Here is a 72,089-nt window from a genome sequence, read left to right on the forward strand (position 1 = left end):
GAGAAACTGAATAATTATTTCACGTCAGATTTCACGGCAGATGACATGAAACATATCCCAAATATTCAAGAGAGTGAGGAGGCAGAGCTGATTAGGAGAAATTGCTCGAATAACTAAATGGATAAATAAACTGGATGGAGACATTAATAGTGATCTTTCAGGAATCTCTAGAATCAGGGAGGGTCTCAGAAGACGAGAAAATTGCGAACGTGACACCCTGTCTTTTTAGTAGATATTTTTATTGAAAACAGAAGATTTTTGAAATATTTTACAAAATTACAAAAATAGTACAAACTCGTTTTTTCTGCTTTACAATATAATAACAACCCCAATATAGAATGTGTAAAAAACTACTAATCTATTCTACAAACTATCAAAACATGAAGTAGGATATCCTGCATTACTAACAATAGACAAAAGGAGTAAAGAAAATAAATAAGTAAATAAATAACTAGATACATATTCAAAGTAAATCTATATTAAGTCATAACAGAACCTATATTCGTACAGGATTCCTCCTCTCAGGGGCCCCCGAACCAGCCAGAACCGTCCCCACGGCTAAACAAAGGCTCTGAACAATGTGGCTGATATATCTGTGCAAATGTAGTTCAAAAATGCTCCCATATTCTATAAAATAATTAAATTTTTGGTGCACCATATTCATAAGTAAGTCAGGGGGATATATTCCATGACTATCCTGTGCCAATTTGAAACTCCTGCGGGACCTTCGGATACCAAATTCGATAAAATATTTTTCCTCAATCAAAAGGGAAGGATAGTGAATTATTTCCTCCCGTGTACTTCCAAAAAGGGGAAATTTGGGGAGCCCCAAAGTAGAGACATTGGGTCCAACCCAATCTCTGTATCCAAACTCTTTGCCAGGGCATTCGCTACTCTGCCCCACTACCTGCAGATCTTATGGCAGGTCCACAGACTATGCGTGAGATTACCAACGACTATTTTGCATATGGGACACATTGGAGATGCTCCTGCCTTGAACTTTGCAATCACTCAGGTGCCATCTGAGCCCGACGAAGTATCTTTAATTGGATAGCCTGAGTTCTGTTACAGATAGAGATCTTCCTGGCGTTTTCCCAGATACCGTCCCACACGTCGAAGGAGATTTCTATCCCCAATTCTTGTCTTTAGGTTTTATATAACCGTTCCATGTCCTTCGATACCTTATTAAATAGTTAGTGGTAGAGAGTACTGGGCACGGGCGGACGCATCAGCCGAAGCACTATACTTTCCCTCTCCGATTTATAAGGATTAATTATCAATTTGCAAAAAGTCGCCTATTTGAAAATATCGAAAAAGATCTTTGCTATGCAGCCCAAAATTCTGATGCAGTTGTTCGAAGGACGTCATGACCTCCCCATCGAACAGATCTCCCAAACAGAAGATACTTTTGCACTCCCAGGTTCTGAATACCGCATCACTCAGCCCTGGCTGGAATCACAACGTTCCCACTATAGGAGTATAAGGGAGGTTTTTTGTAGTTTACCCGCATCCTGTTGCATTATCTTCCAGGCTTTGATTGTATTTAATACAATAGATTTTTTACAATGATCAGTAATAACTCTCATCTTGTCCAAAAATTGTAGATTGATGAGGCGATACTTTCCGAGGGAGGCTTCAATATGTAACCAGATTGACTGTGGTTCACAAGAGACCCAATCAGTTATGAAGGATAATAGAGAGCTCAATTGGTACCTCCTGAAAACCAGAAAATCCAGCCAACCCCTTACTTGTGGAAGCTGCAGCTTTTCTAATTTAATAAGCGGCTGTCTATGAATCCAAATAAAGGAGTCGAGCCAACCATAAAGCTAACGCAGCGCCTGTCTCGGCAGCAGCAAGGGGAGCATTCTCATAGCGTATAAAAAGCGAGGTAGGATGGTCATGTTGACCAAAGCTATTCCAACTAGCCAGGATATCAGGAGATCTTCCCAGCGTTGAATGTCCTATCTTATTTTCTCCATCAAATGTGTATAATTGGTTTTATATAGCTGAACAAATGCCGGAGTATTCAAAATACCAAAATTAAGAAAACCTCCCAGTGACCACAGAAAGGGGAAACGGGATTCATCCGGAAAATTGGATATACTGGCAAGACGTCCCAGCACCCTCTCCAGTCTTAATGCCAACATTTTTGTGAGAACTTTAAAATCCACATTAAACAAGGTATAGGTCTATACGAAGTACAGTCATCTGGGGCCTTTACCTTTTTTAATAATGAGAGAAATATTTGCTTCTCTCAGAGAAGACGAGAGGCAGCCCTGACTATGTGAATAATTATACATATTTATAAGTGGCCTGGCCAACTCCCCAATAAATTCTTGATAGAACTCAACCTGGAATCCATCTGGTCTGGGCGCTTTGCCACCCTGGAGCTGCCTTATCGCCTCCTGTATTTCCTGGGTTGCCGGGGGGCATTCAGGAACAAACCTGTTCCAAGGTTAGGCCTGGGAGGGCCATATTATTTTTTTAAAAAGATTATATTCGTCGTTCTATCCTCACAGCTCTTTGAACTGTACAATTTGAAACAGAACTTTCTAAAGGCTGCATTGCTCATTTCACGATCACAAGTCAGGGTACCAGCACTCTTTCCAATAGACGTAATGGCTTGGGGAGCCTTTTTCTTTCATGCAAGGTATGCTCGATACCTGCCAGGCTTGTCACCGTATTCAAATAATCTCTGCTTCGCAAATAATATATCCCTCTTTGCTGTCTGAGTCAGTGTGGCATTCAAAGTTGCCCTAAGGGCTGTGATCAGCTGTAGTCTAGTAATGGAGGGTCTACCCACATATGCTGTCTCACCTGCCTTCAGCCGAGTCTCGATCAGATGCTTTTGTTCTCCCTTGTGTCTTTTCCGGGTCACAGAATATGACATGACCAAGCCTCGCACATTTGCCTTACCAGTCTCTCACATCACCGAAGGGTTACCGGCCGTGTTTGAGCTGATATTCCAGAAGGTTTTGAATTCCTGAGAGAAATATGTTATGAACTTACTATCCTTCAATAGGAAAGGGTCTATACACCAATGTCGGGAAGCTATCTCGTCATCACTAGTCTTAGCCTCCATATGTAATGCGGCATGTTCTAAAATAGTTATATTACCTAGTTTACAAAACAATATTGAGTTCAAAAGGGTCGAGGGGGCAGGCGAATATCAATTCTGGTATGGCACTTGCGTGGGTTAGAATAAAAAGTAAAGTCTCTACCCTGAAGGCGAAGACACGTCCACATGCTTACCAGCCTTACCTCCCTAATCAGATCCACCAACTGCCTAGATCTCAAAGATATGCCCACAGAGCTCTTAGGTATTCTGTCCACCTCGGGACGATGGTACAATTAAAACCTCCCCCTATAATTGTGTGGCGCACCCCAAGAGCAACCAACTTGTAGATCACTTCCATTACAAATTTAAATGGTGCACCAGCGGGCAATAGAGATTCATTTTCCCATATTCCTCTCCATATATTAGGGCTTTAATTAATATATACCATCCAGACTCATGTTTTATCTGGCTTCGCATTTGGAAGGGAAGATGCTTCCCAGTAAGACTGGCAACTCCCCTACTTTTTGAGCTGAAAGAGGAAAAGAACGCCTGGCCAAATCCACCCTGTTGCAGCCTCGAATGCTCCTTATCAAGTAGATATGTCTCCTGTAGAAGGGCGACATCCACCTTTTCTTTTTTTAAGACTTGATAATATTTTTTTCCTTTTGATTAATGAGTGGCTCCCCTTGACTTTGCAGGTGTACCACCTAAACGAATGACTAGCCACGATAGTCTAAGCAAGCCCGAGACCCCACAGGAGGGAGAACCCCACCCAAAAGACATTGGTTAGAAACCAAAAATGAATCACACATAAAATACTCTTTAAAAAAGCTAAATCAAAACAACTAAGAACTATTCATAAAAACAAATAACACAAAACATATTTAAAAGGAGACTTTGCCCCTTGTTTACAAGGGGCATTACTACCTTCCAATAATCCCACCATAACATCTCCCAGCCAGAGGCATTCCCTCGGCACAGGCATTACAAAGTAGAGTAAATAAATTCCAACATCTTATAAGACAGATGTTAGAAGTGTGCGAGCTAAACCACCATCACCTCGATACACTTTGCAAAACAACACAAGATGAAAATGAATAAAATTACAAAATTACAATCCCAGCAAGTAATAAGCAACCAAATAAAAAAAAACACTCAGAAAAGTCCCCCTATCATCAAATAAATCGCACGATAGATAAGAGTCCATAGAAAGGAGAAGGAACTAGCACTCCCCCTCCCCCACCACCACGGAAAGATGGAGAAGAGAAAAAAATAAGAAAGGAGGAGAAAAATAAAAAGAAAAGGGGGGCAAAATTAGGTCATAACCATACAGTTCAAATCCTGCAGTTTATTTGAGAGCATTCAGGAATTCTTTTCCTTTTTTCGGTGATCTGATACAGATCCTCCATGACTGTAGCATAGCATTGCCGGATATCGCATAGAATATTGAATATTTAAATCCCTCAGACGCTTCTTCGCCTCATCAACTGCCTTCCTCTTGCGGACCACAGCCAGAGAATAACATTATCCTGGAGGCCTTGTATATCATGGCATGGCGATCCTTCCCCAACATTTGGTGGACTCAAGCAGCATCTGTTTTTCCCTCTAATGCTGAAGTAGAACTAGGACCGGGCAGAGGCGCTGGTCCAAGCCGGGCCGGCGCACAGCAACCCGGTGGGCCCGCTCAACCGGCAACCAGCCCAGCTCCAACTCCAGTTTCAGCAGCTGTGGGAGTCATGGCTCCAGGAAATCAACAAGCTGACGTTCCTCCTCCCATTCGGGAAGGCCTAGCAACCGAATATTTTTCCGATGACCTCGATTTTCGAGGTCATCAATATGATCATCTAAGGTCGGATCTCGATGTTCCAGAGCCCAGACCTGACCCATGGATGACTCATCAGTGGTCTCGGAGGCCGAGGCCCATTGCCCCGCCCCACCCCTCGCCCGACACGCTGCCCGAGTTTCTCGACCTCTCCGTCATGTTTCTGCATCATGACCGAGATCGACTCCCACCTGAACAGTGTCTCTTCAATGGACTCATCAATCTTCTCTCAGAGTTTAAGAAATTCCGAGATTAGGCTTGCCCTTGCAGGTCACGCCCCGGGGTGGACGCAGGCGTCTCTGTTGCTAAGGGGTAGTGGGGGAAAAGTCCCTGCCTGGGCTCTGCCCGTTGTGAACTGTGAGAGACTTTACCTCTGGTCATTTTAAAAAGCATCAGACTGCTAAAGTTTGATGTAGAATGGCTAGGGCTGCTGGGCAAAAGCTATTTTAGCAATTTAGCAGGTGAGATGAGGGTGGGTACTTCAATTTGCCTGAGTTTTGGGCAGAGCTCTGCAGACTGAGACCTACTGGGCCGCCGCCATCTTGGATCTCACTGGCTTCCTGTTTAAAAGGGGCATGAGGCAATAGACAGAAAATTAAAAACTGATTAGCCTAACCCCGGTCATGGGTACGTTCCTGGAATCCATTGTGATTGATGAGATTTCTGAATAATTGCCAGTGCCTGGTAAAGTACGGCAAAGTCAGTATGGTTTCATCAACGGGAGGTCATGCTAATGAATTTGTTAGAATGCTTTGAGGATGTAACAAGCAGGTTCGACTAAGGAGAGCTAATAGATACTGTGTGTCTGGACTTCAAGAAGGACGTTGACAAGGTGCTTCACAGGAGATGGCTGAGTAAGACAAGGGCCCATGGTGTCAGAGACTAGGTACTAGTGTGTACAGAAGCTTGACTGTCTGGCAGAAGGTCGAGAGTGGGAATAAAAGGATCCTTCAAGGATAGCAGCCAATGACAACTGGTATTTTGCAAGGGAACCATAACTTTTTACTTTGTACATGAAGAATCTAGATGAAGAAACTGAGGGAAATACTGTGTTTGAAATCTTATATTCAGCAAAAGAACTGAGACATCTCTTATAAACAATGATATTTGTTTATTGAACACAATTAATATTAGAACAATAAAACGTACAATACCGTAATGAAAAACACTACAATCTATCTTATTGTTTAACTGAACTTTGGATGATCACATATCACCCCACTAGAAGTTGACCAGATTCCACGTGGTGAAGTCTTCTTGTTCTTCTGATGGTCTTGTAGGTGTCTTGTCTTTCAGTGGTTTTTCTCGAGCTACCACTCGCTAAGCAGTTTTACGTTGATTCTTATCCTCCCAAGTCTTCACGCCTTTTGGGAGGGTGTGAAGAATCTGCCAATGAAATTCACAGGTTCATTTACCCTGATTAATCAGATCCAACCTGGGGTTGTCACATTGATGGCCCAAAGGTGACATTCCATGGTCCCATTCAGGTCCAATTTCAGGTGTGTATTACAGGGTCTGGAGCTGTCAGGTTTGTTTGCAACCATTTGTGGGTAGCTGCAGCCTGTCTGCATTCTGTAGCATGTGGAAGAGCACAGAGACTTTGGTCAAGGCTAGGTTCTTCTTCCCAGCATGTTTTAATCATTGTTCATTTTTGTAACTCCATGGTAAATATATTATTGTCCATCGTAAGATTATTATTTAAGGTGGCCTTAAATACAGTGATGGCATTTCTTTTGCAATGACTTGAATGGATGGACTTCTGTGGCTCTACAAGACTCTGGTCAGACAAAATTTGGTTTGTTGTGTACCGTTTTGGGCCCCATAACTCAGGAAGGATGTACCACCCCGGAGCATGTTCAGAGTAGCTTCATAAGAATGGTCCTAGTAATTACAAGCTCAACATATGAGGTCTCTGGGTCTATAGGTGCTGCAGTTTATAAGGGTGAAAGGGGATCTAATAGAAGCATACAGAATACTGGTTGCCTGGTCAGAGTAGACATTGGGAAGATGCTTTCACATTGAGGAGAGAAAAGATCAAGGACATAGCCTGAGAGTCAAGAGATAATCTTTAGAATGGAGATAAGGAGGAACGTCTTCAGTCTGAGAGTGGAGAATCTATGGTAGAACGGCAGTTTCCTTCCCTAAAGGACATCAGTGAACCAGGTATGTTTTTCTTGGCAATCGATTCATAACCACCATCAGTCTCTAAATTCCGGATTTGAATTCAAGCTCTGCCACTTGCTGTGGCAGGATTTGGACCCAGGTCACCAGAACATTATCTGGGTTTATCACATAAGAATTCAATGGTAATACCACGGGGCCACTGACTTGCCCAATCCTCCACAGTGTGACTAACATGTGCAGTATGACATGCACTGGGATGTGCCTTCATGTTATCCTTGACTTCCTTATCAAGGTATGGATGATTTTTCTCCGTTATGCAATTCCTCTTCAATCTTTAGTATCTCCCTAATTGTTTGCCAAATTTCTTCAGCTGTCCTGCCTTTGACTGTTCTTTGCTCCCCCCAGACCATACAGCCTTCCTTCCTTAGGTCAGTATAATTATCGTTGCCTAACACTAAAACTCTCATGTATGACTCAGTCTTCACTCTTTCAATCTGAACGTGAAACTTCAGCATGTTGTGGTAACTTCTTCCAAGATAAAGCTCATCCACCAATCCTTCCTTGCCAAATAATATCAAGTCTAAATTAGATTAGATGCCCTACAGTATGGAAACAGGCCCTTCGGCCCAACAAGTCCATACCGACCCTCCAAAGAGGAACCCACTCAGTCCCATTTCCCTCTGAGTAATATACCTAACTCTATGGGCAATTTAGCATGGCCAATTCACCTGACCTGCACATCTTTGGACGGTGAGAGGAAACCCACGCAGACAGCGGGAAAATGTGCAAACTACACGCAGACATTCCCCCGAGGCTGGAATCGAACCTAGGACCCTGGTGCTGTACTAACCACTGAGCCATCGTGCTGCCCCATTCTCTGGTTGTTTCCATATCGTCCTGCTCTCAGAAATACTCTCTCATACACTCTATATTCAAGGATATCACTGTCCAGTTGATTAATTGAGCCAATTTGCATGTTCAAGCCACCCATAGTTACTGTTGTGCCCTTTTTACAAACCCTCACTCTTTTCCACCTCAGAAGTACTTTGGGGGGACAGTGGCCGAAAATTACTCTTCCCAAGAGGTTTCTTCTCTTGCTTTTTATTTGCACTGAGACGGATTTCAAATATTGTTTTTGCACAAAATACTTTGAAAAGGTCTGAGTTCCCACTCACACGAACAAATGTTTATTTTCTTTTCACTAGCCACATTTCACAGTAAATAGCGAGGAATTAAGAGGGCTAAAAGTGGTCATGAGATATCGTTAGCAAACAGGGTTGAGGAAAATCCCAAAGAGTTCTTTTCATAGATATGGAGCAAGAGGGTAACTAGAGAAATGTTTGGCACACACAAGGACAAAGGAAGAAAGGATTAAGAGAAATTGGGCGAGATTCTTAGTGAGTACTTTGCATCTGTATTCACCAAGGAGAGGGACATGACGGATGTTGAGGTGAGGGATAGATCCCCGAATACTCTGGATGAAGTCGACATAAAGAGGGAGGAAGTTTTGGATACTCTAAAAGGTATTAAAGTAGACAAGCCTCCAAGTCTGGATGGGTTCAACCACAGGTTACTGAGGGATGTGAGTGTGGAAATAACTGGGGCTTTAACATATATCTTTGCAGGATGATAGACCATGGGTGAGGTCCCGTAGGACTGGAGAATTGCTAATATTGTCCCCTTATTTATAAAGGATAGCGGGATAATCCAGGTAATTGTAGACCAGCGAGCCTGACATCAGTGGTAGGGAAGTTGCTGGAGAAGGTACTGGGGGACTTGAGTAAAGCATTTTATTAGGTTCCCCATGGTCGGCTGATGGAGACGGTGAAGTCGCATGGGGTCCAGGGAGTTCTATCTAGATGGATAGAGAACTGGCTGGTCAACAGGAGACAGAGAGTAATAGTGAAAGGGGATTTCTCAAAATGGTGACCTATGACCAGTGTTGTGCAACAGCGATGCGTGCTGGGACCACTGTTGTTTGTGATATATATCAATGATTTGGAAGAAGGTATCGGCTGCCTGATTAGCAAGTTTGCAGATGACACCAAGATTGTTGGAGTAACAGACAGTGAAGGGGACTGTCAGAGAATACAGCAGAATATAGATTGATTGGAGAGATGGGCACTGAAATGGCAGATGGAGTTCAATCTGTGCAAATGTGAGATGATGCATTTTGAAAGATCCAGTTCAAGAGTGAACAATACAGTAAACGGAAAAGTCCTGGGGAAAATTGACTTAGAGCGAGATCTGGGTATTCAGGTCCATTGTTTCCTGAAGATGCCAACATAAGTAAGTAAAGTGGTCAAGGCGGCATATGGCATGCTTTCCTTCATTGGATCAGGTGTTAAGTACAAGCGCTGGCAGGACATGTTACAGTTGCATAGGACTGTGGTTTGGCCGCATTTGGAATACTGCATATAGTTCTGGTCACCACATTAACAAAAGAATATGGATGTTTTGAATAGGGTACAGAGTAGGTTCACCAGGATGCTGCCTGGGATGGACGGTGCTGGTTATGAAGCAAGATTGAGTAGATTAGGACTATTTTCATGACAAAGTCGAAGGTTGAGGTCAACAAAATCAAGACAGATATACACAGGGTGGATAGCAAGAAGTTTTTCCCCCACATTATGGAACTCAAATACTCGGGGTCATGAGTCCAAAGTGAGAGGAGAAAGGTTTGGGGCAGATATATGTGGGAGGTTTTTTACACAAAGGGCGGTGGCAGCCTTGAATGTGTAGCCAGCGGAGGTGGGTTGGGGCATGAACGAAAGCGTTATCTAAGATGTATTTATACAGAAATATAAATGGGTAGGGAGCAGAGGGATACAGGACCTTAGAAAATAGGTGGCAGGTTTAGACAATAGGAGGATCTGGATCAGCACAGGTTTGGAGGGCCGAAGGATCTGTTCCTGTGTTGGAATGTTCTTTATTCTTTATCATTCATTCTAAAAATAGCAACTTTTCAACTTATTGTATGCTACAATTTAATAATATAAACGATTTATTTATTTGATAATGCATGTCAAATTATTATCATTTCTAAATTACAGTCACAGGGTCAAAGAGATAGACAGCATGGAAACAGACTGTCTGGTCATACTTGTCCATGCCAACCAGATATCCCAACCCAATCTATTCCCACCTGCTTGCACTCAGCCCATATCCCTCGAAACACTTTCTATTCATATACCCATCCAGACACCATCTCAATATTATAATTGTACTAACCAGCACCACTTCCTCTGGCAGTTCATTCCAAGCACGTACAACCCTCTGAGTGAGAAAAAAATGCCCCTTACATCTCTTTTACATTTTTCCCTACCCAACCGAAACCTATGCCCTCTAGTTCTGGACTTCCCTATCCCAGAAGAAAAAGACCTTGTCTATTTACCCTATCCATACCCCTCATAATTTTATAAACCTCTATAAGGTCACCTCTCAGTCTCCAACATTCCAGGGAAAACAGTCCCAGCCTGTTCAACCTCCAGCATAGCTCACACCCTCCAACCTTGGCAACATGAATGTAAATCTTTTCTGAACCCTTTCAAGTTTCACCTGATTAATCAGGTTCTGGGGATTTTTCCATCTTCATGCATTTCAAGACATCCAGCACTTCTTCCTCTGTAATATGGACATTTTTCAAGATATCACCATCTATTTCTCCATATATCTACATCTCCCATGTCCTTCTTCTGAGTAAACACTGATATCAAATAGTCGTTTAGTATCTCTCCCATCACCTGTGACTCCACGTAAAGGCACCTTGCTGATCTTTGAGGGCTCTATTCTCTCCCTGTTTATCCTTTTTATCTCATGTATTTGTAAAATCCTTTTGGATTCTCTTTACCTCTATTTGCCAAAGCTATCTCATGTTCCCCTTTTTGCCTTCCTGATTTCCCTCTTTAGTATACTCCTCCTGCCTTTATACTCTTCTAAGGATTCACTCAAACTATTCTGCCTGTATCTGTCATATCCTTCCTTCTTATTCTTAACCAAACCCTCAATTTCTTTAGTCATTCAGCACTCTCTATACCTACCAGCCTTTCCTTTTACCCTAACAAGAATATACTGTCTCTGGACTCCGGCTATCTAACATCTGAAGACTTCCCATTTTCTAGCCGACTGCTTACTTGGGAATATTTGCCGCCCTCAGCTTTTGAAAGATGTTGCCTAATACCGTCAAAATTGGCCTTTCTCCAATTTAGAACTTCAACTTTTAGATCTAGTCTATCCTTTTCCATCATTATTTTAAAACTAATAGAATTGTTGGCAAATAACTGAAGCTCACACATTTCAGAGGAGAAATTAAATCGATTGATTATATTTAAATGTGTCAGAGTTATAATTCTATTTGATTGTTCAATCATTTGCTCACTCTGAATATTAAATCATGTAGAGGTCAACCATTTTGCAAATGATAGGGTGACAATGTATGCATTTGAATACTGAGATTCAATGTGTAATTGTGATCACCAGCACAGTCAGACAACATGTCCTTTTTCGATACAAATAAAAATGTGATTCCTTACTTTTGTATCATAAAAGATTGTTTGGTGTTTATATTTTAATTCTATCAATATAAAATCAACTTCATTGTTTTCAGAGATGATGCAGTTATTGTTCATTGAATAATTGAAGCTCATACTTTATTATTGCCCAATTCATAAATATGGCAAACTCCTGATCATTGTTCAGGTCAGCAAACCCATCACTTTGCATCATGACCGACATTAAAAGTGGATTCTAAAAGGCCTGAATTCAGGTACAGTGCTACTGGACCTCACAGCTGCATGTAGCGATGACAGAGACCCTGTCCTGGTCCTGAATCTGTGAAGAGAGTTTCCAACCTGTGTCAGGGCAGTCATAGAAACATTCCCTCACAGAGAATCATTTGGAATCCCCATTGAGCAGGAGGAAACTAGCCAACAGTCTATCACTGCTCTCAGTGTAGGCACAAATACTGTCTAAATTAGATACCAATGACTGACCAGGAACCAGGTCTGACAAGTTCATCATCAGTCAGAGCCTGGCCCATGGAGCAGATGTATGGACATGGAGTGTCAGAATCACAACGCACACATTACTTATGGTGATGACATCTGGCATATCACCCAGACTCCCTACATCTGCACCCTGGGCCAGACACTGGGTGAAAACGTTCACATTTGACAGTCTATTGAAGCATTTTGTGTCTTACAGTGAACCCTCTGAAACTACATCCAATAAATGTACCTTCACATTCAACAGTATCAAAACAAAATGAAACATGTCTGTGGATATTCAGATACTAATTCATGGGTCACCCAGCAGAATGTATCTGTAGAAACCAGGAGCAAACAGCAAGCCAAAATCGTTTTAATAACTGAACTTGTGGATTTTGTCTGGTCTTGATAACCACACATATTGTGCTGACACTTAGGTGAATGTAACAATTACATCAAAAATGGAAGTCTTGGTCTAACGTCCCTACCCACCTTCCTGACCTCACACACCTCACTCCCTCACACACTCCATTCCCTCACTCCCTCACCTCCCTCACACATTCACCAACTGACGAAAATCCACAAGCTGAGTGAAATTTGCAACATAGAACAGTACAGCACAGTGCAGGCACTTCATCCCTCAATGTTTTGCCAGCCTTTTATCCCACTCTAAGATCAGACTAACCTATATAACCTTCAATGCACTAACTTTCGTGTGCCTATCCAAGAGTCTTCTTAAATATCCCTAATGGATCTGACTCTACTACTACTGCTGGAGGAAAGCCCTAGCAGCTCAAACTTTCGTTGTAAGATATGCCCTCCAGTCCAGGAAGCACCCTGGTAAGTCTCCTCTGCACACTCTCTGAGGCTTCCACGTGTGGTTGAACCACAGCTTTATAGAGCAAAGAAATAACTTCGCTGCTCATAATCTCTATCTCCCTGATAATGAAAGACAACACACCGTATTCCTTTTGAACAACCCTATCAACTTGGTGGCAACTTTGAGAGATCGATGGACAATGACCCCAAGATCCTTCTGTCACTCCGCACAGCCAAGAATTCTGCCTTCAACCCTGTATGTTTTATGCAAATACAACCTTTTAAAAAAATTGCTTCACATTTTTTAAAGTTGAGCTCTATCTGCCACTTGTCAGCCCAGCTCTGCATCATGTCAATGTCCTGTTGCAAACTACAATAGCCCTCCACACTATCCACAACCCGACCAACCTTCGTGATATTGGCAAACTTACTAACCTACTTGTCCACTTCCTCATCAAAATCATTGATAAAAATCACAAAGAGCACAGGTCCCAGAGCCGATCCCTGTAGAACACCACTGGTCACTAAGCTCCAGGCTGAATACTTTCCAACTGCTTCCATCTTCTGTCTTCTGTGGGCCAGCCACGCCCGTATCCAGACAGCCAAATGTCTCTGCACCCCATGCTTCTGTACCTTCTGAATGAGCCGACAATGGCGAACGCCTTGTTCACCACATCTACTGGTCTCGCTTCATCAATGTGCTTTTTCCATCTTCAAAGATTTCAATAAGGTTTCTGAGGGATGACCTGCTCCTCACAAAGCCATGCTGACTATGTCTAATCAAACCATTGTTTTCTAAGTAATTGTAAATCCGGCCTCTCAGAAACGTCTGCAATACTTTGCCCACACTGATGTAAGACTGACTGTTCAGTCAATCCCACAGTTATCCCTAATCCATTTGCTGAACAAGGGAGTATCATTTGTAACCTTCCAATCATCTGGCTGGCACTGCTCCAGTGGACTGTGAGGACGCAAAGATCATCACCAAAGGCACGCCAATCTCTCACATCACTTCCTGGAGTAATCTAGGGTAACCCCATCTGGCCCAGGGGATTTACCTATCCTTATGTTTGTAATTCATTCAATCAGTGTATACTTCCCCTCAACTTTTCTGCACCCTGTCCAACCAACTGATTGACTGCTTTCCATTTCAGTGCAATACACAGTGCTGCCTCCCTGAGTAAGTACAGTTCACAACATTCTGTGAATCATGGAATGAAAAAATAAAGGAATGCACCAATGCCTTCCTGATGAAGAATTTATGACCGAAAGATCGACTCTCCTACCCCTCGGATGCTGCCTGACGTGCTGTACTTTTCTAGCACCACACATTTTGACTCTGATCTCCATCAACTGCAGTCCTCACTTTCTCCACTACTGAGGGCTGTCCCCTCTGTACACTGAGTGGGGAATTAACCATCAGAAACTCATTGTATGTGGAGCTGACTGCTCAGTTCTGGAAAGTTGCATTTGATGAATATGTTTTTTTTTAAAAAAAAGAAATTACAATTCCGCATATATTCATTTAGTGCCAGAGTTAGAGTTGTGGTTCATGGTTTGAGCAGCTTGATAAGAAACAGGAAATGACTGAAGAACTCCGAGGTACAGGGTATTCCAGGTATTATATTCCAGCTTAGATTAATGCTGGGAGTATTATCAGACAGGCTGACAGATGCGATAAGGGAATGAGTTGACATGTGGAGGTGTGACAGTTTTACCATCACAGAGGCTCTTTTGAGGGAGGTTAGAGCAAACAACTCAATACTCTGTTGTACTGGAACTATAGACAGGACAAGGCAGGGTGTTAAAGAGGAGGTGATGTTGCTTTATTAATTAACAAGTCAGTTACTGCTGAAAGGATGGACAATAGCTTAGAAGGGTCTTCAAATGAGACTTTGTGGGTTGAGGTTTGAATCAAAATGATAACACACACACTGCTTTTTTCAGCACATTTTAGCTTACATGTGGAACCAGTTCCTTAGGTCCAACAGGTCCACACAGACCCTCTGAAGAGCAATATTAAGACTGACAAGTTGCCAGGCCCGAATCAAATTTGTCCTCCGCTGCTTTGGAAACGAGAAATACAATTGCTTTGGAAACAAGAAATGCAATTGCTTCGCCACTTGCGAAGTTCTTTGCATCCTCGATCTCCACTGGAGTCGTACCTGAGGACTGGAGGGAGGCAAATGTAATTCCTCTCTTCAAGAAAGGAAATAGGGAAATCCCCGACAATTACAGACCAGTAAGCCTCACGACTGTTGTCTGCATGGTGTTAGAAAGGATTCTGAGGGATAGGATTTCTGACCATCGGGAAAAGCATGGCTTGATTAAATGCAGTCAACACGGCTTTGTGAGGGGCAGGTGATGATGAGGATCGAGCAGTGGATGTGGTGTGTATGGACTTCAGCAACGCATTTGATAAGGTTCCACATGGTCGGCTCATTCAGAAGGTCAGGAGGAATGGGACACCGGGGAACTTAGCTGTCTGGGTACAGAATTGGCTGGCCTACAGAAGACAACGAGTGGTTGTAGAAAGAAAATATTCTGCTTGAACGTCCGTGACGAGTGGTGTTCCACAGGGCTCTGTCCTTGGGCCTCTACTGTTTGCAATTTTTCCTAATGACTTGGGTGAGGGGATTGAAGGATGGGTCAGCAAGTTTGCAGATGACACAAAGGTTGGAGGTGTCGTTGACAGTACAGAGGGCTGTTGTAGGCTGCAGCATGACATTGACAGGATGCAGAGATGGGCTGAGAGGTGGAAGATGGAGTTCAACCTGGATAACTGCAAAGTGATGCACTTTGGAAGTTCGAATTTGAAAGTTGAGTACAGGATTAAGGATAGGATTCTTGGCAGTGTGGAGGAACAGAAAGATCTTGGTGTGCAGGTACATAGATCCCTTAAAATGGCCACCCAAGTGGACAGGGTTGTTCAGAAAGCACATGGTATTTTGGCTTTCATTAACAGGGGGATTGAGTTTCAGAGTTGTGAGATCTTGTTGCAGCTCTATAAAACATTGGTGAGATCGCACTTGGAATACTGCATCCATTTCTGGTCGTGCTATTATAGGAAAAATGTGGATTCTTTGGAGACGGTTCAGAGGAGGTTTACCAGGATGCTGCCTGGACTGGAGGGCTTATCTTATGAAGAGAGGTTGACTGAGATCGGACTTTTTTCATTGGAGAAAGGGAGGAGAGGGGACCTAATTGAGGTATACAAGATAATGAGAGGCAGAGATAGAGTCGAAAGCCAGAGACTATTTCCCAGGACAGAAATGGCTAACACGAGGGGTCATAGTTTTAAGCCGGTTGGAGGAAAGTACAGAGGGGATGTCAGAGGCGGGATATTTACACAGAGATTTGTGAGAGCATGGAATACGTTGCCAGCAGCAGTTGTGGAAGCAAGGTCATTGGGGACATTTTAGAGACTGCTGGACATGCATATGGTCACAGAAATTTGAGGGTGCAGACACAAGGATCAGTGGTCGGCACCACATCATGGGCTGAAGGGCCTGTTCTTTGCTGTACTGTTCTATGTTCTATGCTCTATTTCAAAGTCCTTGCACTTAATAATAAATTGCTCTTGGGTGTGGAACTGAGACCCATCATTTCAATGCTCCATACTGTGAGTTGTGCACTGTTTTCATCATATTGTTATAAAAATGAACTGAATAAAGTGGGGATTTTGTGTTTATTGGACAATTTAAAAGTTCGTATTACGAAAGGATGTCGGACCTTCAGTAATAAGACTTTACTGTTAATGGTTAGAACAATGTTGCAAACATTTACACAGAGATTTCCAGATCAAGTCACACACAAGTACGTTGGGCTGTAAAGCTGCCGGCCATCAATGGCGCTGCACAAATCTGTTTGGATACTGACATTGTAGAGATAACATACACTGGATATGGTTTATGAGGGATTCAATGTAAGATGCCATGTGCTGCAGGAGTCCATCACCTTTATAACACTTTCATTCAGGATTGCGTCCAAGGTACAGAACTACAGAGTTTAGGTCCCACACTGGAAGGGATATACTTCCAAGACATGGCTGTTTACAGGTCATTGTTATAGATGTTGAACTGCATTTTGACCAGTGCCATGTGCTAGTCCATTGACCAGTCTGCCCCACACACATCTCCCTGTTGTTCAGGTATGTCTCTAACCAGTCTATTGTGAGGGATTGTGTCAGTAACTGTCCAGCTCCAGTTAGGAAGCTCTCTGAACAGATCTTGGAGATGGCCAGTGTTTTGGACGTCATGGAGAGGCCCAGTAACACTGTGTCTGAGTTCAGGCTTTTTCTCAATGTCATTTCCAACAGCTTTGCTGCCTGTAAGATGGTGTGTTCACTGAACTGAACGTGAATTGGCTGTTTACTACATTCACTGAACTGTAATAGTTAGGTTTGCGCTCTGGTAAATCAATTATTGTTCATTTCAATTGCTTTCAACTGAAAAACAATGATGTTTGTTTAAAAATGTAAGAAATAAATTGAAATTAACTCTTCAATTATACAGAATGTAAAATTGACTTGTTGTATATTTCCCACAGACTAATCAAGCAACAATCAGATATTGTCTGTAAAGCAGGATTCTGTGAACAGGACTATGTCCCAGGCATCACTATTCTCTCTGGTAGGTTCTGTACCACTGAAAGGTACAGGCAGGCAGAAGAGGGCAGCTCCATGGCACATAGTCAATATAGAGTGGCATGGTGGCTCAGTGGTTAGCACTGCTGCCTCACAGCACCAGGGACCCAGGTTTGATTCCAGCCTTGGGCAACTACCTGTGTGGAGTTTGTACATTCTCCCAGTGTCTGCGTGGGTTTCCTCCCACAGTCCCAAGAAATGCAGCTCAGGTGAATTGGCCATGGTAGTGGGTTACTCTTCGGAGGGTGGGCGTGGACTGGTTGGGCAGAAGGGTCTGTTCCCACACTGTACGGAATCTAATATAATCATAGTGCTCAGCATTGATGCTGGACACTGTGGTGGCTTGACTGCTCTGCGGCAGGTTATGGGGAACCAATAAAAGGGAAACCTATAATTGACCACATCATCACTGATCTGCCTGCTGCAGATCACCCCTACATTTCATATATCGGTAACAATGTTCACTGCACAGTCCTTATGGGGAGCAAGGGCTAACCTCACATTTTGCAGACCCTTCACACCATGTTATGTACTGAATTGTACAGACTTTAAACAGGTTAGGGAAACAATCACGATCATCCATGAGGTACAATGGCCCATCAGCAGCAGCAGAATCATATTGTGTACAACTCATACAGTCGGCAGCTTCCTGGACCGACATACCTCCCACTGTACAGTAACCGTCACAGCCCGACATACCTCCCACTGTACAGTAACCATCACACCCCGACATACCTCCCACTGTACAATAACCATCACAGCCCGACATACCTCCCACTGTACAGTAACCATCACAGCCCGACATACCTCCCACTGTACAGTAACCATCACACCCCGACATACCTCCCACTGTACAGTAACCATCACACCCCGACATACCTCCCACTGTACAGAAACCATCACACCCCGACATACCTCCCACTGTACAGTAACCATCACACCCCGACATACCTCCCACTGTACAGTAGCCATCACGGTCCGACATACCACCCACTGTAGAGTAACCATCACACCCCGACATACCTCCCACTGTACAGTAACCATCACACCCCGACATACCTCCCACTGTACAGTAACCACCACAGCCCGACATACCTCCCACTGTACAGTAACCACCATGGCCGGACATAGCTTCCACTGTACAGTAACCATCACACCCCGACATACCTTCCACTGTACAGTAACCATCACACCCCGACATACCTCCCACAGTACAGTAACCACCACGGCCCGACATGCCTCCCACTGTACAGTAACCACCACACCCCGACATACCTCCCACTGTACAGTAACCACCATGGCCGCACATAGCTTCCACTTTATAGTAACCATCACACCCCGACATACCTCCCACTGTACAGTAACCATCACGGCCTGACATACCTCCCACTGTACAGTAACCACCATGGCCGGACATAGCTTCCACTGTATAGTAACCATCACACCCCGACATACCTCCCACTGTCCAGTAACTGTCACAGCCCCCACTATATGTTAACCATCAAGAACGGCACGATGGCTCAGTGCTTAGCACTGCTGCCTCACAGCACCAAGGTCCTAGGTTCAATTCCGGCCTTGGGTGACTGTGTAGAGTTTGCATATTCCCCCCGTGTCTGCGTGGTTTCCTCCCACAGTCCAAAGATGTGCAGGTCAGGTGAATTGGCAATTCTAAGCTGCCCATAGTGATAGGTGCTTTAGTCAGAGGGAAATCGGTCTGGGTGGGTTACTCTTCGGAGGGTTGGTATGGACTAGTTGGGCCAAAGGCCCTGTTTCCATACTGTAAGGAATGTAAGGCCCTGTTTCCACACTGTAAGGAATCGAATCTACTCTCCAAGGTTCAAGTCAGGGACATGATGGAATAATCACTTGTCTGAATGAGTACAGCTCCAACAGTACTCTAATCTGGATTTACTAGCAACCGGCAACACAGTTGTGTGGGGAGGATCATGTCTCACAAACATGACTGAATATTTTGAGGAAGTGACAAAATTGATTGATGAGGGAATGGGGCTGGATGTTGGCCGTTTGGATGTTAGCAAGGCCTTTAATATGCTTCTTTATGGCAGGCTCATACAGAAGGTGAAGTGAAAGGGGATCAGTTGGTAAGATGGATAGAGAACTGCTTGGTCTGAGAAGACAGAGTACTGGTGGGTCAGTGCTTTTGTGATCTGTAAATAGATTGGCGGAGGTGCATATTGTGAGGATGATTGCCAGAGAATACAGCGGGATATAGGTCAGCTGCAGACTTGAACAGAGAAAACATAGATGTAACTTTATCTGGACAGTTGTGACGTGATGCGTTTTAGAAGGTCGAATGCAGGAGAGAAGTATAAATTGTATGGAAAAACTACTGATTGCATCAACATCCGAAGGAATCTAGGTGTACAGCTCCACAGTTCCTTGAAAGGGGTAACACGGGTGGATAGGGTGATCAAGAAAACTGATGGCAAACTTGCAGACATGCATCAGAGCATGCAGTATGAAAACTAACAGGTCATATTGCAGCTGTAGAGAAACTTATTTCGAGGTACATTTAGAATATTGTGTACAGTACTCTTTGCCACACAATGTTGAAGTGTTGGAGAGGGTATGGAAAAATTTTACCAGCATGTTGTCTGGTTTGGAGGGTATTAGTCAGAAGGAGAAATTGAACATATAGGGTTTGTGTGCACCTGGGCATCATTGGATATGGGGCTACCTGACAGATATTTACAGAATTATCAGAGGCATAGATAGAAGGACAGTTAGAGGCTTTTTCCCCCCAGAGTAGAAGTATCAATTACTCAGGACTGTAGGTTTTAGGTAAAAGAGAGAAAGTTCAGGAGATGTGATAGGTAAGTTTCGTTTGCTGTTACAGACAGAATGTAAAGTGCCTGGAATGAAATGATATAGGGGAAGAAGCCAATATAGCAAGGTTTAAGAGGGATCTTGGCACAAGTATAAGCAAGTAGGGAATAGAATGACATAGAGGTTGTTGGAGCAAAAACTTTTGTTTTAACTTTAGAACGGCATCATGCGTCAGTGCGGGCTTGCTGGGCTGAAAGGCCTGTTCCTGTACTGGACTGTTGTTAATGTCAAGATTTGAGCACGGGAGAGGCGAGATCCTCACTGAAGGATTACTGATGATCAACAACCACATTATTATAGATCCACCCCCTCATCAACTTGCAGCTTCATATCCTCCCCCACTGTGGGGAAACTCAATATGGAGAATTTGACACGAAAGTCAGACCTGTTACCTGGTGACTCCATCTCGGCGCTTGCTCCTGCAGACTTCTATCCTGAACAGCATCATCTCGGGGGACACTGCACAGAGAGGAGCTGCATGTACACACCCACCAATGATGGCATCTGACACATGCCAGCCTCACCATGCATTCCCAGCACATCCCGGACCCACTGACAGTACGCTTCAGCACTTCAATGCTGCAGCTCAGGGTATACTGACAACTCTCATTGCAATGCTGCTACAAGGACACTGTGCTCAGGAAACACACTCACAGCTCATGGCTTGTCCCTCTGGGCTGCTCACTCTGTGTTTGTACACACTCACTTTGAACTGACTTGAATGCTCACAGAATTATTGCCTTGCCTTACCCTGCCTTTAGCAGCGTTTCCCCTCAGCTAGAGCTACCTGTTTCACCCGTCTGCTGTATTGTCTTGGTGTTTAGCAGGAACACAAACTCAGGAAGCTTGATATCATTGTCCACAGTCAGTCACGGTGCCCAGCACAGTGAGTCAGGGGGAGTCTCAGATCCCAGTCCGGGAGCTCGGACACGGTCAGTCACGGTGCCCAGCACAGTGAGTCAGGGGGAGTCTCAGATCCCAGCCCGGGAGCTTGGACACGGTCAGTCACGGTGCCCAGCACAGTGAGTCAGGGGGAGTCTCAGATCCCAGTCAGCGAGCTTGGACACAGTCAGTCACGGTGCCCAGCACAGGGAGTCAGGGGGAGTCTCAGAATCCAGTCTGGGAGCTTGGACACGGTCAGTCACGGTGCCCAGCACAGTGAGTCAGGGGGAGTCTCAGATCCCAGTCCGGGAGCTTGGACACGGTCAGTCACGGTGCCCAGCAGAGTGAGTCAGGGGGAGTCTCAGAATCCAGTCTGGGAGCTTGGACACGGTCAGTCAGCCTCTCGTGGTTGTTAGGGTCAGGATCCTTCCCCTGTTAGGGGGTGAGGAGATGAATATTAGGCTGCCCCATATCCCTCTTCGTTCTTTGTGCCCTAGTGTGGGATGGTTCCTTCTGGAATGTGAGAATTACCAAGGAGGATTAGGGAAATGGAAGTGGTTGGTACAGCTGTTAGTGCTGGGACAGTTGGGGGGAAGGTGTCGAGGTGTTCTGAGTGAGTGAGTGGGCAGCACAGACACCAGGCAGAGTTGGGCAGAGAAGAGATTACAGAGAGACTGAGAGAAGGTGCTGCATTCACTGACAGTGGGAGAAAATGAGCCTTGGTGGGATGTGGGTGCAGTAACAGAGAGAGTGAGAGTGAAGTCACAAAGTGCAGATGGTGGCACTTACCCTGGTGCAGGGGAGAAGGTCACTGACCTCCTTCCTATACTGATAGATATTCACCCAGAAGGCTGGCACCTCACTGACCCAGGGATCAGCTTCTGACCAAGTTGGCAGGGTCTAGTGTCATAGCTTCCCCTGCAATCCCTGGAGGAAGATAATGTCCCTCTCATGAACCATGTCATACACCAGGACCAGGGCCTTGCCCACAAAGTGGAGCCCCAGTTTAATCCCTTCTGCCATGTCCAGGCTAATTTCGACTTCACAATCCAAGAGTAAAATGACTTTTTAAAGATGGCTCCTGGAAACAGGGAGGCTGGTAAATTCTTGGGTATCCAGGCAGAGGGCAATTCTTATGAAGAAGGGGAAAAATCATCACGTTAGTGTCAGATGAGAGAAAGACCACGCAGGCAGGTAGGGTATAAGGCAGATTGGGTATGGTATCATGAGAAAATGCAATTCACCTTGTGGAGAGAAACACTCCATGAAACCCGATTAAAATGAGACTTGACCAAATCATAAGATGGGTTTGGCCTCTGTCTGTCTGAATCAAAATAGGGATGAAATATTGGGAGAAACAAACTTGGAAAGGAGAATTATACAGGAGATTCAATTCCTTAAAAAGGGGTAATACAATGTTCCAGACTGTTAAAAGGTGCCGGGGAAAATTCCCTGCCTTATACTTACCTACATTATCAAATCCTCCCTGGATGCAGGGATGGTGCCGGAGGCCTGGAGAACAGCTAATACCGCAACTTTGTTTAATGTGGAGCAAGTGACTGACTGAATAGGTCGAGGTTAGAATTCTGCGACAGTGGATAAACTGTCACTGAGGAAATCCCAGGGACTCCAGGAGAGTCGGTCTTGATTTTTTCAAGGAAGATCGTGTGTAATTAATCTGACTGTGTCGGTTTGAGGCAGTAACTTGGAACTGCATGTGACTTACTTGGATTTGACAAGAGATCCCATGGCAGACTGCTTAAAAACAGAAACTGTGGGGTCCAGGTGAATGGAGCAAACAACCCAGAGAAGTGCAAGGCAAGGCATTTGGGGACATCAACAATAGAGAGGAATACACAATAAATGAGAGTATGGTCAGTGTGGGCAGATAAATGAAGGTAGCTGGACAGATAAATAATCTTTTTAATGCAGCAATTGGCATGATTTTCTCTGTCAGCCAAAATACAGAATTTCAGAGCAGGAAGCTTAGGCAGGAACTGTATAAATAATGAGTTCAGTCACAGCTTGGGGACTGTATACAGTTCTGGTCACCCGATCACATGGAAGGATGGAATTGGACTGGAGAGGGTACAGAGGAGATCCGTTACCCTGTGACAGTGGAAGTGCAGTTATGGGGAAAGATAGGGGAATGGAGGATACTGAGAGGAGATTTGATTGGGGTGCACATATTGTCAGGAGCCTGTGTAGAAAGGGAGAGAACATTTTGCTCTTGTAGAATTGCATTACAAACGGTGAATATTAAACGTAATTAATTGAAATATTAGCGAAGTACTGAGGAAGGTTGTTATTTCACCCAGAGTATGGTTGAGATCTGGGAGTCACGCATGGAAGTGGAGTCGAGGTAGAAACTGTCAAACCATTTTAAAAAGGTGCCGGGAGCTGAACTGGAAGGCCTATCGTCTCTGGGGAGAGAGAACTAGGGCTTCAAAAATAACATGACATCTTGTCCAATGTAGACAGTGTGCAGAGTGATTTCCTCTATACTGTACTATTTTATGAAGTTTTCAAGATTTACCAATATCTGACAGGATCAATACGCAGGAATGAGGGGAGAAAACAGGGAGGAGCAGTGTGTGAATTGATTATCATCACAATAATACTGATCCCAATCTTTATACACAGTGTACTTCACTGAGTTAGCCTTTTTATCCTTCCTGTGTAAATGGTAAACCCCTTTGATATATCCAGTTCTCGGTCATTGTCACACTGGAGCCACATCTCCATTATGACAGCTCCATCTGACCTGGTTCATGTTATTTAAATCTACCATTTCATTGGCCTTGTTCAAACGTTAGGAAGGAATTCAGGGATGGTAGCAAGTGCAAAGTCCAGAATTGCTGTAGGGTCCATAGGTGGTTAGAGAGATAGGAAGTTGTGTGAAAGTTATGGGATATTGCAGGGATATGGGTTGTTCTAGAGGCTGAAGAAGATTACAAAGACAAGAATAGTTTTAGGTTTTGTTTGAAGTGAAAATGAAGCTGGAGCAGCCAGATCAATATTCTGGCTACGAGAGCCTTGTAGAGAGAAACCCTCCCCGACACCTGATGAAAATGTTACCGGGACAATTTATCACATGATTTATTTATCTTTACCTCTCGGCTCCAGATATAAAAAAATCTGTCCACTGTGCCTACATACTGCCAGTCTCTGAAACATCCTACATGTTCCATGACCCTTCCCACTTCTGTAAACCCACTAGTTTCTACAAACATTCCTATTTGTGTAAAGGTCTCCATGCCTTATGAAGCTCCCTGTTTCGAATACCCCTTCCTCCTTATGAAGAACGTCACACACAAACGGCAGACCGAGTCTTTGGAACCAGTTAGTGATTAGGAAGAGACATTTTGGGTGGAGAACATTGAGACGGAGAGTTTGTAGAAAACAGGAAAAAAAGCTTGTATTGGTCCTGCAGGAGATTGATAACAGGAGGATCGACTGAAAGGTACAGGACTGTCCTTGGGGAACTTTACAGAGACAGCATTGGCGAAACTGGAGGAGGTTTCAGAGACTAGGGGATTTGTAGGTGTTAATTAACCTTAGAGATACGTAGAGTGTTTTTACAGTGATTGGAACGAGGTCAGTCAGTTAAATCTCATTAATACGTGTTACCTGATTGGGACTGTTAACTGGCTCTAATCAGGGAATCCTGGCTCATAAATAAACAGAAGCTTCAGGGGCTCTGTTAACTATAAGAGCCGGCTCTGAGCTAGCTTGGGTCAGTGCCATGGATCATGCATGAAGACATAAAAGGTGATTTGGTAACAGGATACCAGCCTCTGTGGAGTTATTTCAGTTTTAACATCTGGTAGATATTACAGAGAGGGGGAGGGCTGGGAGAATTTCCACAGATAAGGACAGGTTTAGAATCTGGAGGTTGCAGAGACAGTGAGCTGTGTCGGGGCAGAAGGTGGTTACAGAATCAGGAGCATGGTTGGGACTAGAGGATATTACACAGCTGGTTAGGCATTGGATTAGGGTACACAACAGGGAAAATTGTAGGAACTGGAGCAAAGAAAATAGATTGGCAGTGTTGTCAGTGATGGAGAACGTTGGAGATATAATGAACACTGTAGTGGCTGGAGTCTATGGAGATATTGCAATCTGTCAGGGCAGGAGGAGGTTAGTAAGGCTGATTGTTGTGTGGATTGGAGGAGATTGCAAAGATTAGGTTTCTATGGATCAGATAGTTGCAGAGAAGGGGAGAGCTGTAAAGACTTGAGAAATATTTTATAGAGAGGAAAGGTTATTGGGGCTGGAGGAGATTCCAGAGAAAGGAGGTTTGTATGGCCTGTATGAGTTACAGAGATAAGGACGGCGACATTGGCTGATGGAGATTTAGAATGTATCATACAGGATCGACGAGGTTATAAAGACGGGATATTTATGGATTTGGAGGACTCTCAAGACATCACACGGAATGACACAGACGCCTTTTGGCACAGAAGGGTATCATTTGGTCGATCATGACTACACCAGCTCTTCAACTGAACTCTTTGCTGAGTAATGATCTCCTCCTTCATTCACATCCTCACATTTGTTTTGTATCAAATATCATCTAATCGCCTCCTGAATGTTTCAGTCAAACATGCATCTACAACGCATCTAAGTGCATCTTAACTACTTGCGAAGATCTTTTTCCAGGTATAAATCCTCTTTCTAATTTTGACGCAGCCTTACTCCATCTTTTGATACGTTCGTTATGACGGGCCCGCAGGAGGATTCCGGGACAGCTCTATGGTGGCTCTCAGTTTTCCCATAATTCCCCTCTGCTCTACCATCTCCCCTCTGAACCTCCAGCATTCCTCGTGGCTCTTAATTCGATTCTCCATCTGACACAAATTCTATTGTTTATCACACGAAGCAGCATTGGGGTTGTTTATCCTGCTGTTCCTATTTGAGGGACCATTCCTCAACTGGACCCAAGCCATCTTGTCTTTGCAGGGAGCCCATGGTTCAGTTTGTCATTTTCTGACCAAATTGGTGTTCCAGTCAAACCTTCCCAGCTTCATTCTTGCCCCATTGAAGGCTGCTCTCAGTCCACTAATGTTTCTCACTCTCAGTTACTTATATCATTCTCTACCATCATCCTGAACTTTACAATAAAATGATCGCTGTTCCCCAAAATCTTCCCCTACTGACACTGGATCTACTTGCCCCATCTTTTTCCAAGGACCAGGTCCAACAGTACATGTTGTCTTGGGCTGGACACATACTCCGGCAGTAAGCTCTCCTCCATGTAATCTAGGAATACTCGAACCTCGTGACCCTGCAACACCAATAACACAGTTAATATCAGTTAATATTTATTCCCTCCGTCATTTTCTTTTGGTTTCTGCCGACAGACTGTACCTCACAGTGTAATTGTATATTTTTTTGTTCTGTAGCTCCAGCCAAATTAATTGTTTCCTTGGATGGATCATCTTTGTCTTGGACTCCTAAACTAATGCTAATTTAAACCAGTACTTTTCCCTTCATCCTTTCCCTTCACTTCTATCATTTTGGAATTCTTTATCCCCAGCAATATTTGACACCCAGTCCTGCCATTCCTTGAGCCAGATTTAGACACACCAATCTGCACCTGTAACTCTACACACTCCGAGTATTAATGTCTATGCAGAGAACCTCAGATTAAGGCTTTCTTTCTTGCTCCATCTTCCACTGATAAACTTGTTGTTGTAAGTTAGTACCAAATGTATCTCCCAGTATTTTGAGAATCCTGGTAGTCTCCTCTAATATTCCTTTTTGGATCCTAAGCACAGGCCAAGTTATTTTCAATCCCTCCCAAAAAACCCCGTAAGAAATTCAGTCCCGGTTCTGTCACGTTAGCCCATCCACCTTGCACAATTGCTGCCTTCCTCAGAACCAGTCCCAGTGTCGCAGGAATCTGAAGCCCTTCCTGCTGCACCATCGTTCCAGTCACACTCTCATCTACCTAAAACTCAGAGTTCTGTTCTCACTTTGACACGGCACTGGCAGTAACCAAGGGATTGCTACATTTGAGGTCCTGCTTGCTAACTATCCACCTAGCTCCCTAAATTCTGATTCCCAGACCACTTCACCCTTCCTACCCAGATCATTCCTATCAGCATGGACGTGACCTTGGACTGCTCACTGTACCCCAGACGAATGTCCTGCAGACACAGTGACATTCTTAACCCCACTATCCTGAAATTACAGAAACACTGACATCTTCTTCAATTTCCGGAATCTCCTGTTCCTATTGTTCCTTCTTCCTTCTACCTCCGATCCTGTACAGTCAGGCTGCTTGTGGGGCCACAGACATGGCTCTGACTGCCCTCCCTTGAGCAGCCTACACCTTAATCAGCTTCCAAACTGGGAAACTGAATTGGGAGGGAGATATCACGGTATTCCTGGATTCCCTGACTGTTTCTCTTCGATTGCCTAGTCCCCCATTCCCTTCCTTATTCCAGGCTGTCATGTCTGCAGGGTGATCTGCTCTCTGTGTGCGCTATCCCCATAACTCTCAGCATCACAGAGTCTCGAGCACTGTCTGATCTCCGAGACCCCGTGTTCATCTAGGACACGAGCAGGGGCTATGAATTCCCAATGTAACAGAACATAATTTCCATCTGACAAATATGTCTTGCCATGTCGTAAAATGCAACAGTCTAGAATAACTTAAATAATTACTTAGAATGAAGTTAACATCCGGGAAATAACAATATGGTTAAGTCCCTTATTCCACTGTGGCTTACTGAGGGTAATTGACTATATTGGCACAGAAATTCACAGTGTCTCTTAATTCTGAGTTCGAACCTTACTTCAGAATTGGAAAATTAACTTTGCAGACTTACAGCAATTAACTGATAGTCGTTAATAACGGTGTATTTATCAGCCAATGAACTTACAGCCTTTTCTGTGATGGCTCTTGCACTTCTTCCAAACTCAGTGCAGGCAGGTCCCAGTAGCAGAAAGTTGTCTCTGTGACTCCCAGATACGTGTAATCCTCCAGCTTCCACTCCACTCTGCTCCCTCACAGGGTCACCGTCTCTGTGACTCCCAGGGATGTGTAATCCTCCAGCTCCCACTCCACTCTGCCCCCTCACAGGGTCACTGTCTCTGTGACTCCCAGGGACGTGTAATCCTCCAGCTCCCACTGCGCTCTGCTCCCTCACTGGGTCACCGTCTCTGTGACTCCCAGGGATGTGTAATCCTCCAGCTCCCACTCCATCCTGCTCCCTCACAGGGTCACCGTCTCTGTGACTCCCAGGGATGTGTAAACCTCGAGCTCCCACTCCACCCTGCTCCCTCACAGGGTCACTGTCTCTGTGACTCCCAGGGATGTGTATTCCTCCAGCTCCCACTCCACCCTGCTCCCTCACAGGGTCACTGTCTCTGTGACTCCCAGGGATGTGTATTCCTCCAGCTCCCACTCCACTCTGCTCCCTCACAGGGTCACCGTCTCTGTGACTCCCAGGTCCGTGTAATCCTCCAGCTCCCACTCCACTCTGCTCCCTCACAGGGTCACTGTCTCTGTGACTTCCAGGGACGTGTAATCCTCCAGCTCCCACTCCACCCTGCTCCCTCACAGGGTCACCGTCTCTGTGACTCCCAGGGACGTGTAATCCTCCAGCTCCCACTCCACTCTGCTCCCTCACAGGGTCACCGTCTCTGTGACTCCCAGGTCCGTGTAATCCTCCAGCACCCACTCCACTCTGCTCCCTCACAGGGTCACCATCTCTGTGACTGCCAGGGATGTGTAATTCTCCAGTTCCGACACCAATCTGCTCCCTCACAGGGGCACTGTCTATGCAACCCCTACTTACGTGTAATCCTCAAGCTCCCACTCCACTCTGCCCCCTCACAGGGTCACCGTCTCTGTGACTCCCAGGTCCGTGTAATCCTCCAGCTCCCACTCCACCCTGCTCCCTCACAGGGTCACTGTCTCTGTGACTCCCAGGTACGTGTATTCCTCCAGCTCCCACTCCACCCTGCTCCCTCACAGTGTCACCGTCTCTGTGACTGCCAGGGATGTGTAATTCTCCAGTTCCGACACCAAACTGCTCCCTCACAGGGGCACTGTCTATGCAACCCCTACTTACGTGTAATCCTCAAGCTCCCACTCCACTCTGCCCCCTCACAGGGTCACCGTCTCTGTGACTCCCAGGTCCGTGTAATCCTCCAGCACCCACTCCACTCTGCTCCCTCATAGGGTCACTGTCGCTGTGACTACCAGGTGTGACTCAGCCTTAATCCTCAGTGCTGATTTATATCCTCCTGCTTTGCTGCCTCTGTAACTCCCAGGTATGTTAGACTCAAGCTCCTGCTCCAAGTTGCTCCCTCATATGGTCACTCCCTCTGTGCCTCAGTGCTGGTTTCAAGCCTCCTGCTCTGCTTTTTCTCCTACTCCAAGTCCCAGTCGGTCCCGACCCTCGCTACTGATTAATATTCTCCCGCACTCTCTCAGGTTCTCTGTCCTTGTGACTCCCAGGTAATGGCAGGCCTCAAGCCTCAGCTGAGATTTATAACGTCCCATTCCGCACTGCTGCCTTACAGAATTACTGTTGTGCCTGGAAAACAGTGGAAAAGAGGAGAATTAGACAGAGCAGAGGGTGTCACAGTGATTGAGCGAGCCATATGGAATGGAACAGGTTATCTAGGGAGCTAGGCTGATCTGCAGCATCTGAAGAAGTTTGCTAGAAGATACACGAGAGTTGCATATACTGATGAAGGCAAAGGACACAGAGAGATAGTGGCTTATTCATGACGGAGCTTTGTACAGTCTAAAGGGCTTTTTCTGAGTTGATTACAGAGATGTGTATTCTTCAACAAATGCAAATTGATAGCCAGAAAGTGTCGTATGGTACTGGAGACTGTTGGATATTACAGAGTTAGAAGACTTGCAGTAACTTGGGGGTAATATAAACTTTTGGAGCACTGGTGGTGTTCAAGGACCCTCAGGACATGAGGAGGTGCAGAGAATGGGAGCATTCCAAATATTGGGATTATAGGGGCTGGAAGTCCTGAGATGTATAAGGAGGAAGAAAATTGCCAATTTAGCACATGCAACCATTGTAATTACAGAGATTTAGGAAGGGAACCTGTGCTATCATTGATTACATTTATATGGAGAGTTACAGCAGCTGAAAGGGTTACACATTTTAAAAGGGAGAGATTTTGGGTGATCAGAAGTTTAAACAAGAATAAATGAATTTCAGTGATCTCTAGCACAGATGGGAATGGAGAAGGTGAGATATTGCGAGGAACTGTCAGATTTATATGGCGGGGAGTATATAGGATATGAAAGGGAGAGCTGCATTGTCTGTATGCAGTTGCAGACATGAGGACAAGCACCTGCTGAATGGGACACAGATAACAACAGTTCCAACGGCTGGTGCAGTGGCTCAAGAAGGCAGCTCACCACCACCTTCTCAGGGACAACTCCATATCACCAATAAATGCTGGCTCAGCCAACAAAGCTCATGTTCATTAATGAATGACGTATTAAAAGATCTACAAGCAGCACTGAGGTCACTCAGGCAGGCCCTTTCAACAGTACTTCACAAACCCGGAACCACTATTCCCTGGAAGGGCAGGAGCTCCAGGTGCAGAGGAACACCAGCATTTCCAAGGTGCCCTCCAAGACATGCTTCATCCTCCCAGCACTGTGTCTGTCCCCCACACCCAAAGGACTGCAATGGGTCAGGAAGGCAGCTCCCCACCACCTTCTCCAGGGAATTACAGATGGGAAGGTAATGGGGAAACTCTGCTGTTTACAGCCAGACAGAAAAATAAATCCAGCCGTGGGTGTGAAATGAAATTTCCGTTTCAGAACAACATGCAGAACATGGATAGAGGATTTGTCTGATTGGCACAAGGCAGAGAGTGTGAAGAAAGGGCAAGTTTTCACGATGGGAACTGGTGATGAGGGGAGTACCGCAGGGGTCAGTTTTGGGATGACACTCTGCTCATTATACATTAAGAGTCTGGACAAAGAATGTGAAGGGGTATGAGAAATGGGTTTCCAAGAAAGATCCCAGCGATGAATTTTGTGTCATATGAGGAGCAGGTGAAGTCTCTGGGTCTGCACTTGATGAAGTTTAGGCGGCGGCGGGGTAGAACCCTGTTCAAACATAGAGAATACTGAGGGGCCTGGATGGAGTGGACGGGGGCAAGATGTTTCCACCAGCAAGAGGGACTAGGGGACAAGGGCACAGCTTCAGAGTGAAGGGACGGCCCTTCAGAATAGAGATGTGGAGGAATTTATTCAGCCAGTAGGTGATGGATCAGTGGAACTCACTGCATCATGGGGCTGTGGATGCTAAGTGATTCAGTGTATCTAACTCAGAGATAGCTAGGTTCTTGATGAATAAAGAGATCAAGTGTTACCCGGAGTAAGTGAGCGATTGGGGTTGAGAAACAATTCAGCCATAAGCAAATAGTGGAATAGACCCGATGGACCGAATGGCCTAATTCTGCTCCTATACATGATGGTCTGATGGACTGCCCTTTTTCCGTAGGTTTCCAAGTGTGTAGTTATCATTTCTGGCATATTGTTTACCATACATTCCAGCACTTTCCTGATTATTGCTGTCACCACTTGGTTTCAGATCAACTCCAGAAAGCTACATCACAGAGTAACTTGAGAATCATTGTGTATAAATCTCAGAAAGGTGGCATACAGGGCCAGCAGGACACAGAGAAGGCAAAAGGAATGCTGGCATTGATTTCAAAGGGAATGGAGAATAAAAATACGGAAGGCTTGTAATAAATATAGAGGACTCCAGCCTGCCCACACTGAGAATACTGTGAACAAGTTTGGTCCCCTACCTGGAGGGAAAATGTCCTTGCATTGGAGGCAGCCCAGAGAAGGTTCACTAGGTTGTTCTTCAAAATGGAGGGATATTTATGAGAAGAGGTGGAGAAGGTTGAACTTGCAGTCGTGAAAATTTAGAAAATGAGGCAAATTTATTGATACACCGAAGATTCTTGTGTTCTTACAGATTCGGTACAGAGACATTGTTTCCCTGAGCAAGGATCTGTAACTGGAGATAAAGGGGAATACAGATACCAGAGAAGCTAACAGAGAAAAGCTGGGTTGTAGAGACTGGAGGATGTTAGCGTTCAGGTGGTTTGAGATCACTGTTGGTGGTTAGAAATCAGATAGGTTTTTGGGCTGAAAGATGTCAAGGAGATTTACAGGGTTATCAGTCCTGAAGGAGTTAGAGCGATAGTGAGGAATATAGGGACTAGAGATTACACAGATATGGGTGGTCGTTGGAGCTTCAGGAAATACAGAGATTGGGAGGGTTGTCGGGACTGGAGATTAAATAGAGATTGGTGGTAGTTGGAGCTACAGAAGTTTTAGGAGAAAGGGAGGATTGTAGGCACTGGATATTAGACAGTTGGAGTGGTAGTTGGAGCTGCAGTTTATCGAGCCTGGGAGGATTGTTGGTGCTGGGAGCTACACTGACATGGACAAAAGTTGGAGTTGCAGGAGAGAGGGAGATAGAGAGGGTTGAAGGGTCTGGATCAGTTCACACAGCCAGGGAGAAGTGTAGGGATTGGAGGAGCCAGAGATACTGAGGGTTGTAGGTCTGAAGGAGCTCAGAGAACTTGTGAGGACTGTGAAGGCAGGTTTGCAGCATTCCTATCAGTTACACAGAGATGTGGAGTGCTGTTCTGGAGGAGGTTACAGAAATCAACAGGATTGCAGATTATGGAAGATATTACAAAGACAGTGAGCTGTAGTATTTGAGGAGGTTACAGGGACAGGATGCGTTGAGGAGTTGGAGGCTGCTACTGGTGTTAAACATGCTGCAAGGGATCAATATCCTTACAGCGATCAGGGGGATTGGAAGCTCTGGAGATAAAGAATGAGAAATGCAGTAACTGAAGAATATCACAGAGATGGGGAGGAACATATGAGGGGCATTAATCACTCAGATGTGAAAGCAGAAGTTTTCGTTAGTAGGTTTACAAAAGACGTGAAATGTGAGGCCGTTGTCCACAGTGAGGGGGATGGTCTCAGGCTGCAGTCTGAAGGTTGAGGCTGGGACAGAGTTTCAACAGAGTAATTTCAATTGATAACCAGGTAAGAGCACAGCAGGCAATGAGGGAAAACTGATGAATTAAGCTGCATTTATTTTGATGTAAAATGCCTGACAGGTCAGGCAGATGAACGCACGGCATAGATGGGAACATGGGACTGGGAAATCACAGGAATTACAGAAACACAGCTAAGGGACGGACAGGACTCACAGATCATTGTTCCAGAGGACAGATTCAACAGGAAGGATAGAAGGGGAGACAAGGAAGTAGGGGGAGTGGATCATTGAAAACATCACTGCAGCACTGAGAGAGGATATTCCTGAGGATCGCCCACTGAAGCTATGTTAGTGGAACTGAGAAATAAGAATGAATAGTCAGTTTGATATGACGGTATTACGGGCCCGCAGTAGTCAGCGGGAAATTGAGCAGCAAATATGTTGGAGATCTCAGATATCTGTAAGAAGGATCGGGATGTAATGGTCGGGGATTTTAACTTTCCAAACCTAGACTGGGACTGCCACAGTGTTCACAGCTGGGATGGGAGGGATTTGTTCAGTGTGTTCAAGAAAACTGTCTCAATCAGTATGTAACTGGCCCGACTGGAGAAAGGGATAAAACCTGACCTCCCCTTGGGAAACAAAGTAGTAAAAGGGGCTGAAGTGTTTGTGGGGAAGCACTTTTGCAAAGTTACCACAATTCTATTAGTTTGAAAATAGCGATGGAAAAGGACAGGCTTGGTCCACAAGTTAAAGATCAAAACTGGCCTTGCCCCAGTCCAAAAGGTATTAGGCAAGACTGTCCAAAAGTTGATTTGTGGAGGCTGTTTGCTAGTAAAGGAACGTCGGGCAAGTGGGATTCTTTCAAAAGAGAGATAAATTAAGATTTCAGGGCCAGCATATTCCTGTTAGTGTCAAGGACCATGCTGACTCAAGTGGGAAAAATTGGATGACCGACGATATTGAGGTTTTGGTCAAGACAGAAGGGGACACATGTCATATACAGCCAGCTGGATTAAGTCAATCCCTTGAAGAACATTGTGGATGTAGTATTACTCTAAAGATGGAAACCATGAGGGCGTAAAGGGGAATGACAGGGCTTTGGCAGAAAAGGTTCAGGAAAATCCAGAGAGATTCTACTAGTATATTAACAACAGAAGAATAACTCGGGACAGAATGTGACCCCTTAAAGATTAATGAAGCCATCAGTGTGTGAACCCACAGGAAATGGGTGTGATCCGAAACAAACACTTCGCGACAGAACTTACTGTGGAAAACACACTGGAAAGCAGGGAAATAAACAGTGATGCTTTCAAAAGAGTCCACATTGGAGAACAGGAGGTGGTGAAGGTTTTCAAACACATTAAAATTAGACAACTCCCTAGGAACTAATCAAGTATATCCCAGGACATTGAGGTAAGTTAGGGAAGAAACAGACAACGATTGTTCTATCACTGACAGCCACGGGTGGTGGGCTGGGTGACTGGAGGTTGCCTAATGTTGTGCCAGTATTTAGGAATGGCTGCGACCGAAAGCTGGGGACATAAACGCCAATTAGCTTGATGTCAGTCGTGCCAATGTCGTCGGAAGCAATTCCACGGGACAGGACTTACATGCATTTGGAAAGGCAACGATTGATTAGGGATAGTCAGCATAGCTTTGTGCATACAAAGTCATGTCTCTCAAACTTGATAGAGTTTGTTGAAGAGGTGACCAAGGAGATTGAAGAAGGCAGAGCAGTAGACGTTGTCTATCCTGACTTCAGCAAGGCCTTAGACAGGGTTTAGCGTGGTGAACTGGTTAGTAAAGTTAGATCACATGGGATCAGGGCTAACGAGACAAACAGACACAAAATGGGCTTGACAGTAGGAGACAGAGGATGGTGGGAGAGGGTTGTTGTGCAGACTGGGGGGCCTCTGACCAGCGGTGTGCCATAAGGATTGGTGCTGGGGTCACGCATGTGTATTATTGACATAAACAAGAATATATGAATTATTGTTAGTAAGTTTGTGGATAGTAAAATAAGAGTTATAGCAGAGAATACAATTATCAAAGGTGATCTTAACCAATTGAGCAAGTGGGTTAAGAAATAAAAGATGGAGCTGAATTCAGGTATTTGATTTTGTTAAGACAAAACAGGGACGACGAATACAATTAATAGCAGAGCTCTGGACTGTGTAGTCGAGCGGAGAGAGACCAAGGGCTGCATTTACATTGTTCCTTGGAAGTGCCATCACAGGTTTTTTTTTAGACTATTAGATTAGATTACAGTGTGGAAACAGGCCCTTCGGCCCAACAAGTCCACACCAACCCACCGAAGCGCAACCCACCCAGACCCACTCCCCCACATTTACTCCTTCGCCTAACACTACGGGCAATTTGGCATGGCCAATTCACCTGACCTGCACATTTTTGGATTGTGGGAGGAAACCGGAGCACCCAGAGAAAACCCACGCAGACACGGGGAGAATGTGCAAACTCCACACAGAGAGTCGCCTGAGGCTGGCGCTATGAGGCTGCAGTCCGAACCACTGTGCCACCGTGCCGCCCACGACAGGAAGGAGAAAAGCAGATTAGGCAGACTAGCCCTCATGGGTCAGAGCATTGAGGACATGAGTTGGTCCATCATGATCCGGCTGTATCAGACATTGCTGGGTCTCCAGTTGGAGCACTGTATCGAATTCTGATCATCCTGATTTAGGAAGCATATTCTGAATCTGCAAATGGAGCGAAGATTGATGAAGATGTTACTGATACTGCAGGGTTTGACAGAAACAGAGAGGCTGGATAAGCTGGAAAGCAACATGGGTGAAATTAGATAGATTTGGCAGATAAGGTTAAGGAGAATCCAAAAAAGATTCTACTGCATACAAGTACAAAAAAACTACTAGAGAGACAATAAGGCCCCTCAAAGATCAATGAGGCAATCTATGCCTGGAAACACAGGAGATGGCCGCGACCTGAAATGAATATTTCATGTCAGAAAGTACTGTGGACAAAGATTAGGAAACAAAAGAAAGAAACAGTGATGTGTTGAAAAGAGTCCCCATTACTGAAGAGGTGGTGATGGAGGTCTTAGAACACAAAGGTAGAGAAAGCCCTAGGTCCTGAACAAGTGTATTCCAGAACATTGTGGCAAAGTGGCAGTGGGGAATGTGGCAGAGATTTGTATCATTATCTTTCTATTCCCATTGGGTGTAGCTGGCTGAGGGGTGACCGTATAAAGGTTTATAAAAACATGAGGGATATACGTAGGGTGAATGGTGAAGGTCTCTACCCCAGGGTAGGGGAATCCATAACTAGAGGACATAAATATGAGGTGGGAGAGGAAATACTTAAAAACGACCAGAGGAGAACATTTTTACACAGAGAATGGTGCACATATTGAATGAGCTGCTGCTGTAGTGGTAGAGAAAAGTACAATTCCATCACGGAAAAGACATTTGGGCAGGTAAATGGAGAGGAGAAGGTTTGACGGGATAGGGACCAAACGCAGGCAAATGCAAATCCTTCAGGAACTGTGGTCAGCATGGACTAGTTGGATCAAAGGAACCATTTCTGATCTGCATGGTTTTTTCTCCAGTTATTGGAGGAGGAGACGACTGAGATAAGGCATGTTTAGGCACTGAAGCAAGTTACAGCGATGGATATGGTAATCTAGAATGCAGTATATTTCAAATCTGTGGAGGGACTATCAGGAAGGGAGGAGGTTACAGGGACAGGAACTGTTATAGGAGTTAAAAATTATTGAAGAGACTGGTCCATGAGACATTGTAAATGTACAGTGTTGGAGAGAGAACACAGAACAGAAAGATCCCAGGCAGCATTCCCACCCACTCATGGGAAGCCTGCCTTCCCCTCTGTTATACTGATGTTCACTAAGACATCACAGGCCTGGATAGATATCTGTGACACTCCCGATGCTGTCTCAGTTCAACAAAACTTACAGTAGGGGTGGTGATTGTCTTGGGGTGTATCTGTACTGTGCTCCCCCTCCAACACTGTATCTAAGTCATGTCTTGTTCGCCGATGTTTGGAACCCTCTCGTTGCTCTCTGCTCTGTTCACTGTAAGTGATGTTACCTCACTGCAGGATTTATTCAAGGTTCCAGATCTCCCTGCCCTTTGTCTCTCTGGCTGACCACCCATCTTCAATGTGGTGATGAACAAGATACCCAGTAGTTGGGAAGTCTATTTTTCCTGATTACCTGCAGGAGATAGAAAAATAGGCAGAATGGGAAATTAGACTGATGTAGTGAGGATTACACATAGAGAATGGCAGTGAGTCCCACAGAGATCTGGAAAATCCCAGTCTCCATTCCTGGCCTGTGCTGTTGTGTCTCTGTGGAGTGGAGAATTCTGTTGGCTCAGGATCTGGAGTAGATCTGTAAAGGTGAGAGACACTGACAGAGGCAGAAATTGGACCGACACAATGAGGGATACCACATGGAGAGATACTAAGTGATATCACCAGAGTGCAGGAAGGTATCAGGATCAAACAATCATGAAGGAAAAGCAGGTTTAGCTCCATGATGCACTGGTATCAGTGTTCAGGGATGAATAGCCTGTGAGCAGGCGAGGTGAAGGTCTAGTGGTGTTATTGCTAGAGCATGTATCCAAAACCTCAGCTAATGTTCGGGGGAGGAAGGTTTAAACCCCACCATCTGAAATGGTGGGATCTGAAATAAATTATTTTAAAAATAGTAATTGACAATCTAAAAATACCATAACAGATGTACAATAGATCCAAATACTTCGCCTTTCAAGAAGGACATCTGCCTATCCTCACGTGGTCTGCATGACATCCCCACAGCAAACGTTTGCCTCTCAATTACCCTCTGAAATGGCCGAGCAAGTTACTCCGCTGAACGGCAGCTAGGGCTAGGCAAGAAAGGCTGGTTAGCCAGAGACATCCATTTCCCATACTTGACTTTTTAAAGAAATCCACTCCGATGGTCCCACTGAAACTGTGCTGGGGCCAGTGTCCTGGCCAATCATGTCGGTAGGTTTATGGACAGGACTTTAAACTGACAGAGAGGACGCAGGGACAGGGTTCAGATGAAAGGAGCTTTCCAGATCCAAAGAGAAAAGGTGACGCATTAGAACAGCATGGGGAATGTGGCCGTAAACAAGTAGAAAGGAACAGGGTGGGACAGAGTTTATCTAAAACTATACATCAGCGAATCGATTTGTGACAGGAAATTGTGGGAAAGAATAAATTACGTATTTTTTGGAATGGACAAAGTCTCTTCAATAAGGTGGATGGATTTGTGACACAGAGGTGAAAGAAATTTAAACACCAGAGATACGTGGTGACAGGGCGAACAAAAGGTGAACAGGAATATTCAATAGTTCACAAACTTGCAGAAACTCGGTCAACATGGGTAAAGCTAACAATAATGGATACCAAAGGCATTACAGAGGAAGCATTTGGCTGCAGATCATGAAGTAGAGTCAGTCTGAATGTAAATTCTGGCTACTACTTGCCAAGGAAACAAGCAGTAGAACAGTTTTAGCCACCGAACAGTATTTCATTGCTCATCACTGCATTAACCAGGAACTCATTGGAATTTTTTTAATAAGGGCATTGTGATCATTTCGGAAAACTTCAATATTTGTATAATCTGGGACAACACACGGTCAACATTGATATTGGAAAAGGAGTTCGGTTAATTTTTTTCAGTGTTTCTTTGAAAAGCACATTGTGCAACTGTTCAGGAACATAACTATCGCAGAACGACTGTGTAATGAAACTTAGTGAATGAGTAATGTCACCTGCAGACATCCTTCGGGAAATTGTGATAAAGTGCAGTTTAAATAAATATAGTTTTAAAGCGAATCACAGAAAGGACAAGCTACAACTAGAAACAAAAATAGCCAATGACATGTTTGCGAGAGGAGAACTGACCAAGGTAAACAGGCTAAACTGACTGAAACATGTGCCTGTAAATGGACAGCAGAATATATTTGAAGGAACAGTGTAAAACACTCAACAGAAGGACATTCCACTTAAACAGTAAAAACCTCAGCAAGAAATCCCCACTAGTCCCGCACTCAGGACATAAGGGATCATACTAGATTATGAGGCTGAGAAGATCACCAAAAAGTACTTAAAATCCTGAAGTGAGAGTGTGTTTTAGGAGTAAATGTTAAACAGTTTGCAAACGGTCTGCTAGCAGGAGGTGGGCTGTGTGAAGGGGGACCATGGTCAGGGTTTATTGACACGATAGGAACAGGGAGAGGTGAAAGTGCTGGAGGTGGTGAGAGTGTTACAGAGAGTGGTCCAGGGAGTGGTCAGGGTGTCACAAAGCCAGGACGGATTGCTGCAGCTGGAGGGGTTTGCAGAGGGGCGGAGGGACATAGGTATTTTTATTTATTCATTCATGGGATGTGGGTGTCACTGCCTGGACTAACATTCTTTGATCCAACTGCTAATTACCCAGAGGGTAGCTCAGAGTCAGCCATATTGCTGTGGGTCTGGAGTCAAATGTTGGCCAGACCAGGTTAGAATATTTAATGCTCTTCCTTAAAGGAAGTAAGTGACGAGAGGAGTTCTTCCTCTTGATCAACAATGTTTTTATGGTGGCCCCACCAATGTCTTTTACAGATACAACATGACATCCCAACTCTTACTCTTAATGCTCTCCCCAATGAAGGTAACCATCCCAAAGGCCTGCTTCACCAGCCTGTCTATCTGGGACACCACATTCAAAGAACTGTGTACCTGCATCCCGGGGTCTCTAACTGACAACACTACCCAGGGCCCGAACATTAACTGTACAAGTCCCACCCTGGATTGTTTCACCAAAATGGAACACCTCACCTTTATCTAATTAAACTCCATCTGCTATTCTTCAGCCCACTATCCCAGTAGTACTGTTCATCCTGTTGTCTTATAGATAACTTTCTCCACTATCCACTTTACCACCAATTTCAGTGACATACAAAACAATTACTTACCAGGAAACCAATATTCCCATCCAAACCATTTATCCAAATGACAAACAACAGGGGACCCACTCCACCGCTGGTCACATGCCTCCAGTCAGAAAAACAACATGTCTCCCACCACCCTCTGTCTCCTACCATCAAGCAAATTTTGTATCCAGGTCACTAGCTCCTCCTGAATGCCATATCCTTTTTACACTGATCTGAGCTTATTACCCAGTTTACCAGAGAGAACACAGAATGCAGAACAGTTCAGCCCAAGACCCTTCGGCCATGATTTCATGCCAACCTTTTATACGACTGTAAGATCAAACTAACCTATATATTCTTCATTTTACTATTATCCATGTATCTGTCCAAGAGTCTATTGAATGTCCCGAATGTGTCTAATTTTACCACCACCATTGGCAGTCCATCCAACCACCTACCATTCTCTATCCTCTTATCCATCCTCCATTCACCTTAAAATTATGCCGCCTTGTAATAGCCATTTATGTCATAGGAGAAAAAGTCCCTCACTATTCACTCACTCTGTGCATCTCATCAACTTGTTCACCTCTACCAAGACACCCCACCCCCTTCTTCACTCCAATGAGAAAAGCCTTATCTCCCTCAATTTTTCTCCATAAGAAATGCCCTCCATTCCAGTTAGCATCTTGGTAAATCTCCAGTGTCCGCTCTCTAAAACTTGCACGTCCTTCCTGTAAAGATGGGACGAGAAATGAACACAATATTCCAAGTGTGGTCTCACCAGGTCGCTATAAAGATGCAGTAAAACCTCACTGCTCTTGAAATCAATCCCCTTGCTAAGAAAAGCCAACACACCATATGACATTTTAGCAACCCTATCAACGTGCGTGGCAACTTTGAGCGATCTATGGACATGGACGCCATGATCTCTCTTTTCCTCCACAATGCCAAGTATTTTGCCTTTTAACGCTGTATTCTATATTCAGGTTCGACCTTCCAGAATGAACCACTTCACACTTTTCCAGATTGAACTCCATCTGTCACTTCCAGCCCAGCTCTGCGTCCTGTCAATGTCCCATTGCAACCTACAACAGCCCTCCACATTCCCCACCACTCCACCAACCTTCATGTTATTGGCAAACTTACTAATCCACTCTCCAACATCCACATCCAAGTCATTTACAAAAATCACAGAGAGCAGAGTCCCAGAGCTGATTGTTACAGAACCCCACTGGACACTGAGCTCCAGGCTCAAAACTGTCCATCTGCCGCCATACTCTGTCTTCACTGGGCCATCCGATCCTGCATCCAGACAGACAGATTTCCCTGTATCCCAATCATCCTTCTTTTCTGAATGAGCCATCAACGTATTCTGTCATATCCTCAAAGAATTCAATAAGGTTTGTGAGGGATGATCTGCCCCTCACAAACCCATGCTGTCTCTAATTTAACTATGGCTTTCCAAGTAGTCATAAATCCTTTCTTTAGAGTCCTCGCCAATAATCTGCACACCACATACATTAGACCAAATCTGTAATTTCCAGAATTCTACCACTGTAATATGGTCCAGACGCTACAAATCTTCTCTCCTCTGCCTTGATCCCCAGAAGGGCACTGGAGGGTGGTGGGGATTACAGAGTCAGGGAGGAATATCAGGACAGGAGGATTTTGCAGATATTAGGAGGGTTGCAATGCCAAAAGGAGGCTTCAGTAATTGTGAGGTTTCATGGTGATGAAGGCATTTGAGGAGGGAGGGAGGGAGGATTGTAGCGAAATGAGAGGTTTCACAATTTAGGTGTTTTGTTAGGGCTGTAAGAGGTTACTGAGTCGGGGAGGTTTAAGCACTGGTGGATATTACAGAAACATGTGGTTTTGGTTGCAATGGCAGGAAGAGGATTCAGGAAGCTGGAGAGTATGGGGTCTGAACGAGGTTACACAAATAGGAAGAGTTTTAAGGAGTGGAGATGTTTACAGTGACAGCAATGGTCTGATCTGGAGCAGAGGACCCAGATTGGGAGGGACGTGGGGACTGGAGGTGGTTTCACAGGGAGGGAGGACCATAGACCCACAGGAGCTTACAGAAATGTGGAGAGTTGTAGGGCTGACGGGCTCATGGAGTTGGGAATGTTGGGAGGGATAGAGAAGTTTACAGGGATAAGGATGTTTGTCGGACAGGGCTGGATTACACAGACAGGGACTGTTTTAGGAAGCTGAGCAGATAACAGAGATAAAGAGGTTTGTATCATCTGGCGGAACAAACAGAGATATGGGAGGGTCATCGTGACTGAAGATGTTTATAGATATAGGAAAGCTTAGGTTCTGGGGGTTATTTAGACATGGAGGCTGTGAAATCTGGATTCTTTTTTGAGAGATTGGGTAGCAAGTTTGGTTGGAGACAGTTTCACAGATAAGGGAGCATAGCACAAACAGAAGGAAGTTCCTGCGGTAGGGAGTGTTCGAGTGGAGAGTGATGTTTATACAGATAGGAGTGTAAGAGCTTCAGAAGGTTATGGAGACGAGTAAATGTTTAGAGATACAGGAGGATCTTACATTGACAGGGTGGGTGATAGTCATGGGAGGATGTTACATTGTTAATGAGTCTTGCAGGAACAGGATCGGGAGAGGCACAGGCATTGGAGTGGGATCTACAGATCGGGAGTGTTGCAGGGACCTGAGAGGATAACACAGATAGGGATAGTGATAGGGTCTCCACAGACTAATGGCGTTTTAGGGACTGGAAGAGGCTTGTTAGAGAGGGAGGGCTGGAAGACTGCAGGAGATTATGGAGAGTTGAAGAGTTGGAGCAGTTCACAGAGGGAGGGTTCTCCAACAGGAGTAGGTCACAGATAGTGAGGGATGTGTGGCCTGAGAAAGTTAAAGAGAGGGAGAGCTTTCGGGTCCGGAAGAGATTACACTGACAGGGACAGTTGAAGAGACTGGAGCAAAAATGCATGGAGAAGGTTACACAGATAGGGAGGGATGTAGGGACTGACGGTGAATACACAGACATGGAGGGTTGTATTGTTAGACAGAGCTTAGAGAGAAAGGGACTGTTGTAGGGATTTACACAGATAGGGAAGGTTGTGCTTTTGGAGAAGGTTACACTGATACAGACAGTGTTCGGGAGTCTTTAGTAGACTACAGAGGAGCTCAGACAGAATGTATTATGGGGAGTGGAGGAGATTACAGACACAGAGATGGCTGTCGTTTTGAAAAGAGGTTCTACAGATGCTCAGTGCTGTAAGGCTGGAGGGAGGGTACAATAATAAGGGTTTCCTACACTCAATGACTTTTTTGATATAGAGAAAGTCTCCGAACAGGACTGTCAAAAGGAAGTATAGACAGTCCAGATGAGTTTACAGAGATATAAATGTTTTTTGGGGTTTCAGGATGGAACAGTGATTGAGAGTGCCGTACCGAATGACAATAGTTATAGAGAGGGTTCTAAAAGCAGGAAGAGGTGACAGTCATATCGATCTTTGTAAGGACTAGAGAAGCTTACATCGCCAATGAATGTTTTAGAAACTGTTGGAGATTACACATATAAGGACAGTATTGGGGATGAGGCAAGGTTCAAGGGACAGGGATGGTTGACAGGACTGGACAATAACCTGAATAGAATCTCCACAGTGTGGAAACAGGCCATTCGGCCCAACACATCCACACCAACCCCTCTAAAGAGAATCCTAACCAGACCCATCCCTCTCCCTGTCCAATAAACCCTGCATTCCTCATGGTGAACTCACTTAAATCACACTTGCCTGAATACTACAGTCAATTTATGATGGCCAATCATGTATCGTGCAAATGTTGGACTATGGCAGGAAACCAGAGCACCTGGAATAAACCCACACAGTCGGGGAGAGAACATGCAAAGTCCACACAGACAGTCGGCCAAGGCTGGAATTGAAGCCAGTTGACAGGCACAGTGAGGCTGATTATACAGAGCACTGCAGAGATTGGACTAGGTCACAAAGTTCACAAGGGTTTATTGGAACAGGAGGAAAATATAGTCAGGAACAGGAGAAGCTTACATAGATGGTGTCCATGAGAGGGACTGGAGGAGGTTAACGCAATAGGGAGGGTTGTGCATTCTCTCGACAATTAGAGGTAGGGATGGTTGGGGAGACTGGATGAAGTTAGTCATACTCAGAGTTGTACACACTCTGAGTAAGGGCAGATGGAGTTTACTTCTGATCACTGTGAGGTAATGCACTGTGGGAAGTCTCATAACCGAAGGATATACATCATGAAGGGTAGGTCCTCCTGGAGTACTGAGTAACACCGGGACCGTGGTGGGCAAGTCCCTGGATGTCTGAAGGTGTCAACACAGGTTGACAGGGTGGGGAAGGCACCTGAACTGGGAGCAGGAGGGGGACCCACATCCTGATGGGGCGAATTGTTAGAGCTGCTTGAGAGGATATAATCTAATCTGGCAGGGTGTTGGACCTTAAACAGTGATTAGGCCAGAAGGAAGATTGAGGTTGGTGCACGAGTTAAAGACAACAATTTCAGCAGACAAGGCAGGCAAGAACATAGCAGGAAATGGGGGAGGGGGACTTGATGATTAAACTGCATTTATTTCAATGAAAGGGGCCTGACAGCTAAGGAAGATGAACTCAGGGCATGGATTGGAACATGGGACTGGGATATTATAGTTATTACAGAAACACAGCTGAGGGAGGGGCAGGACTGGCAGTTCATTGTTTCAAGGTAGAGATGCTACAGGAAGGGGAGGCAAGAGAGGACGTGTGGTGGTGGGTTTTCATTGCATGAATCATTACATCAGTACCTAGAGAGGATATTCCTGTGGGATCACGCAGTGACACTATGTTAGTGGAACTGAGAAATAAGAATGGGTCATCACTCTGACACGATTGTCCTACTGACCCCGAATAATCAGCGGCAGACTGAGGAACAAACATATCAGGAGATCTCAAATATCAATCATAATAATAGGGCTGTTATGGTTGGGGTTTTTAAACTTTCCGAACCTCGACTGGGACTGCCAGTGTTCAGTGTTTGCAAGGGAGGAATTTGGTAATTGCGTTCCAGATAACTCGCAATCAATATGTAAATGGCCAGAAAAGAGAAAGGGGCAAAACCTGACCTCCACTTGGGGAAACAAGGTGAGAAAAGGGACTGAGGTGTGAGTGGGAAAGCATTTTGCCAAAGTGACTCAAGTCTATTAGTTTGAAAATAGCGATGGAAAAGGACAGGGCTGGTCCACAGGTTCATGTTATAGAATGGGGCCAGACTAATCTTGATAATATTAGCCAGGAACTCTCAAAAGGTGTTTGGGGAGTCTATTTGCAGGGAAAGGGAAGTCTGGCAAGTGAGAATATTTTAAACGTGAGATAAATTGAGCGATCACCACCTGCATGTTCTTGTTTGTGTGCAGGTCAATGCTGACAGCATTTGGAAACATTGGCTGTCTATTGAGGGTCTGGTCAAGGAAAAGGGGGCACATGTCAGGTATAGCCAGCTGGATCAATGGAATCCCTGAGGATCACAGGGACTTTAGGAATACACTTTGGGTAGAAATCAGGATTGCAGAAAGTGCACATGCAATAGCCTTGGCAGAGAATGATAAGGAGAATCCAAAAGTGATTGTATAAATATATTGAGTAAAAGAGTAACTCGAGACAAAATGCTGTCCCTTAAAGATCAATGAGACCATTGGTGTGTGGAATCTCAGGATATGTCTAAGACCGTGAACACATTTTTTACTCCAGAACTTATTGTGGACAAAGACTGGGGAACTCCGGGAACAAGAGTAATACGTTAGACCACATTTGGAGTTCTCTGCAATTCCAGTATCCCCGCTATAGGAAGGATGGTGTGAAAGTTGAAAGCGCTCAGAAAAGATTGACAAGATGTTGCCAGGGTTGTTGTTGAATAGGCTGGGATTATATTCTCTGGAGCATCGGAGACTGAGGGGTGACGTGACAGAGGTTTATATAAATATGAGATATATGGATTGGGTAAACAGTCAAGGTCTTTTCCCAGGGGTTCGAGATCCACACCTAGAGAGCAGAGGTTTAAGGTTAAAGGAGAAAGGTTTAAACGGCACTGAAGGGATAGCTTTTTTATGCACACGGTGGTGTGTGTATGTCATGAGCTGAGAGAGAAAGTAGCAGATACTGATACTATGACAACATTTAAGAGATATTTGGATGTGTATATGAATAATATCATAATAAGTACATGGGCCAAATGCTGGTAAATGGGATGGATTTATTTACATCTTCTGGTCAGCATCGACGAGTTGGACTGAAGGGTCTGTTTCCATGCTGTACATCTCTATGATTTGAAATGTGTGCATGTTATAGAGGTTTTTAAAACACAAAGCTATGGAAAGCACCAGGAACTGATTAAGTGTATCACAGAACATTGTGGAGCCCCGAGCAAAGATATTTGTACCATTGATAGCCATGTGTGATGTGCTGGAAAGGCTGGAGGGTGGCATAGTGGACAGTGAAGACGTTGTAATCCAGGATAAAGCGGATGGCCCTCAGGACAACTCCATACAACCCTGTCACGGTAGACGCTGCAAGATGTGTCAGATTGTGGACATAGATACCACTATTACACGTGGGAAAACCTCCCACCTTGCACATGGCAGGTACTCATGTGACTCAGCCAACATTGTCTATCTTATACGTTGCAGGCAAGGATGCCCGGAGGCATGGTACTTTGCGGAAAGCGAGCAAAGGCTACGACAACGGATGAATGGGCACCGCACAACGATCAACAGACAGGAGTGTTCCCTCCCAGTTGGGGAACACTTCAGTGGTCCAGGACATTCAGCCTCGGACCTTCGGGTGACCATCCTCCAAGGTGGACTTCGGGACAGGCAGCAGAGGAAAGTGGCCAAGCAGAGACTGATAGCTAAGTTCGGTACCCATAGGGAGGGCCTCAACTGGGACCTTGGGTTCATGTCACATTACAGGTGATCACCATTGCACTACACACACACAGATATTCCTACACACATCCTGCACTCTCACATACACATGGACACAGGTACACACAGACGCGCACACAGACACCCACACACACCCTAAAAGACACACACACTCCCACACTCACACATGCACCCCCTCACAGACTTAAGACACTCTGCACTCACTACAACACACTTTCTCACACTCACAACCCCCACCCCAGACAGACATACACAGACAGACAAAGACCCACATGCACACATATATTTTGTGGGGTGAATTTGTACTTGCAGGATTACATTGTACTTTGTTCAAAAACTACATGCATTCATGTAGAACTCTGAGCTTAAAAACTGCATGAATTTATGTCAAACTCTTATCTCACTTTTTAGATTAGAATCAATCTAAATATCATGGCATAGACAGAGAACACAGGGGACCAACACCTTCAACATATTGTCTAGCTATCACCATTGTTAACAGCTAACCCGAGAATGCAACTTTAAAAAAAAGTTTTGTGATTTACACATGAAAGAAGTGAAACTATCACTGTATTCTAACCGATGAAAGGCTTAACAGACAATCAATTTTTCAATGTATAATGTCAGTTACATCACTGTAAATTTTTGCTATACATTCTGTGTTACGATCGAGCTCTCCACTATCACCTGATGAAGGAGCGTCGCTCCGAAAGCTAGTGTGCTTCCAATTAAGCCAGTTGGACTATAACCTGGTGTTGTGTGATTTTTAACTCTCTTCAATAAGGTAGATTGATTTGTGACACAGAGATAAAAGAAATTTAGACACCAGAGAGACGTGGTTACAGGGCGAACAAAAGGTGGGCATAAATATTCAATGGATCACAACCTTGTGGAAACTCAGGCAAAATGGGTAACGCTAACAATAATAGATAAGAAAGGCAGTACAAAGAAATCATTTGACCTCGGATCATGAAGTAGAGTCATTCTGAATGTAAATTCTGGCTACTACTTGCCAAGGACACAAGGAGCAGAACAGTTTTAGCCACCGAACAGCATTCCATTGCTCATCACTGCATTACACAGGAACTCATTGGAATTTTTTAACAAGGGCATTGTGATAATTTTGGGAAACTTCAATATTCCCATAATCTGGGACAGTCACACTAACAACAGTGAATTGGAAGAGTAGTTCAGAGAATTTTTTTCAGTGTTTCTTTGAATAACAAATTGTGCAACTGGCTACGGACATAACTATCTCAGAGCTACCTTTGTGTGATGGAACTTCGTGAATGAGTAATTTCACCTGGAGAGATCCTTCGGGAAACTGTGATAAAGTGCAGTTTAAAGAAATATAAAGTTTTAAAATGAATCACAGAAAGGACATGCTCCAACTAGAAACAAAAATAGCCAATGGCATGGGTTTGAGAGGAGAACTGACCAAGTTAAATGGGCTAAACAGACTGAAATCTGTGCCTATAAATGAACAGTGGAAAACATTTGAAAGGATAGTGTAAATCACTCAACAAAAGAACATTCCACTGAAACAGACAAAACCTCAGCAAGGAATTCCCACCGGCCCCTCACTCAGGACAAAATGTATCACATTAGATTATGAGGCTTAGAAGATCACCAAAAAGTACTTGAAATCCTGAAGTGAGAGAGTGTTTAGGAGTAAATGTTAAAGGGATTGCAAAGGGTCTGCTAGCAGGAGTTGGGCAGTGGGAAGGGTAATCGTTGTCAGGGTTCAATGTCACAAAAGGAACAGGGAGAGGTGAAGGTGCTGGAGGTGGTAAGAGTGTTACTGAGAGTGGTCAGGGCCTGAACGGTGTTACAAAACCAGTACGGATTGCTGCAGCTGGAGGGGTTTGCAGAGGTAGGGAGGGAAATATGTACTTTTATTTATTCTTTCATGGGATGTGGGTGTCACTTTTAATTACCCAGAGGACAGCTCAGAGTTGGCCATACTGCAAGGGGTCTGGAGTCACATGTTAGCCAGGCCAGGTTAAAATGTCAGATGGTCTACACAAAAGGAGGTCAGTGAACCAGATGAGTTCTTCCCACTGATCCACAATGCTTTTATGGTGACCTGACCAATGTCTTGTACAGATACAACATGACATCCCAAATCCTACTCTCAATGCTCTCCCCAATGGAGGTAACCATCCCAAACGCCTACTTTACCAGCCTGTCTACCTGTGACACCACTTTCAAAGAACTGTGTACCTGCATCCCTGGGTCACAGACTGACAACACCACCCAGGGCCCGAACATTAACTGTACAAGTCCCGCCCTGGTTTGTTTCACCAAAATGGAACACGTCACATTTATCTAATTAAACTCCATCTGATATTCTTCAGCTCACTATCCCAGCAGTACTGGTCATCCTGTTGTATCACAGATAACCTTCATCACTGTCCTGTTTACCACCAATTTCAGTGTCACCCAAAAAACTTATTTAACTTACTTAACAATATTCCCATCCAAACCATTTATCCAAATGACAAACAACAGTGGGCCCACTCCACCGCTGGTCACATGTCTCCAGTCAGAAAAACAACATGTCTCCCACCACCCTCTGTCTCCTACCATCAAGCCCAATTTTCTGTCCAGTTGACTAGCTCCTCCTGAACGCCATAACCTTTTACACTGATCTGAGCTTATTACCCAGTTTACCATACGACACGTAGAACACAGAACAGTACAGAACAAGACCCTTCGGCCATGATGACATGCCAATCTTTTATCCAACCATAAGACCAAAAATACAAGTGGCAGATAGAGTTTAATTCAGATAAATGCGAGGTGCTGCATTTTGGGATAGCAAATCTTAACAGGACTTATACAATTAATGGTAAGGTCCTAGGGAGTGTTGCTGAACCAAGAGACCTTGGGGTGCAGTTTCATAGCACCTTGAAAGTGGAGTCGCAGATAGATATGATAGTGAAGAAGGCGTTTGTTATGCTTTCCTTTATTGGTCAGAGTATTGAGTACAGGAGTTGGGAGGTCATGTTGCGACAGTACAACACATTGGTTCGGCCACTGTTGGAATATTGCGTGCAATTTTGGTTTCCTTACTATCGGAAAGATGTTGGGAAACTTGAAAGGCTTCAGAAAAGATTTACAAGGATGTTGCCAGGGCTGGAGGATTTGAGCTATCGGGAGAGGCTGAACAGGCTGGGGCTGTTTTCCCTGGAACATCGGAGGCTGAGGGGAAACCTTATAGAGGTTTACACAATTATGAGGGGCATGGATAGGGTAAATAGACAAAGTCTTTTCCCTGGGTTTGAGGTGTCCAGAACTAGAGGGCATAGGTTATAGATGAAAGGGGAAAGATATAAAAGAGACCTAAGAGGAAACTTTTTCATATAGCGGGTGGTATGTGTATGGAATGAACTGCCAGAGGAAGTGGTGGAGACTGGTACAACTGCAACATTTAAGAGGTATTTGGATGGGTATATGAATAGTAGGGGCTTGGAGGGATATAGACCGGGTGCTGGCAGGTGGGACTAGATTGGGTTGGGATGTCTGGTCAGCATGGACAGGTTGGACTGAAGTGTCTGTTTCCATATTGTACATCTCTTCGACTCGAACTTCCATACCCTTCGTTTTATTATCATCCATGTCCTCATACATCTAATTTTACTGCCACGCTGGCAGTGCATTCCACTCAGCCACCACTCTGTATGAAACGAACCTACCTCTGAAATCTCCCCTTAACCATCCACTAACCACCCGAAAATTATACCCCCTTGTAATAACTATTTATATGAGGGTAAAAAATCTCTCTCTCTATTCACTCGATCTCTGACTTTCATCACCTTGTTCACCTCTACCAAGTCACCCCTCACCCTCCTTCACTCCAATGAGAAAAGCCTTAGCTCCCTCAAACTTTCTTCATAATACATGCCCTCCAGTACAGGCAGCATCCTGGTAAATCTCCTCTTTACCCTCTCTCAAGCTTCCACATCCTTCCTGCAATGAAGGGAACAAAACTGAACACAACATTCCAAGTGGGATCGAACTAGGTCTCTATAGAGCTGCAGCATAACATCACGGCTTTAAAACTCAATCCCCAAACTAATGAAATCCCACACAATATATTGCTTCTTAACAAGCCAATCAGCTTGGGTGGTTACTTTGAGGGATCTATGGACCTGGAACCCAAGATTCCTTTGCTCCTCCACACTGCCAAAGATCCTGCCTTTAACTCTGTATTCTGAATTCAAATTTAATCTTCAAAATGAATGACTTCACACTTTTCCCACATTGAACTCCATCTGCCACTTCTCAGCCCAACTCTGCATCCTGTCAATGTTCCATTGCAACCTACAACAGCCCTCCACACTATCAACCACTCCACCAGCCTTTGTGTCATTGGGAAACTAACCCCTCTTTCAATCACACATCCAAGTCATTCATAAACTCACAAAGAGCAGAGGTCCTGTAACCTCTCCTTACAGAAAACCACTGGTCACTAAGCACCAGGATGAATGCTTTCCATCTATCATCACCCTCTGTCTTCTGTGGGCCAGTAATCCTGTATCCAGACAGACAGGTTTCCCTGTACCCCATGCCTCTGTACTTTCTGAATGAGCCATAAAGATGTTTTGTCACATTCTCTAAACATTCAATAAGACTTGTAAGGCATGACCTGCCCCTTACAAAACCATGCTGACTATCTCTAATCAAACTATGGTTTTCCAAGGAATAATAAATCCTGTCTCCCAGAGTCCACTCCAATAATCTGCACACCACAGACATAAGACTGACAGGTGTTCAATTCCCAGGATTATCCCTATTCCCTTTCCTGTACAAGGGAATAAAATTTTCCTGCCTCCAATCATCTGGTCCGACTCCAGTGGACAGTGAGGGTGCAAAGGTCATCACCAGGTGCGCAGTAATCCACTACCTCAGTTGCTGTCGTAACTTTGGACGCATCCAGTCTGGTTCAGCGACTTATGTATCCTTATCTTTTACAAAATTCTCAGCACATCTTCCTTCGTAACATCCACCTCTTCATGTACATCAGCCTGTTTCACGCTGTCCTCACAAACGACAAGGTCCCTCTCAGCAGTGAATACTGAGGCATAGTATTCATTAAGGACCTCCCCTACCTCCTGTGACTCCAGGCACAACTTCCTTCCACTATCCCAGATTGGCCTTATCCTCACACTGGCCATGCTCTTGTTCCTCGCCTAAATGGAGAATGCCTCACGGTTTTCCTTAATCCTTCCCAACAATGCTTTTTCATGCCCCCTTCTAGTTGCCCTAAGTCCGTCTCTCGGTACCTTCCTGGTACCTTCAGAGAATCCCTACAGTGTGGAAACGGGCCATTTGGCCCAACACCTCCATATCAATCCTCCAAACAGTATCCAACCCAGCCCAATTCCCCCACCCTATTCCTCTCCAATTGCCCTCACTAATGCGCCAAACCTACCCATCCCTGAACACTATGGGTAATTTAGCATGGCTAAGCCACCAAACTGGCACATCTTTGGGCTGTGGGGGGGGAAACCGGAGAACCAGGAGGAAACCCACAGGGAGAATGCGCAAACACCCCACAGAGAGTCACCTGAGGCTGTAATCGAAATGGAGTCCGTGGTGCTATGAGGTAGCAGTGCTAACTACAGACACACCGTGCCACCCAATGCAACTCTCTGGAGCCCTGTCTGATCCTTGCTTCCTCGACCTTAAGTAAGCTTCCTTCTTCCTCTTGATTAGATGCTAAAGTCCACGTGGACAATGCTCTGCCTTCATCTATCTTTGGCCACCTCCTCGAAGAATCAATCCGGTTTGTGAAACGTGGTTTTCCACTCACAAAGCCATGCTGACCACCTCGAATCAGCCCTTGCCGTTGTAAATGTAAGGATCTCTTTTCTCTCAGAATCTCCTCCAACAACTTCCCCATCACTGGTCTCACGGGGCTGTAATTTCCTAGCTTTTCCCTGCAGTCCTTCAGTGATGGAACAGCATTAGCCAAACTCCAGTCTTCCAACATCTTACTGTGCCTGTTGATAGTATACATATCTCTGTAAGGGATCCTGCAATCTCTTCCCTAGCTTCCCACAATATTCTAGGATTGACCTAATGAGCTACTGAGGGCTGATCTACCTTTATTTGTTTTAAGCTTCCAGCACTTTCTCTTCTCTGTTGAGGATTCTTTCCAAGACATCACTATTTATTTCCCCACGTTCCCGAGCTTCCATGTCTTTCTCCACAGTAAATACTGACAAGACTATTTTGTTTAATATCTCACCCATCTCCTCTGGTTCCACACATAGGTGACCTTATTGATCTTTAAGGGGTCCTATTCTCTCCCAAGTTACTCTTTAGCCTTTATTGAAACTTGCAAAAAGGCTTCTGATAATTCAAATATACCATATCCCCTATACCAGTACACCCCTCCTACACCCTTTAAATTCTGCCATTTATATTCACACCAACAAATTCAATCCAACAGGCTCGTTGCTGGATCAGTCGGCATGGAGACCACTGTCACACACCGTTACTGTACTGCCCTTGCCATAAGTACATTCAGTGTCCTGACTGTAACCATATTGACATTCCCATCACTGTTTGGTGCCTACAAAAGAATTCCTGCTAACGGTTGCTGCTGTTTGCTTATTCTCAGCTCTACTTTTCATTTTCAGATCCACTTGATTGTCTCATTAATGCTTTAACCTCATCCTTCCTTCATAACTTGTTGGCTTTTTGCCTAGTCTGCATATTGGGACTAGATTGGGTTGGGATATCTGCACAGCGTGGGTGGGTTGGACCGAAGGGTCGGTTTCCATGCTGTACATCTCTCTGCTCTCTGGCTCTATCCAAACAACCCTTCAATATTCCCTTCCCAGTGATGGTCATTCTGCAGCTACATCTCCGGAATGACAGTTCCATCATATCTGTTCCCTGTCATTCCTTCTCCCTTATGGCGAATACAGGGAGTCATTCGATAGTACGGGGGTTTGAACAGATGGGTAGAGGTTACAGAGATAGGGAGGCTTACAGGGGCTCGAGGATGTTAGACTTAAACAGAGTTACATATGGTCAAGAATGTCAGTGGGACAAAGGGGTTTGGGGATTGGAGGAATTTACAGAGATAGACTGAGAGGCACAGACAGGGAGCTGTTTCATCTCGGAGAGTATTCTGAATACTAACAGAGATACGGAAGGTTGTCGTGACTGAAGACATTTACAGACATAAGAAGGCTTCTAGACACTGGAGGCTACATAGATAGGAAGGCAATGGAGTATGCCAGGTCACTGGGTTGGAGACAGTTACACAAATGGAGAGGGTTGCACAAACTGAAAGAGGTTCCCATGGTCGGGAGGGGTATGGTGTCGGGAATGAGGGTGAAATTTAACAAGGTAAAGATCAATGAATTGGAGAAGGATAAGGAGATTACAATTTTTTCACAGCTAAGGAAGGGTTGTAGGAGCTGGAGAAGATTACATAGATAGGGACTGATGGAGAGGTTAAAGACACAAACATTGACATGGAGGGTGGTATTGGTGGGAGGAGCTTACAGGGATAGACAGGACTGTGAGGGTTTACAGGGATGAAGGAATTTAGTATCTACTGGAGAAGGTTAGGGACTAGGGTGTTAGGGATTGGAGAACCTGACAGAGACAGAGACACAGAGAGTGATGTGGACTAGAGGAGATTCCAAACAGAGGAAGGATTATCGGGACTGGAGAATAATACAGAGATCACTAACACAGCATGGGCCAGGATTGATGCCTGCGATCCCCTGTGCTGTCGCATTGAGGACCAGTACGGCAGAGGTGAAAAGCAGGACCCTCACAAAATGGTGGGAATGAAGCGTAGAATGTTGTTGTTTCTTACCCAGCTCTGTGTCTGTATCCTGTCTTCCAGGTCTGAATATAGAAGTCTACTACCTCCACCCTGTGCTGTTCACTGTGAGTGATCTTACCGGCTGCAGGAATTACTGAAGGCTTCAGATCTCCCTCTCCATCTCTCTCTGGCTGACCAACCAGTTTCAATGAGGTGATGGACGAGACAGGAATTAGGAACATCCTGATGACCTGCATGAGACAGAAATAGACAGAATGGGAAAGGAGACTGATGCAATGAGGAGAAGACATGCAGAGTGGCACAGAGTCCAGAAGAGATCTCGATAATCCCATTCTCCATCCCTTGCCTGTGCTGCTGCGTCTCTCTGGAGTGGACAATTCTGTTGACTCAGGATCTCAACCATCTGGAAGAGGGAGAAGTGCTGACAAAGGCAGCAAATATTCCCACACAGCGAGGGATACCAGATGGAGAGAGACTGAGTGATATCACATTATTAGACACTGTATTAACAGGGAATTGTTTGAATTTGTAACAAAGGCACTGGGATAATTGTGAGGGGATTCAACCTTCCTATCTCATCATCTCTTTGGTGGTGGCTCACAGATGAGGCTGACTCTCTCGCGCTCTCTGTGGGGGTGGGAGAGTCTGGAGTTGGCTGTACAGACTGATGTGGCCTTCCACAAACTCTGTTACACTTGAGGCAGAAGGTGGACATGGAAAGGGGGTGGGTGGGGTGTTGATATGACAGCGCGCTCCTTGTGCTATTTTCTCCTGGATTCCCGTTTTCCCCACAGAAAGTCTCGAGGTGCTCGACACCTTCCCAACGCTCCTTCCCCACTTCAGACGGTCATGGCCGATTTGATTAAGAGATGAAAAAGAACCGATCAATTCTGAAGTAACCAACATTTAGAAATATGGAGGAGTGCAGTAGGAAGAGGAAATATTGTCAGTGATTAATCAGAGCAGCGCAACAGGGAGAATTGAAGGTGCTGGAGGTGGTGAGAGTGTTACAAAGAGGGGCAAAGGCCTGAACAACATTACAAAGCCAGTACGGATTGTTGCAGCTAGAGCTGTTTGCAAAGGGAGGGATGGACATCTGTATTTTCATTGATTCATTCACGGCCTGAGGATGTCACCGGTTGGACCAGCATCCATTGTCCTCCTGCTAATTGCCCAGAGGCAGCTCAGAGTCAGCCATATTGCTGTGGGACTGGAGTCACATGTGAGCCAGACCAGGTAAGAATGTCAGATATCCCTCCCTAAAGGACATACGTGAACCAGTTGATTTTTTCCAGATAATCAACAATGCTTATACAGAGGCCTCACGAATGTCCTGTACAGATACGCCATGACATCCCAACTCCTACTCTCAATGCTCTGCCCAATGAAGGGTGACCATCCCAAACACCTGCTTCACCAGCCTGTCTACCCGTGACGCTACTTTCAAAAAACTGTGTACCTCCATCCCTGGGTCACTGATTGATAACAGTACCCAGGGCCCGAACATTAATTGTACAAGTCCAGCCTGGTCTGCTTTACCACAATACAACATCTTGCATTTCTCCACCTGTTATTCCTAACCTCACTGGTCCAGCAGTACTGTTGATCCCATTGTACTCTTCGATAATCCTCTTCACTGTCCACTTTATCACCAATTTCAGTCTCACTCACAAACTTGCTAACCATGACTCCTGTACTATCATCCAAACTGTTTATATCAATGATACACAGCAGTGACCCAGCACCGAACCCTATAGCACACCGTTGGTCACAGGCCTGCAGTTTGAGCGGCAACCCTCTATGAACATGCTCTGTCTCCTCCCGTCAATCCTGTTTTGTATCCAGTTGGTGAGCGCTCCCTGATTATGTCTGATCTAAACTTACGATACAGTCTGCCATGCAGAACCTTGTCAAAGGCCTTGATAAAGTTCATGTGGACATCGTGTACTGCTCTGCTTTGACCTCTCACTTGTCTACCTCCACTCTCAGGTTTGAGACATGATTCCCCATGCACAAAGCCATGCTGATGATCATTAATCTGTCCTTACCTTTCCAAAGGCATGATGATCGTTTCTCTCAGAATCTCCTCCAACAACTTACCACCCTGCCATCAGTCTCACTGGGAGGGGCCCTGTAATTTCCTCCCTCGCTTCTCACAAGGCGCTGGGATACATCTGATCATGTCCAAAGGTTTTATCTAACTTTTTGCATTTTAAGACATCCAGCACCTCTTGTTCTCCAATGTGAACTCTTTTCAAGACATCCCTATGTATTTTCCCAAGTTCCCGAGCTTCCATGTCTTTCACCACAGTAAATCCAAAAACAAAATATTTGTTCCGTATCTCCCCCATCAGCAGTGATTCCACACAGACAGCCTCATTGACCTTTCAGTGGCCCTATTCTTTCCCGAGCTAATTTTTAGCCCTGGTTGAAACTTGTCAAAATGCTTCTGAAATTTCAAATATCCCTCTACCGCAACTAGCCTCCCCCAACCTTATCTATTCTGCATTTATGGTCACACCAAAATATAGAATCCAACAGATTTAAAAATATTCCCCTTTTATAAAATCATACAGCTCCCATTGTTTCTAAACATCCAGTTATCATTTATTGTCATATCCTTTAAAACACATTCCAGCACGTTCCCGACTTACTGTCAGGCTAACACCATTTGGTTCAGACTGACTGCACAAAGGATTTTGCGAATCCTTGTGAATCAATCTGAAACAGGTAGCTTACAGGATCAGCAGGTCAGAGAGAAGGCAAATCAAATGTTGTCATTTATTACAAAGGGAATGGAGTCTAAAAATAGGGGGGTCTTGCTAAAACGATGCAATGTACAAGTCAGACCACACCTAGATTATAATGAACAGTACGTGTGCCCTAAGGAAAGACATTCTTGTGTTGGAGGCAGGCCAGGGAAGGTTCACTCGGCTGATCCTGGAGATGGCTGGATTTTCCAATGAGAAGAGGTGGAGTAGATTGCCCTTGAACTGAATGGGATTTTGAAGAATGGGAAAGAAATTGAATGACACATCCAGGATTCTGAGGGGCTTTGATAGGGTAGATGCCGTGAAGTTAGAAACTAGAACAGTACAACAGAGTAATAGGCCCTTCGGCCCACCATGGCTGTACTGACCATTGTGCTATTCTAAACTAATCCCATCTGACTGCATATGGGCGATATCCCTCTATTCACTGCCTGTTCATGTTTCTGTCTACATGCCCTTCAAAACTTTGCTCTTATTTCCACCTCTCCCACCTCCTGAGCAGCTTCCATCCTCTCGGTAAAGACAACTGGTCTCATTCATCTCACTTAAAACGTCTCACTCTCACCCTAAACCGATGCACCCTCGTATTTGATATTTCTACACTGGAAGGAGGATTCCAACTATCCACACTATTCACGCCTTTCCTAATGCTATATCCCTGTACCCGGTCACCCCTCAGTCTCCGATACTCACGAAAAACAATCCAACTGCGTCCAACCTCCTTACAGTAAACATATTCTCATCTAGGCAACATTCTGCCAACCCTCTGTTGCACGCTCCCCAAAACCTCCACATCCTTCCTATGGTGTGTCAACGAGAATGACACGCAATCTTCCAAACATGGCCGACTGAAGTTTCATTCAGTCACAACATGACATGCAAACGTCTGTACTCAATACTGTGACCAATAAAGGGAAACCTACCATACTCCTCCTTTACCACCACATCCTACTGTGTTGTTATTTTGAGGGAGCTATGGATTTGCTTCCAATGTCTCTCTGTTTATCAATGTTTCCATTTAGTCAATTAGTGTACTTCTCTCTTCCATTTGACTTCATAAATGCATCACTTCACACCTGTCCCGATGAAGTTCAATTTGCCACATCTCTGCCCAGCGTTCCAGCTGATCTAGATCCTGCTGCAACCTTTAACACTCTTCCTCACTATCCACAATTCCCCTAACTATCCCTAATCATTACATGCCTTTCCAAATGCCGTCTGCAAAATTACCACTCAAACTGCTGACCTTTTCATCTGAATCACAGATATAAATTACACACAGGCATCACAGCACTGATCCTTGTGAAACACCATTGACCACAGACGTCCAACCAGAAATTGACCACTCCACATACCTCTGTCTACTATCACCAAGAAAATATTGCAACCAACTTAACAACGAGCATGGATTGTGATTTGATCTTCCAGATCCCCCTTGCTATTTGGAAGCTGTCCATTCAAAATGACTCTATATTTTGATTCCCAGATTAAATTGGTTGTCTCACTAATGCACTGACTGCGTCCTTTCTTCACAACAAAACGGGACCTTGTTTGGTTTTTTGCTGATCCTGCATAAATCCCTACAATCCCCCAATAATCACATTGCTGTCATGATCATTCTGCAGCCACCCCTCCACAATAACAGTTCGATCATATCTGTTCCCTTCAGTTAATGCTGTCATTCCATCTGCCTTGTTGCAAATGCATGGCGCGTGTCACCGAGAGAGGGCCTTTGAGGGATGGTTAGAGGTCACAGAGTGGGAGAGATGTTTGGGGGAAAAATAATGTTGCAGGGTTAAACATAGTTATAGTTGCTACAGAATGTTCGCAGGAGAAAACATTTTATTGTTTGGAGGAAGTTAGAGAGATAAAGCGTCTTTGATTAGATTCCAGAGATAGGGATGTGTATAGGGTTGTGGATCGTTACATGGATTATGTTGATCAGGGTGTAGAAACATTCACAGGATTCCAGGATGTCGTACATTTAACAACAGTTGTGGGATCTGGAGAATATCGCAGTGATAGGGAGGATGGTATGGACTGGAGAATATTACAGGGAAAGGGTGGGTGGTATGGACTGGAGAATGTTGTAAACACATGGAAGATGATATACACTGGATAATGTTGCACGGATAGGGAGGAAGTTGTAGACTGGATAAAGTTAGAAGGAGAGATGATTTTATGCACTGGAAGGTATGTCAGAGAGAGAGTGGTGTGCATGCTGCAAGATACGACAGGGATAGGGAAGCTTGTAGATACTGGAGGAGACAGTCGTAGAGAGGCTTGTGAGAGACCAGATTCACTTATGAGCATAGGATGTGCTACAGTGAGCTGAGACCTTTGAAGATATAAACGAGAATACAATGGCCACAAAGCAGTCACACCTATACCTCGGTATATAGGAACTGAAGGATGTGAAGAGATTACACAGGCTAGGAGTGTTGTATGCAGTGTAGGAGATTAAACTGATAGGGATGGTTTTAGAGACTCAACAATGTTAGGAAATAATGGGAGTTGCAAAGGTAAGAGCAGGTTTCAACAATTCGGAGGATATAGACCTGAAGGAGCTTTGACAGATAGCGATGGTACAGTAAAGGGATTTGTAGTGGCTTCCCTTTCAGAAGCAATTCATAAGGACTCAAACCAGCCTGTTTGACATGTGCATTATCTCTCGACCATTCATCAGACAGCGCTGCAAATATTTCACTGGCTCTGCCTACCAGCTTAGACTGAACTAGCATTACCCAGAAGACCTCAGGCCACTCTACCTGTCTCTGCAATTTTTCAAATGAAATACAGAGTTCCTTGACAGTACAGTCACAGTAGATAGGATAGCGAAGGCAGCGCTTGGTATACATTCCTTTATTGGTCAGAGTATTGATTACAGGAGTTGGGAGGTCATGTTGCGGCTGTACAAGACAGTGGTTAGGCCACTTTTGGAATGCTGCATGCAACTCTGTTCTACTTCATATCGGAAGGATGCTGTGAAACTTGAAAGGGTTCAGAAAAGATTTACAAGAATGTTGCCAGGGCTGAGCTGTAGGGAGAGTTTGAACAGGTGATGGGTGTTTTTTCCTGGAGAGTCGGAGGCTGAGGGTGACCTTATAGTGGTTTATAAAATCAAGAGGGGCATGGATAGGGTAAATAAACAAAGTCTTTCTCCTGGAGTATGCGAGTCCAGAATTATAGGGCGAGGTTTAGGGTAAGAATAGAAGGATAGAAAAGAGAACGAAGGGGCAACTTTTTCACGTAGAGGATAGTGTATGTATGGAATGAGTTGCCAGAGGAAGTTGTGGAAGCTAGTACAATTGCAACAATTAAAAGGCACCTGGATGGGTATCTGAATAGGATGGGTTTAGAGGGAGATGGGCCGGGTGCTAGCAGGTGGGACTACATTGGGTTGGGATATCTGATCTGCAGGATGGGACCATGAATGGGTTGTGGAACCTGGAGGATGTTATGATTTGAACCACAGGTAATGTTTGATTGGATCTTTCAGCCAATCTTACAGATGGTACAATTGCAACATTCAAGAAGCATTTGGATGGATATATAAAGAGAAAGGGTTTGGAAGGAGATAGGCCAGGTACTGGCAGGTGGGACTAGATTGGGTTGGAATATCCTGTCAGCATGGCTGGGTTGGAATGAAGGGTCTGTTTCCATGCTGTACATCTTTATGACTGTAAGATCGGCTGAATGGTCCAATCAAAAATTACCTGTGGTTCAAATCATAATATCCTCCAGGTTCCACAAGCCATACCCTGTCCCATCCTGCAGGTTCAATGAATCCCAGAACCTCTAACCATCTGCAAGTCCCACGTCCCTTCCGACATTTGTACCATCCTCCACGTTCTGCAGCCCTTCATACCTCTGAACATGGCCCAGACTCTCCAACTCCTCCTTCCTATGCACTGTTCCCCAGAAGAGCACTGGAGGATGGTGGGGGTTACAGAGATATGGAGGGACATCAGGACGGGAGGAATATAGGGACTTGAGGAGGTTTCACAGTTTATGAGTGTTGTAGGGACTGGAGGAACTTACAAAGATAGGGATAGGTTTAGTTTGGAGGATTCTGCAAAAAACTTTACGTGGTTAAAGGCAGGATTCATAGCAGCGTGCAGGAACAAAGGGATCCTGTGTCCCTCAGGTTCCCACCCAAGTTGACAGGCTGTTAAGAAGGCGGATGGTGTGTTGGCTTTCATTAGCAGGGGGATTGAATTTAAGAGATGTGAGATTTTGCTGCAGCTCTACAGAACCCCAGTTAGACCACACTTCAAATATTGTGAACACTTCTGTTCGCTTCATTATAGGAAGGATGTGGAAGCTTTAAAGACAGTGCAGAGGAGATTTAGCAGGATGCTACCTGGACTGGAGGGCATGCCCATAGAAGGTAGGTTGTGGAAGCTAGGGCTTTTCTGATCACAGCGAAGGAGGAAGAATGGTGACTTGATAGAGGAGTACAAGGGAATGAGAGGCATAGATAGAGTGGATTACCAGGGACTACTTCCAATGGGGAAATGGCTATCACAAGGGGACATAAGTTTAAGGTAATTGGCAGAAGGTTTAGCTTAGATATCAGACGGATATGGGCCAGGTGCTGGCAGGTAGGACTAGATTGGGTTGGGATATCCTGTCGGCATGGAAGGGAATGGTATGTTATTTACACAGAGTGTGGTGGGTGCGTGGAATGGACTGCCAGCTGTGGTAGTAGATTCAGACACATTACAGACATCTAAGCAACTCTTGGATAGGCACAACAATGATAGTAAAATGTAAGGTATGTAGGTTCGTTTCATCTTCAGAGTAGGATAAAAGGTCAGCACAATATTGAGGGCAGATGGGCTTGTACTGGAATGTGCTGTTCCATGTTCTCAATAGCAAGGGTTATGATGGCAGCAAGAGGTTTCGGGAAGCGGGAGAGGATGCGATCTGAATGAAGTGACACAAATAGGAGGCGTTGCTAAAGTTGTATGAGGTAACAGAGACAGCAATGGTCTGATCTGGAGCAGATGACCCAGACTGCGGGAATTGTGGGGACTGGAGGGGCTTTCTCAGGGACAGAGGAGCATAGAGCCACAGGAGGTTACAGAAATGTGGAGAGCTGTCGGGCCTACAGGAGGACATGGAGATGGGGAGGTTGGGAGGAATGGAGCAGTTTACAGGGATAAGGATGTTGGTAGGATGGGGTGTTTTACACAGACAGGAATGTTTCGGGTGAATGGAGCTGAGTACAGAGATAAAGTGGGTTGTACAGATTGGAAAAACAAATAGACGTATGGAGGGTAGTCGTGACTGAAGATGTTTATAGACACAGGAAGGCTTAGGTTCTGCAGGTTATTTAGATAAAGGGGGTGTGGAATCAGACAGATTCTCCAAGTGATAAAAACAGCAATTTTGGTTGGAGACAGTTTCACAGATTAGGGAGCATTAGTAACCTCCTCCAGTTTGGTCAGAGTGGGAAGGGTTGTAGGGGAGGGTGATGTTTACACATGGAAGAGTTGGAGAAGATTGTGGAGATGGAGATGGATGGAGACACTGGAGGAGCTTACATTGACAGGGTGGGTGCTGGCAATGAAAATATATCACATCGATAGTGGGTCTTGTAGGAACTGTATTGAAAGAGTCACAGGCATTGGAATGACTTCTGCAGATTGGGAGTATTACAGGGACTGAGAGGATTGGAGGGTCTCCACAGATTGATCGTGTCTTTAAGAATATGTAGATACGAAATTCTTAAACCCAATGTATGCAGTCTTCATTTCAAGACCAGAGCCTTATTATCCCTCATCAGCCAAGGATCCCTAACCCTGCCAGCTTTTCCCTTTACCCCAATGGGGCATACTGGTCCTGGATTCTTGAGATCACACTTTGAAAAGCCTCCCATTTGCCAGTTGTTCCTTTTCCTTCAAACAGACTCACCCAATCGATTAGAATCATAATGTGGAGGTGCCGGTGTCAGACTGGGGATGTACAAAGTTAAAAATCACCCGACACTCGGTTCCAGTCCAACCGGTTTATTTGAAAGCACTAGCTTTCAGAGCACTGCTTCTTCATCAGGTGGTTGGGGAGCACAATCCTAAGGTACAGAATTTATAGCAACAGGATGACAGTGTCATGGAATATAACATCAAACAAATTTAGTTTAAGCCTTTCATCTGTTACAGTGATCACCAGCGCTTCCAAAGCGAGTTGGATTATAACTGGGCGTTGTGCAATTTTAATTTCACAGCATTGACGCTGGCCAGATCCTGCAGAATGGCCCCAAACCTGGCCCTGTTCCAGTATTCCTCTTCAATCTGTGGACCTGCTGATCTTTTTCCATAACTATGTTAAAACGAAGACAGTTGTGGGCACTGGACCCAAAGTGCTCTCTGAATGACACTTCAGTCACTTGCCCGACCACGTTTTCTGAGGGGAGGTCCAGTGTTGCACCTGCCTGAGTAGAGTAGGGCCCTCTGCATATTGATTTAGGAACCTTCCTTGGACACCTTTGAAAAATTGCTCTCCGTCCAGGTCTTTTTATACTCTAGGTGGCCCAGTCAATACAGGGAATATCAAAATCTCCAGCCTGCACTCCTCTATTATTCCTATAGTTATCTGCAATCTCTCTGTACATCTGCTCCTTTGGTATCTGTTGGGTCTACAACAGTCTACGATACAGTCCCAACAAAGTGACCACCCCCCTTCTTTCTAACTTCTAACCATGTGGAATTTTAAATGAATATATGTTTTAATAATTGGAATTAACAATCCATAAATAAGTATTGATAAAAATCCAAACACAGAGAAAGACAACAGTTCACTCTCATGTGGTCTGCAGGACATACTCACAGCAAAGTGTTTGCCTCTCAATGACCCTGTGAAATGGGCGAGCCAGCTGCTTCGGTCAAGGGCAGCAAGGGATGGGCAATAAAGGCTAGTCAGCCAGAGACATCCACATCCCATACCTGATTTCTTTTAAAATCCATTCTGATCGGTCCCAGCACAGTTCCAGTGGAACAATGTCCTGGCCAATCACGTTGGTAGATTTATGGACAGGGCTTTAAACTGACAGAGAGGATGCAGGGACAGGCTTCAGGTGAAAGGAGCTTTCCAAATCCAAAGAGAAAACATGAAGCATCAGAGCAGCGTGGGAATGTGACTGAAGACAACAGAAAGGAACAGGATGGGACAAAGTTTAACTAAAACTGTAGATCAGCAAATCCATTTGTGACAGGAAATTGTGGGAACGAGTAACTTATGTTTTTTTATTAATGGACAAAGTCTCTGCACAAGGTAGATGGATTTGTGACACAGAGATAAAAGGGATTTAGACACCAGAGAGATGTGGTTACAGGGCGAACTAAAGGTGGAACATAAATATTCAATGGTTCACAACCTTGTGCAAATTCAGGCAAAATGGACGACACTAACAATAATGGGTAAGAAAGGCATTACAGAGAAAGCATTTGGCATCAGATCATGAAGTAGAGTCAGTCTGAATGTAAATTCTGGCTACTACTTGCCAAGGACACAAGCAGCAGAACAGTTTTAGACCACCCACCGAACAGCATTTCATTGCTCGTCACTGCAATAAATAGGAATTCATTGGAATTTTTAATACAGGCATGGTGAACATTTAGTGAAACGTCAATATTCGCAAAGTCTGGGACAATCACACTGACAACAGTGATATTGGAAGAGGAGTTCAGAGAATATTTTTCAGTGTTTCTTAGAATAACACATTGTGCAACTGGCGAGGGACGTAACTGTCTCAGAGCGACTGTTGTGTGATAAAACTTCGTGAATGAGTAATTTCACCTGGAGAGATCCTCTGGGAAATTGTGATAAAGTGCAGTTTAAAGAAATGTAAAGTTTTAAAGTGAATCACAGAAAGGACAAGCTACAACTAGAAACAAAAATAGCCAATTACATGAGTTTGAGAGGAGAACTGACCAGGATAAACAGGCTAAACAGACTGAGACATGTGCCTGTAAATGAACAGTGGAAAACATTTGAAGGAACAGTGTAAAATACTCAACAAAAGGACATTCCACTGAAACAGACAAAAACTCAGCAAGAAATCCCCTTTGATCCCTCACTCAGGACAAACTGGATCATATTAGATTATGAGGCTGAGAAGATCACCACAAAGTACTTAAAATCCTGAAGTGAGAGAGAGTTTTAGAGTAAGTTTTAAAGGGATTGCAATGGGTCTGCTAGCAGGAGGAGGGCAATGGGAAGGGGAATCGTTGTCAGGGTTTATTGACACGATGCGAACATGGAGAGGTGAACGTGCTGGAGGTGGTGAGAGTGTTACTGAGAGTGGTCAGGGCCTGAACGGTGTTACAAAGCCAGTACGGATTGCTGCAGCTGGAGGGGTTTGCAGAGGTAGGGAGGGACATATGTATTTTCATTTATTCATTCATGGGATGTGGGTGTCACTGCCTGGACCAGCATTCTTTGACACCATGCTAATTACCCAGAGATTGTTGGGGCCCTGGTGGATAAATATAATACTTTGCTGGCCACAGGTGAAGTGCTGAATGACTGGAGGATCACTAATGTGGTTCCTTTGTTCAAAAAGGGCAGCAGGGATAGGCCAGGTAATTACAGAGCAGATAGTCTGACAGCAGGGGGGAGGGAAATTATTTTGAACTACTGTGAGGATGAATAAACACTTGCAAAGGTAAGGATCAACTCGGTTTAGTCATCACGGATTTGGCAGAGGAAGATACTGTCTGAGGAATTCAGTTCAGTTTTTTTTTAAATGGTTCTTTAGTATATTGATGAAGGCAGTGCAGATGATGTGGTTTACATGGACTTCAATAAGTCCTTAAACAAGATCCAACATGGAAGGCTGGTCCAAAAGGACTGGGTTCCAAGGCAAGTTGGCAAATTGGATGCAAAATTGGTGGATAGAATACTTTCACCGGGTGTACCACAGAGATCTGTGCAGGAACCATTGAACATTAATAACTCGGATGTGAAAGCAGAAGGTATCATTAGTCGGTTTGCAGATGACATGAAAGGTGAGGGTGTTGTTCACAGTGAGGAGGATGGTCTCCGTCTGCAGTCCGATGTCGATAGGATGATAATCTAAGCAGAGTTTAGTTCTGATCGAAGTGAGGTAATACTCTGTGGGAGGTACGATAAGCGAAGTACAGACATAATAAACGGTAGGTCCTTGCGGAGTACTGAGGAATACAGGGACCTTGGTGGACAAGTCCATCGATCCCTGAAGGTGTCAGCACAGGGAGACAGGGTGGGAAAGGCACCTCAACTGGGAGTGGGAGAGGGACCCATATCCTGGTGGGGTGAATTGCTCGAGCTGCTTGAGAGGATATAACCCAGTCTGGCAGGGGGTTGGACCTTAAATAAACGTAAGGCCAGAAAGAAGATTGAGGTTGGTGCACGAGTTAAAGACAACAATTTCAGCAGACAAGGCAGGCAAGAACATAGCAGGGAATGGGGGAGGGGGAACTGATGATTAAAGAGCATTTATTTCAATGCAAGGGGCCTGACAGCTAAGGAAGATGAACTCAGGGCATGGATTGGAACATGGGACTGGGATATTATAGTTATTACAGAAACACAGCTGAGGGAGGGGCAGGATTGGCAGTTCATTGTTTCAAGGTAGAGATGCGACAGGAAGCATCGAAGGGGAGGCAAGAGAGGACGCGTGGTGGTGGGTTTTGATTGCATGATTCATCACAGCAGTACTTAGAGAGGATATTCCTGTGGGATCGCCCAGTGAAGCTATGTTAGTGGAACAGAGAAATAAGAACGGGTTATCATTCTGAAACGATTGGACTGCTGACCCCGAAAATCTGTGGCAGACTGTGGAACAAATATGTCGGAACATCTTAAATATCAACCATAATAATAGGGCTGTTATGGCACGGTTTTTGAACTTTCCAAACCTAGACTGGGACTGCCAGTGTTCAGTGTTTAAGGGAGGAATTTGGTAATTGTGTTCCAGAAAACTCCCAATCAATATGTAAATAGCCTGAAAAGACAAAGGGGCAAAACCTGACCTCCCCTTGGGAATTAAGGTAGGGAAAGGGACTGAGGTGTGAGTGGGAAAGCATTTTGCCAAAGTGACCACAGTTCTAGTAGTTTGAAAACAGCTTTGGAAAAGGACAGGCCTGGTCCACAAGTGCAAGGTATAAAATGGAGCCTGACCAATCTTGATCGTATGAGCCAGGAACTTTCAAAATGTGACTGGGGAAGGGAATTATTTACAGGGAAAGGGAAGTTTGGCAAGTGAGAATATTTTAAAAGTGAGATAAACTGATCGATCAGCACCAGTATTTTCCTGTTTGTGTGCAGGTCAATGCTGACAGCATTCGGAAACACTGGCTGTCCATTGAGGGTCTTGTCAAGGAAAAGGGGGCACATGTCAGGTATAGCCAGCTGTATCAAGGGGATCCCTGAGGATATACAGGGGCTGTTGGAATACACTTTGGGTGGAAAACAGGAATGGAGAAAGGCTAAATGAAATAGCCTCAGCAGAGAAGGAAAGGGGAATCCAAAAGTGATTGTATCAGTATATTAAGAGTGTATAAGTAACTCAGGACAAAATAGTGTCCATTAAAGATCAATGAGGCCATCGATGTGTGGAACTGCAGGATATTTGCTAAGATCCTAAACAATTTTTTCATTCCAGAACTTACTGTGGAGAAAGACTGGGGAACTCAGGGAACAGGAGTAATACATGAGACCACAATTGGAGTTCTCTGCAATTCCAGTCTCTCTGCTACAGGAAGGATGTTGTCAAACTTGAAAGGGCTCAGAAAAGATTAACAAGGTATTGCCCGGGTTGTTGGTGAATAATCTGGGGTTACTGTCACTGGAGAATCGGAGACTGAGGGGTGACCTTACAGAGGTTTAATAAACATGGGGGCCATGGAGAGGGTAAGCATTCAAGGCCTTTTCCCAGAAGTTGGGGAGTCCAAAACTAGAGGGCATAAGTTTAAGGTTAGAGGTGAATGGTTTACAGAGGGACTGAAGGGACAGCTTCTTCACACACATGGTGATGGGTGTATGGAATGAGCTGAAAGAGAAAGTAATGTAGACTGACACAATTACAACATTTAAAAGTTATCTGGATGGGCATCTGAATCGTGAGGGTGTAGACGTATATGGGCCAAATGCTGGAAAAGGGAATGGATTTATTCAGATCTTCTGGTAAGCCTGCACGAGTTGGGGACTGAAGGGTCTGTTTCTATGCTGTATATCTCTATGACTTGAAAAGAGTGCATGTTATAAAAGAGGTGGTGCTGGAGGTTTTAAAACACAAAGCCATGGCAAGTTCCAGAACCCGATTAAATGCATCACAAGGGTAGAGCTTATACAATTAATGTTAAGGCTTCGGTTAGTGTTTTAGTGCAGAGGGACCTCCGGGTTCAGGTAGATAATCCTTGAAGTTTGCATCACAGGATGGATAAAACAGTGCTTGGCATGATTGACTATTGCTCAGTCCATTGAGTGTAGGATTTGGGACGTCATGTTGAGATTGTACAGATATTGGTGAGGCCTCTTCTGCAACACTCTGTCCAGATCTGGTCGCCCAGTTATAGGGAGAATATTATTAAGCTGCAGGGGGTTCAGAAGAGATTTACCAGGATGTTGCTGGGTATGGAAGGATTGAGTTCTGAAAAATGGCTGGATAGGCTGAGTCTTTTTTCACTGGAGCCTGGACGTTGAGACATGATGCTATAAAGATTTATGGAAAAAAAATGAGGTACATAGATCAATTTAATGGTAGTTGCCTTTTCCTCAGGATGGGGGAGTCTCAAGAGGAGGGGCCACATTTTTAAGGTTAGAGGGGAGAGGTGTTCAAAAAAAAAGATATGGGGCAATTTGCTACACAGAAGATGGTTTGAGTGTGGAATGAACTTCCTGAGAAAAGGGTTGATGTGGGTACAATTACAACATTTAAAAGATATTTGGATAAACAGGTGAATAGGGAAGAGTTGGAGTGATATGGGCCAGCAACAGGCAGCTGGGAAGAGTTTAGTTTTAGATTATGGTGAGTATCAACTGAAGGGTCAGTTTCCATGCTGTATGGCGTTATGACAAGAATATGGTTTGATTCCATTATTGAAGAAAGGATCAGGGCTGGGTCCACTGATGTGCATCATCGACATAAACAATTTGGTTGAAAATATAGGAGTGATTGTGCGAAAGTTTGTTGATGATCAATTGAATGGTGTCGTGGGCAGTAAATACGGTTATCAAAGGGGATACTGACCAACTGGGCCAGTGGACCAAGGAATGAAAGATGGAGTTTAATTCAGCTGTTGGATTTTGTTAAGACAAACCAGGGAGGACTAATACAGTTAATGGAAGGGCTCTGGCCAGAGTTGTTGACCAGAGAGAGAAAGAGAGAGAGAGAGAGAGAGAGAGAGAGAGAGAGAGAAAGACCAGGGGGTGCCAGTTACATTGTTCCTCGGAAATGGCATCACAGGTGGACAGGGTGGGGAAAGCGACATTTGGCACATTTGCCGACATTGGCCAGCACTTTGTTACATACGTTGGAGATATTTGTAACATTGTCCTAAATATTTCACTTGGGCAGAGGAGGCCAAGGGGTGACTCTAAGAATGGTGAATAACCAAGGGTAGGTGAGTCCAAAACTAGAGGGTATAAACAGGAGGTGAGAGAGCAAGGATTTAAAGAGGGAGCTGAGGGGGAACATCATCCACAGAGGATGGTGCATAGACGGAATAGACTGCCTCAGGCACATGGGAGAAACAAGAACAATTACAGCATGGAAAAGACATTTGAGCAGGTACATGGAGAGGAGAAGGTTTGAAGAGCTAAGGGCCAAAGGCAGGCAAATGAGACTCATTCAGTTTAGGTAACATGGGCTGCATTGAGGAGTTGGACCACAGGTTCTGTTTCCGTGCTGTATCACTCTGTATCCAGTTAAAGAGGATTAGTGTACCATAATAAGGCATGTTGTAGACACTGAAGCAAGTTACAGCGATGGGGATGGTAGTCTGGAATGCAGTACATTTCAAATATGTGGAGGGACTATCGGGAATGGAGCAGGTTACAGGGATAACTACTGTTATAGGAGTTAAAAATGACTGAAGACACTGGTGCACAAGCCATGCCACAGATACAGTGTTGCAGAGTAATGAGTCTTAGTACAGTGTTGGAGGGAGAACGCAGAACAGAAATATCCCAGGCAGCATTCACAAACTCTCGTCGGAGACCTACTCTCCCGTCTGTTGTACTGATGCTCACTAAGACAAAACAGGACTGAATTGATAACTATGAACTCCCGATGCTGTCTCAGTGCAACATAAGTTAAAGTAGACGTGGTGATTGAGCATGGGGTGTAACTGTACTGTACTGTGCTCCCCCTCCAGCACTGTATCTATGTCATGTCTTGTTAGCGATGTTTGGAGCCCTCTCATTGCTCTCTGCTCTGTGCACTATGAGTGATCTTACCTCACTGCAGGATTTATTGAAGGCTCCAGATCTCCCTTCCCTTTGTCTCTCTGGCTGACCAACCATCTTCAATGAGGTGATGGATGAGACACACAGCAGTTGGGAAGTCTATTGAGTCAGTAACTTCTTGAGTACCTACAGGAGACAGAGAGATAGACAGAATGGGAAATTAGACTGATGCAGTGAGGGTTACACAAGGAGAATGGAAATGAGCCCAAACAGATATCTGGAAAATCCCAAACTCCATCCCAGGCCGGTGCTGTTGCGTCTCTCTGGAGTGGAGAATTCTGTTAGCTCAGGATCTAGAGTAGCTGCAAGAGTGAGAGACGCTGACAGAGGCAGCAATTAGACCCACACAGTGAGGGATACCACATGGAGAGAGACTAAGTGATATCACTGGATTGCTGGAAGACTTCAGGATCACACAGTCATGTTAGAAGAATGGGTTTAGCTTCATGTATCAGTGCTCAGGGATTAGCAACCAGTGAGCAGGTGAAGTGATGGTGTAATAACATTATTGTTAGGATATTTGTCCAAAACCTCAGCTAATGTTCAGGAGAGGCAGGTTTGAATCCCACCATAACATATGGTGGAATTTAAAATCAATAATTTTAAAAATAGCAATGAACAACCGATAAACAAATATGAAACCATTGCTGATGTACAAAAATCACAATCCCTTCGATTAGATTCCCTACAGTGTGGAAACAGGCCTTTCGACACAAGAGTAGCCCACTCAGACCCATCTCCCTCGACCTAACACTATGGGCAATTTAGCATGGCCAATTCGCCTGACCTGCGCGTCCTTGGACTGTGAGAGGAAACCGGAGCATCCAGAGGCAATTCACGTTGACACGTGGAGAATGTGCAAACTCCACACAGTCACCCGCGGCTGGAATCGAACCTGGGACCCTGGTGCTGTGAGGCAGGAGTGCTAATCACTGAGCCACCGTGCCACCCACTTGCCCTTTCAACAACGAGATCTGATCATCCTCACGTGGTC

General features: G+C 44.7%; 1 long non-coding RNA gene across 2 annotated transcripts; it reads right to left on the reverse strand.

Moving 5' to 3' along the window:
* Window positions 1-6,005: 6,005 nt before the first annotated feature.
* LOC140456919 (uncharacterized) lies at window positions 6,006-28,519 on the reverse strand. 2 transcript variants are annotated; one of them, XR_011953210.1, is made up of 3 exons: window positions 28,073-28,519; window positions 26,358-26,469; window positions 6,006-6,266 (listed from the first exon to the last, which is right to left on the reverse strand). It is a non-coding gene; the product is annotated as an uncharacterized lncRNA (long non-coding RNA). The 2 variants fall into 2 exon arrangements; XR_011953209.1 differs by having other exon boundaries at window positions 6,006-6,452.
* Between the last annotated feature and the right edge of the window lie 43,570 nt (window positions 28,520-72,089).

This window comes from Chiloscyllium punctatum, chromosome 31, assembly GCF_047496795.1.
Source record: "Chiloscyllium punctatum isolate Juve2018m chromosome 31, sChiPun1.3, whole genome shotgun sequence".
NCBI lineage: Eukaryota > Metazoa > Chordata > Chondrichthyes > Orectolobiformes > Hemiscylliidae > Chiloscyllium > Chiloscyllium punctatum.